A 72,089-nucleotide genomic window follows, 5' to 3' on the forward strand; every position below is an offset into this window, starting at 1 on the left:
AGATGGCGGTGGCGGAAAGGTGATGGAAATGGTGGTTGAGTCAAAGAAGAGGAGACGATAATTTAAATATTCAAAAAAAAAGATAAATTTTTTTCTAAAGTTGACATCAATTTTCACTTAGTTTTGTTCATTTTAGATATAAGGTTTCGATTTGTCATTTTGATATTTTTTTTATAATAACTCAAATATCTAAATGTGTGTAATACACTGAAAGTGACCAATTAAATGAAGACACGTGGCATATATATCAAAAATAATTTTAAAATAATGATTTTTGAGTAGAAAAAAAAAGTGGTCATTAACTTGATGACATATGTCATTTTTTACCCAAATAATAATTAAAAAAAAAGAAGAAATTCATCTTCTAAAAAAAAGTGATTTTCGAAAAAAAAAAAAACCGTCCCACCTAGTTGTCTTCTTCACCCACCCCACCCAGTCGTTGTCGTCTTCTCCACCTCCACCCACCCCAACTCCAACTCCTTCCCCATCCATATTGTCTTCTCAAGAAACACTATCAAAAGAAACTATTTTGAAAAATTTATTTTACAAAGATATAATTTTTTCTACTTTACTTTTAAAAAATCAATTACTAATTAACAATAGAAGGAAAACAAGAACTAGATCTAAGCAATGACAATGAGATTACAAAATCAAGGTCCAAAGTTATGGAGGAAAACATCTAGAAAATGGAGAGGAAGAAGAACAAGAAAAAAAAATTTAAAAAAAATTCCTTTTTTAAAAAGTGGTTTTCACGCGCTCAAAATGGATGCTGCACCTTGGCTAATTCAGGCTCTCAATTTCCTCCACAACAACTCCAAAGCTGTTGGATACTATAGCTCCATATATTTCCTCTCATTTCAGCCCCCATAGCTGATAATCATGATTCTGATGCAATGGCATATTTCACCTGGATTTACTTGGTACGACAAGACTAAAATGAGCAAAGATGAAAAGAATTTTCCCATCCCATGCGAAATAGAAGTTTCGTATACTTGTTCTTCTTCAATGTAGCTATGTCTGGTACGTAGCATAGTTGAAATAGGACTAGTGTAGGTTACTTTTCTTTTTTCTCATGGAAGGGGAGAATCTCCCTCATTTATGCTTTCATAGTTGAATTGTACCGGGAGGAGTCCTCTCACAGGTGTAATGCTTTCTAGTTATAGTTAGTCTCTTTTTTGTATCGGGGATGAGTTAGCCGACCTTAATAGGTTAGTCGACTTATGAACCACCATAGGATCGGAGGTAAGGTTTATGTCCCCCTCCTTGTATTTTTATTTTTTTGATTATTTATGTTAAGGCTTGGGGGTGTTGCTTAACCCCTGACTGTGCACGAGAGGTGGGAGCCTCGTGTAGGGTCTGTTCCCGTAAAAAAAAAAAAAAAAAAATGGATGCTGCACACGCAATGTACCAAGTCAGCACAAAGTGTCAAAATGACACATTAGAACCTTACTTAAGGTGTCTAAAATGAATAAAACTTAGTTGAGGTGTCTAAGTGAAAGTTGGTGCCAACTTTAACGAGTAACCGATGAATTTCGCCTTTTCTAATTGCTAAATGAGGCCTTTCACGCATCTCTCATACATGTATTACACACATCATGTGAGTAAAAAATATTTAATAGATATAATTTTTTTGTGGTGCAGATGTTCAATAGTTATAAGATTTAATTAGGGTGTATAAGTAAAATATGCGGATAATTTTAAGAGCTCATCGATAACTTAAGCATCTAATTTATGAACAAACGACAAACGCTAGGTTAGTAAACTAACAACTTGGTAATAGAAGCTATTTACATTATGGGCTCGATTGGTCACAAATATTTTTTAAATATATTTAAGAAGTGATGTTTGGCCATATAACTTGCCAAATATATTTGGTAACATTTCAAGTTTTCAAATACTAAAAAAATAGTATTTGGATCAAGTTTTAATAACTGGAAACTTTTAAATATTTAAAAATTATTCAAAATTTTATATTTTATTAAAAAATACTCATAATTTATTTATTTCAACTAATATTTATCTACCTTCTCCAAAAAAGTTTGAGTGACAAGATTTAGAAAAAAGAACAATTTATTTTTAATAGATTATAATTCCAACTGAATAAATTACAAGTTTGAGTATGCGATTGATGTATTGCTCTTGTCCATATTTTTTTTTATTGATTGTTATCAATTATGTTATAAGATTTTTTTTAATAGAACGTGTTCATTATAAAATGCTATACGAACTTATGAGTGTTTTTAATAATTTTTAGAACTTATCGGTATAAATCATATTTTTTAAAATAGTCAAACATCTTTGAAAAAAATTGTCGCCAAACACGTGATGAAACTTAACTAAAATTTCATCCAAAAATAATTTGTCAAAAATATTTAAAAGTTTAGAGCCAAATGCTACCTATGATTTTTCAGCGAATAAATGTCAACCGACATCTTTTGGACAAGAGTAGATCCAACATTTGTGCAAACCATTGAAGTTGTAAATATTAAAAATGTGAACGAAAAGGGAAAATACAAGTTTGATTGTTCACGTGCTAGATCTCCTCCCCCCCCCCCCCCTCCCGCTGCACATAAACAAGTTAAAAGATATATATATATATATATATATATATATATATATATATATATATATATATATGGGTTGTGGTGTAGTGATAAAATTATTTTATTTTAAGTTAAATATCTCGAATTCGAACTTTGAATATGAAGAAAATTATGTTGTGAGCGCCACCCACAAATAGCATTGTAATGTGCGATTTGAATTTAATCGGACTTTAATACGAATTCCAAATATCGGATGAAAAAAAGAAGTTAAAGAGGTATAAAGCATGGTCGCAAAGAAAAAGGTCTAAAACGAGTTGACCTAAAAGTTTAGGTGTTTTTTTTCTTCCTGAAATTACGGATGGGGGGAAGGAGATTAGACATAGGGAATTAATTTCTCATTAATAAGGTGCAAATTTAGATATATAATCAATTAAGTTATTAAGATTCTAAATTTTAGATGTGTAACATATTTTAAGTAAAAAAAAGTAAATCAACCAATAAATTGACACCATTCCTATTTTGATGGTTCAGTACAAGATCGACTGAAAATACAACAACAACAATCCAGTAAAACTCCACAATATGGGAAACAAGATCGACTGAAAATAATAGGTAAAAAGGCTAAGGAGATCAAATTCTTTTTTTTCTTATATAGCACCGCACAATAGAGATATTGTAGTGCTAGACAAAACTTACCAACCAAGCATCTATTGGAAAACAATATCACTCAAGACCATCAATTAGTTCATAACTCAAGGAGAAGAATATAACTTTTTATCAGTATTATAACCTCTCGATGGAAAATGAAACTTAGACTAGGATGTGAATTTACTTATGAGCGAATTTCATTGACTAGTAAATTCCACAGAAAAAACTACAAACTAGTCAAAGAACAATTTCGTGGAACGGAATTCTTCTTTCTATCAATTATGCATTGAAGTACACAAAAAAAAAGGATACAAAAGATTTGCAAAACAAATCATTATACCAACAATTAATTTCTGATAAAAGTTTAATTATGTGTTGAATATCCTCATAGTATGACTGTATGACTTGCACAATATGCCATCTATGATCTTACATAAATGAATATCACAACTAGCATGACCACATTATCGACTATTCGAATAAGCTAATCCTCAACATTCATGATTTATTTTTCAAATGAGTTGATTTTTAACTTTTGTTATTAGTAATCAAATTTATATTTAGCGGGGCATAAGTTCTTTATATGTACGAAATATAACTTATGAAATATTATGATACAAAAATATAAACTTATATATCACAAAAAAGTTATCTATGTCGAGGTGCAAAAATTAAAGATCAATACAAATAAGAGCAAAAGCACAAATGACCCGATCTCCAGACCTTAGACAGCTGTCCCATGGACATGTCCATTATGGCCCATCGTTATGTACTTTGGGATTTAGAAGCCCAAATTCATATACTTGACGCTTTGTTCTTAAAGCATTTATTCCCTCCATTGAAAAATAAAGAACTTCCAAATATGATGAATAAATCTTTCAATTTTTAGTTGTAAATCGACGATTTTTTTAATTTATAGAATAATAATTAGATGATTAGAAATTACAATATGTTTTATTTCAAATTATTTAAAATAATATATAAGTGGAATATAAATAGAAAAAAAAATGGTCAGTGAAGATTCATATAGTCATTCACAAGTTATTTATGATTGAGACATAAATGTCAATTTTTGTCTAATATCCAAACAATATATGAAAAAAATGTTTGATTCCCTAAGCAGTACTCTCCCAGTCCCAAATTATGTGATGGTATTTTACTAGACATAGAATTTAAAAATGAAAGAAAAACTTTTAAAACTTATTATGTATAATAAGTCATAAGTATTTGTGTGACTCTAAATTATCTCATTTAAAATAAAATAAAAATTTTAAATTAAATTATTACTAATATACAAATTTGCTATTCTTTTTAGACAAACTAAAAATGAAACAACCTCACATAAATTGAGATGGGGAGTGTAATATATTATACTCTATTCTAAGTTAAACAGAAGAACAATATTTTCTGCACAATGTTTTTTTTTTAAAAAAAAAAAATTGTGCAAACTTTACTCTTATGTTATTTTAGAGGATTGTTTGGTTTGTCAGCTAGAATAAATACCAGCATGAGCATTTTGCATTTATTCAATAGTTTGGAAAATAATAAGCATCATATTTATTTTGTACTCCATATTTATGGAGTAGTATGATTTGATTAACTAATATTGGATAGGATATATCAGTTGTAAATTCAGAGTTAGATGATCAAGTAACTGAGAAAAATAGAAGTGTATGTCGGGCTAGTAAAACATAAAAAATTGGATTCTGAATAATCTTTTTCTTAATGAGTTAAAACAGATATTTCCTTCTTTCCTTTTCTTCATTAATTATTATCTGAAAGAACGTTTGCCAAACTCAAATCACATGTCTGGGTGGTGTAGTCGGTTATCACGCTAGTCTCACACACTAGAGGTCCCCGGTTCGAACCCGGGCTCAGACATTTTAATTTTTTTCTTGTTTTCAACCTGAGATCATCTATTTTGCTTTCATTTATGGGAAGATTTAATTGAACTTTTACTTCTCTTTTTTCTTAAAACATATTTGATGAAAATCCACAATCTCATATTAGTACTGTATAACACACAATTTCCAAATCGAATGAACAAATCATATATTGAAATTAAAAAATAATATTAAAAATATCTGTCCTTTTCTTTTTCTTTTATGGCAATAATATATAATTTCACACGACTGTCTTGCACTTTGATGTTTTTGGGTCCCACATAGCAGGAAGCAGATACTTCCGCCCATTCACCCCCGGTGCATTATAGCTACCACCCGTCTTCTTATCCAGCAAAACCGTACCCGGATATCCAGGAAAAGCACCCAATCCGAATATCCCTGTGCAAGCAGACACAGCTTCTAAAGGCGCGTTAGCTGGACCCTGAAAATACCCGCCATCAAACGGGTTTGTAACGGTACCCGCCAAAACAGTCGCCAAGTTAATAATCATTCCGTCAACTCCCACGTCGCCGTTAGGTGCGACTAATGGCGTAATCTGTGGCCCCACAATAGGCTTTTGGAATGGCCACGCGCATTGACCCGGACATTGACTCGCCGAGTTACCCACCCAAGCATATGCAAATTTACCTCCTTTCTTCACCCGGGTCGACCCGTGCATGCCACATCGGTTCATGCAGAAGTCGTCGACGGCTACATCCATCGCCGTCAATAGGATAGCGATAGAATTGGCATGAGTAGCCTTAGAAGCCAAAGACTCTAGTTGAGAGTCTTTTAGATATTTTCCAACAGAATATTTTTCGTCGATAATTTGTTTTCCCAAGGAAATAACGGAAGCGCCACCTTTGTACGCCTCGGTGGTGCGCCACCACAAAGCGACGGAAGGAGGTGGCGTAATTTTCTTGGTCTTAGGGCTAAGAGATTGGATGAAATCGACGATAATCGAACGTTGTGCAGGGGTGAATTTTCCATACCATATAAGATTAATAGTAACGTTTCCCTTTAATAGAGCCCCTTTGTGGTATTTTAGGACAAGGGGTTTTTCTTTAACTAGAGCAAGTATTCTTGAATTGGCTAAAGAAGGATTAGGAACAAGAACAAAGAGTGAGAATAGCAAGAGAAAAATGGTTATCATAGGCTTAGAGGATCCCATTGAAAATAAGAATATTGTAAGAGTGTTGTTTTGTATTGTGAGTTTGACAATTGAATTGTGTCTCTCTATATATATGAGGAGAAATGAGTTGGGAAAGTGCTAAGAAAGTAGATAAATTTAAAAGGAAAGATTTGGTATTGTTGAAAAGGTGATGAGCATGTTGGGGGCCTGATCAAATAAGTATGAAAAAAAATGACGATTGAACAGTTGACCTAAAGAATATTAATGAGCAAATTGCACATTTATGTTAAAACCGTGGGATAGTAGCTAGTATACTAAATTCAAATACAAATATACAATACACCTAGATTGGACTTTGGAATGATGGTAAGAGGTGAAGGTGTTTTGTGGGTAAGGGAGAACATTTCAGATTAGTTAATCGATTCTTCCTATAGATATAGTTGTATTTAGGAATATTTTGTTTACACTGATATATTTGCACGCGTCATCCAATAATTGTTGAGTTTACCAGATGAGGTGTAGTATGAAATGAGAAATCGAGAAAAATGATATTTGATAAAGTTTCTTTTACGAAGGAAGTTTGTCCCTCATTCGATAGGGAAAGGAAGATTAGTATGTATGCATTTTCACTTTTATTTTTCATTTTTAGCATATTATGAAAAATATATACATTTTAATATTAATTACTTATTGTATTTTAAAAGGCGTGCAAAATCCAATTTGAATAAATAAATTAAAAGTGAAGAAAAGGAATACTTATATATGGTTGCACAAATTAAAACTTACACCTCTGAACAAAACTCAATTAAAATGAATGATGGCATGGTCCATGAAATGAATTAAGTTAGTTGCAAATAAAGTGTATCCCTTTCGGTGGCTTCCAATTATAGGAGATGCATTAATTAATCTAAAATTGGTAATTAATTAACCAACACGTTTTCATACTATTTGCAACCTTACTTAAGAGGAGTTAGCAAATGTCAAAAAAGAAGTTAAGCAGCGGGAAGGGGCCGTGACTAAATTAAAGATGGAAAAATTACCCAAGAAAGCAAACATCTGAGGTGTATTTACGATAAATTACTATAGATTAAGATATTACAATTTATAGCTATATATAGGGTTTTATAGCGAATTTCTCTCTCATCTTTCCCTCTCTCCCTTGGCTCTTTCCTCCCACTGCCCACTCTTTCTCGCCTCTGCCAATAAGAAGAAATCCATTCAAATATATTATGGATCACTTATATTCAAATATAGGTGACATCTTAGTATTTTAAATCAATTCTATTTAAAAAATTATATTTGTATTTTATATTAACTGTATTTGTATTTTGTATCAATTGTATTCATGATACAATGAATATAATATGCATTCATACGAATGTAATATGTATTCATCCCCTCTGTCAAATGTATTATGCATCAATTATATCTAATCAAATATAGGTGAGAGATTTGTATTTTTTTTATCAATTTTATTCGAAAAATATATTTGTATTTTTTATTAACTTACCCCAGCTTGTTTGGATACTTGTTACCTATTGTATCATTAATTTAAATACAATATTTATTTTAATTTTAATTTTAATTTTATTTTATTATATTCTCCTTTATCTTTTAAAGTGGATAAATATAAGGAACGTTAGCTAGCGCAACCTATACAAGGTTTTTCCACCTTCATTTGGTCGTACTATTATATATACATGATGTAATGTGTAATCGTTCCAAGGTAGCAGAATGTATGGTATAAGGCCCCCTATTTTATCTCTCTTAAAGTCCTTTATATGCATGTTCATTAGAAAGAAAAAAAAATCTCTAGCTTTTCTACAATATATTTAACTTATATTTAAAATAAAAGAAGATTAAATTATGTAATACACTTGTACACAGTGACATAGCTATTATATTGAAGGGTGATCAATTAAACATTCTTTTTCAAAAATTTATATTGTATATATAAAAAATTATACTATATATATAAGTCAAAATCGTGATTATACATATATATTTATTTTTGAGTACATCCTTAATAAAAAATTTAATTTCGTCATTACTGGTACGTGCAACTAAATATAATTACTAGCCTATTAATTAGAGAACCTAATAATAGTACCTTGAATTTTCAAACATGCCTTAAAAAATCAAGCAAAAGATTAAACGAACATTGAATTAGACATTGACAATTTCTTATGCATATGAAGTAGGATGTCTAGGTAGTTATTACAATTCATAAGTAATTAAAGCTTTGGTCAACCACCAATCAAGGCACAGACTATGACTATTTAGTGGACAACTCGATTGATCGGGGAATGTATACATGGACATGAGTATATAATATATCTCGCTTTAATTTGGTTGTTTTCTTTTTAAAACATACGTAGCTCATTTTTTATTTAATTTTTTAATTTTAATTTTTTATTTAATATGTTTAAGATCACAAAATTAAAAATATTTTTTTGTACAATTTTGTAGAGATATGATATCAAAGACTAACCCAACCTCAAAAGCTAGCTCATGAGGAGAGGTTTTGCACAAGTTTATTTAAGTAGATCATCAGTCTATTTTCAATCGATGTTGGACTTTAACACACTATTATAAAAAAAAATTTAATTTAAAATCACAAAATTCACAAATGTTACTTACTTTCTTAAAATTTTGTGCTAAGTTAAAATCAAATAAATTAATTAATGCGGAGAAATTATTAATTTTAGTTAAGCAGAAGAGTGACAAAGTGAGGTAGCACTCACAATAAACGGTGGGTGGAAGGCATCGAACTTATTGTGAGCCGTTCGTTTGTACGTCCATTTCCATCAAATCTTCAATCGCTCAACCAGAATGTTAAATACTGATTTGGTATCTGTTGGCTACTTGCGACTACTTCCATTATGAATCGTATGTGCATTAGTTGAACCGATTTTTTTTTTCCGGAGTTAAACTCTAGAAAACATGTTTGAACATAAAATTTCAAAATTTAAGTTAAAATTGAATTTTGGAATTTTTAAAAATTTGAAGAACACCAAAAAATTGTTTTCACTTCATATTATTCATAAATATTGAAAAGCAACTCCAACTTGTAATTTGTATTCATGGTCAAATTCAACTTTTAATTTTTCACTTTGAAAATAAAAGCAATTTTTAATTATTTTTTTTACAATAAAATATGGCTAAATTAGGGGTGTGCATTCGATTTTTCGGTTTTGAAAAAGTTTAATCCAATTTAAACCAAAAAAAATTGGTTTGGTTCGATTTTTCTCTTTTTGATTTGATTTTTTTTCATTTCGCTATTCGGTTATGTCAATAATTAATAGTATAATCAAAGTTATATTTGCATGCTAAAAAAAATAAAAATTACATACAAGGAGAAATAATAGTATTAAATCTCTTAAATATATTTTCTTATATAAGTCACGAGCAAAACTTTAAAACATAATAACTTAAATTATAACAATAGATGTCCAAACATAAAATCTAAACTAAATCATAATGAAACTTTCAATAAAACTAATTCTAATTTAAAAATATTATAACCTCATACCTATAATTTAAGAAAATAAAAATGGCTAGGGAATTGAGTTAGTCGTAAATTACTAACTCTAATAAAAATCGTCTTACTAAAAAAAAGGGGATGAAAGAAAGAATTGGGGGCCAGCATTTGCCAATACTTTCTTGTGCCAGGCCTGGCCGACAGCATTTTTAGGCACATTTCAATGAAACGAGCCCAACTACTTAGCACGGCATATGGGATTTATACGAAAATAAACTCATATTCACGTCTAAGCCTGATAAACTTCACAAATTCATTGTTATCGTTAAAATGGTTAATCTAATGAGAATAAATAAGGATAAATATTTATTTGTACCGAATGCTTATATCAAATAATATAAACTTACTATTATGTGGTTTTAACATGAAAAATATAATTTGCAAGAAGTATTTTCAGTGGTACGGCCATTAAAGAACAAGGTTTCCATATAAACTCTTCCACTATGATCACAAATATATCTCCAAGTCTTCGGGTCACGTTAAGCAAGTTTTTCACTTCCCATCTAATGTTCAATATCCACTTACAACTCAAGTTACTCAGCTCGTCTAACTTGGTGTGATGCATGTAAAGCTCATTAAACATGCCCTACTAGAATTCTTTCTATTTCATGATTTGATATGATGACCCAATAATGTTCTGAATTTTGATAATGACAAAGTGAACCAGGTTCAATAGTTGTAGGACATAAAGACTAAAACGCAAGGGCTACAACGCTAAAGAAATAAAATTCAAAAGCGTGAGAAACAAGGAAAGCAACATAACAAGGACTCCTAAAAGGAAAATAATTTGCTAGATAAATTGTTTTCCTAATAGGACTCAATTAGGTTTTTCTTTTGCAAACACTATTAAAGGAAGGTGCGTCAATGAATGCAGTGGCTTTTGCGAATCTGATATTGAACTTCTTAAGCAAAAGGCAAGGCAGCGTTCTCAATGCAAAACATCAAAGAAAGAAGAACTAGAGTTAGGTTTTCTTTCTAAAAGTTAATTCATGTATTTAAATTCTACTTAGGATTATTATTGAGATATAATTTTTTAAGGTAGAAAGTGAGGCTTATAACAAGAATTGGGTTTGACTTCTTGGAGAGTTTGAGTTGCGATTATTATTAATCGTTAGAATTTAGGTACTTCAGTTAGTCTCTTGATTATTGAGTTGTAATCTTAAATCGCTCTTATGTTTGCTGTTTACGTTCATATTACTTGTTCAATAATCTAGTTCTTGAAATCGTTAGATCGTATAGGTTTCTTCAATTTGATATTAGAGCAGGTCTTTTCACTAAGCGATTTAAATCTTGAAAAGAATCAATGGCTATACCACCTGCTGCATAAGAAGGGCAATCACAGACAAGGCCTCCACTACTCAATGGAAAATACTATGGCTAGTGGAAAAATAGGATGGTGGATCACCTGATAGTAGATAGTCAAATCTCTAAAATATTATCCTCGACGAATCCACTATTCCTATGAAGACTAAAACAGATGGGACAACGCATATACCAAAAAATAGAAAGGAGTGAAATACAGAAGACAAATTAGCTATTCAAAATAACCAAAGGCTAAGAATATCTTCATTTGTGGAATAGGTCCAGATGAGTACAATAGAGTCTCTGCCTGTCAGGATGCAATGCATGCGCGTCCCCCAGAAGCACACACTACAATAAGAGGTAAATTTTGATTGCAGCATATTGAACATCTCAGCCATTGGCAGGAATTTCACCTGCATTCAGGCCGATTGGGATCCTAGCAGTCAACCTACTATGTTCGTTCCTCATCTTCCTTCCAAGGGACACATTGCAAACTGCCCAGAGGGAACCTATCAAGTCAAGAAATCCAAGATTGTTACTCTGTATCGACAATATGAATTGTTCAGAATAAGGGATGGGGAAACAATTCAAGAAATGCAACCAGGTTCACTGTCGTAATCAATGAAATCTATTCTCTAGGAGAAGTGATTCCAACTGGAAAAAAACTATCAGGAAACTTTTGAGTATCCTTCCTGAATCATGGGAAAACAAGGTAGAAGCGATTACTGAGGCACGTGATGTCGACACTATAATGATGGATGAACTCATTGAAAGTCTATTGATCTATGAAACAAAGAGAGAAAATAGTCAAATGCCCCCAATCTATTATCGAATTCTCAACTACACACTTCTACTTTAAGGTGGGTCATTCCCCCCCCTCTCTCCTGATTTTTTTAAAAACAAAATATCTCTCACCCTAAAACTAGACAACCACATTCTTAACATGTAGCGATATATACTCGCTGTCAACTGTCATTTTAAATTTTTATATTTATTTTTCTCTCTTTATCTAAATTTTTATGTTTAACAAAAAGTCAAATGTATTATAAAAATATTTTATAAAAAATTAAAAGTAAGATGAAAAATAAAGACAAAAGGGAAAAATAAAGTTTTAAGATTATTTTTGGTCTTCACTCTTTGAAAGATAGTGAAAAACACCCACCTTGCCACATAAGCATTTAGGGAGGTGATAATTTCAATTTTAAACAGTTCAGGGAGGTGATAGGACCCCGTGAAGATTGAGTGTATAGTTGGAAATCTGGTTATAGCTTGGGGTGGGGGTTTTTGGCTATAGAACCAAAAGAAAGAAATAAGAGGCAAAAGAAAAGAGAAGAACCTGGTTCTTAAAACAACATAGAAAGATGACTTCGAAGAAGAGAATATTGCACTGATGACGAAAAGGTTTCAAAGAATGCTGAGAAAAGAACAAACAGGTCAAAAGAGACAACCTCAGATAATCACTGACAAAGACTTGAGAGAACAACTATGTCATAAGTGTGGAAGTCCAGATCACTTCATTAAATTCTGTTCATTATGAGATTTAGAGTACAAAAGGAATAATCCAGAAAGAACTAAGGAAGTCAGGAGTGATCAATACATACCTACAAAATTGAAGAATAACCAATCAACAGGTTGATCTGACCGTGAAGAAAGCTTTTGTAGCAATGTGAAATTCTTCTGGAGAAGACTCTGATGGGACTAAAACTGAAAATCAGTCATTACTTGAAATGGAAGGAGAAAGAGAGTATGACTTCTTAGCACTAGTTGTAATTGCTGAGTTAGATGATGAAGAAAACCAATATCAGTCAAAAGATACAATCCTGGCACTAATGGCGGGAACAGAGTCTGATAAAGATGAAGAGGGCAACAAACAGTCCAAGGTTAGTTTTTATTAAATCAAAAAAAATCTTCATCTTTATTTCAAAAGGAAACTAGAATCTTTATCTGGTGTCCTCATAAATGCGTACCATACTACATACGCTTCAAAATAACAGATGTTGGATAAATATTCAGCTTTAAGAACAGAGAATGAGACTCTAGAAGCCTTAAAAAATACTTCAAGAAAAAATTAACAAACTGAACTTCTCTAGGAAAGGAAAAGATATACAAAATAATATCCACACTGCTCTAGATAAAACTATAAAGAGGTTAAACAAATAAGTTCATACTTGAACTAAAAGGAATGAGGGTTAAACAAATAAGTTCATACTTGAACTAAAAGGAATGAGACTCTTTATGAGGAACTTGAAAAGATTAAAAAGGAATTGTAATTAATATGAGATGGATAAAGTCATCCATAATGTTTGATGATATTCAATAAAGTCAATCCTAAACTAAATATGGAATAGGTATGAAGCATAATTCTTTAAAATCTGGTGAAAATTGTCATGATATGCCATGTACTCACTGTGGACAAAATGATCATCAGACGCACATGTGTCAAAAGAGAAACATGACTATTAAAAATAATCTAACCTATGTGAGAAAAGAGTCTTATGGAATAGGATTCAGAAAACTGGTTCACAAACATAAGCTCCTACCCAAATGGATTAAGAAGAACCAAATTCATCCTTTCACTCATAAATAGGGACCCAAGTAGATTTGGGTGCCTAAAACTAATATGTGATTGTTTATGCAAGAACAGGTAAGAGGAATAAGAAAGCAATGGTACTTGTATAGCGCATGCTTGATGAGTTGCATATTTACGACGCTAAAAAATGTGAATAAATATGCGTTACACATATGTTTCTCTAGATATGATGTGGGTTTTTATTTGTTTTTGCAGGCAATTTAAGTCGCGTACAAGTTTTGATGATTCTGTTTGTTTGATTATTAAAGAGTACGAGCCTCACCATAGACCGTAGTGCCTTGTACGAGATATGGTGGTGGGCGTATAGATGATGAGAGAAGAAAGTTGTGCTGGAGGTGCTAAGTACAACTCCACGGAAATCACCACAGACCGTAGTGCCTTGTACAGACCGTGGTGGGTGTCATACTGTTGATCTTGTAAAGGTGTTGATGGTATAAATTTTGGCAAAGTGTAACTCCAGGGAACCCATCACGGGCAGTGGAGTCCCTACGGATCGTGCTGGAGGATCGTGAAGGCTGAGGGCAGATGTTGGAGAATTGACAAAGTCTATCAACATGGAGGTCTGTACGGACCGTATTCATCACCATGGCCTGTAAGAATTGCCTGTGAAGAGCTACATAGTATTGAAGCCCAAGTGAAACACTATAGTAGAAGGACCATGGACCGTTAACTTAAGTTAACAGTTCGTAGTGGTCGAGCGTGAAATGTGCCGACTTCAGTTTTCCTAGTTAGTTTAGGATTTGGTTTTGTATTTCTATAAATACCTAAATTTATTTTATTTTTAGGGTTCAATATTTTTACTAGTTTTTGAGTACTCTGTGAACATAGGGGAGCTACACTTAGTTACTTTTGGAGATTGATTCTTGGAATATCATTCCGATTTTCATCCTTGATTTGTGATTTGTGTGATTGAATTAAGATTGACTTCTTTATCTGCTAGGTATTAATTCATAAATTCTTCTCAAATTCTTGTTCTTTTACTTACAAGTATGAGTAGCTAAATCCATAACTAGGGTTGTGGGAACCATGATGACTTAACTAGATTAGGCAAAAGTAGGATTGATATTCATGATTTGTTTTTACATGTGTTGTAATTTTTTTATTTAAAAGTCTTTGTTAGTGAGTGCGCGCATTAAAAACTTGCATATATTTATTTCTTGCCTGGGAGTGAGGTTGTGATTAGGAAAAGAATTTCACAACAGAAATTTGAAGAGTCTGGCTTCGAAAGAATGGATAAACTTCATCTAAGTTAGTTAAGATCGGGAGGAGATAGTACTCTGAGATCCAGGGAGATGGTTAGTAAAATATATATCTTGAGACTAGGAGGAGATGAATGAGATACGTCTACGAAAGACCAGAAAGTAAATTAGATATTATCGAACTCGCTAGATTTTGCATGCAATACATTGAACGATATCATGAATATGATTACCCTATTAACTTACAAGTCATGGAAAACACAATCCTAGTCTATTCTTCATATTGTTTACAACCGTAATCTTGTTTACTTGTTATTACTTTGTCGTTTATTCTTAAATCATAATCAAAACCCCCACTTTTACTTTATCCAAGTTTATTTTTGAGAAGTAGTAATTACAACTGAATAGTGATAACTAATAAAACTTATTTCAACCTATTCCCTGTAGGTTCGACCCTGACTCTTAGTTAGATAAAATATACTGCTAACGATCGTCTATATCTCTTTCAAGAGGTGTAGTTGAGCATTATCAATGCTCAAGACATATGACCAGAGATAAAGACAACTTTATCTTACTAAATGATTTCCATGGCGGGAGCATAGCTTTTGGAAACAGAAAGTAAGATAAAATCATGAGAATTTGAAAATTAGGATCCCCTCACACCCAAGCAATAGACAATGTGTATTGCATTGAAGGATTAAAATATAATCTCCTTAGCGTATGAAAAATGTGTGACAGAGGAAATGACGTACTCTTCACGTCAACCATGTGCAAAGTAACCAGTGAACACTCAAGCATTCTCGTGGGTAAAAAGTACAAATATATATATAAAATTGACATTATGGGTCCAGAATAACCCATGCTAGAATATATAAGTACAACAAATGACAACTTACTCATGTGGCACAAAAGACTAGGACGTGCAGGCTTTTCAACAATAAACAAAGAGATATCAAAAGAACCATTGAGAGATTTACCAACAAGATGATTTAATGAGAACCAAATGTGTGGAGCCTTTACACGAGAAAAACATATCAAATCATCATTTAAACCAAAGGGAATGGTAAGCACAAAGAAACCTTTGGAGCTTCTACACATGGATTTATGCGGACTAATGAGAGTACAAAGTCAAATAGGTAAAAGGTATATTTTCGTTATTGTTGATGATTACACCAGATTCACATGGACTTTGTTTTTAAGAAAAAAAGATAAAACGTATGATTTATTACTAATATTTATGAAACTGGTTCAAAAGAAATTAAAATGTGACCTAATAAGCATTCGATCTGATCATGGAATAAAATTTAAAAACTCAAAATTTCTTGAATACCGTGCTAAAAATGAGGTTGATCATAATTTTTCTGCACCACGAACACTACAATAAAATGGTGTAGTGAAAAGAAAAAACAGAACCTTGAAAGACATGGCAAGAACCATGCTGATCGCTAGTGATCTTCCTAAAGGATTTTATGCAGAAGCTGTTAACATTGCCTGTTACCTTATAAAAGATGCATGATTAGGTTTGTGCTAAATAAAATACCCTATGAAATTCTAAAAGGCAGAAAATCAAACTTAGCGCACTTAAGAGCCTTTGGTTGTGTATGTTATGTACACAACAATGGCAAGGATGCTCTAGAAAAATTTGATACTAAAAGCGATGAGGGAATCTTCCTTGGTTATTCTTCTCAGAGTAAAGCATATAAAGTTTATAATAAGCGTACTAGTCGAGTAGAGAAAAGTGCACATATTATATTTTATGAGGATAATCACTTGAGCGAGAAAGAAATGCAGGAAACTCTTGAGGAGATAGGAATGAAGAGTCCCCTAACAGATACCAACCCGGACTCAGAGGATGATAACAATTAATTACCAAGCAATGATACTGGGAATGTAGAACAAACTGGAGAACCAGATGCACCTGCTGAGATTAGTACACCTGTATGCGACACAAATTACATAGAACCTGGTCCATCTTCAACTGTAGGTAAAAAAAGTCTCAATAATCATTGGAAGCATCAGAGTTCTCATCCCATGCAGAACCTACTTACCCTTCTTGAGTCAGGAATTCAAACTAGATCCAAACTCAGAAATATGTGTGCTTTCTCTTTATATATCTCATTGATAGAATCCAAAAATATCAAAGAATCACTACTTAATGCAGATTAGATCATCGCAATACAAGAAGAGCTAAATTAATTTGAATGCAACAAAGTGTGAAACCTAGTTCCAAGACCTCAAAATCGAATAGTGATAAGAACCAGACGTGTCTTCAGGAACGATTTCGATGATTAGAGAGTAGTGATAAGAAACAAAACACAACTGATCGTTCAAGGATATAAGCAGGAGGAAGGCATAGACTATAATTAAACATTTGCACCAGTGGCTCGAATAGAAGCTCTCAAACTGTTAATCGCCTTTGCAGCATACATTGAGTTCAAACTTTTTTAGGTGGATGTTAAAAGTGCATTCTTGAATGGTTATCTGTAAGAGGAAGTATATGTTCGACAAACACCTGGGTTCGAAAGCACTGAATATCCTAATCATGTTTAAAAATTAGACAAAGCCGTATATGGTCTTAAGCACGCACCACGTGCATGGTATGATAGGTTGTCCACCTTTCTTCTTACACATAGGTACTCAATATGAAAGATCAACAACACTCCTTTTCTCAAAAGAAAAAATTCAGATGTGCTAATAGTATAAGTATATGTTGACGATATTATCTTTGAAGGAATGGATGCATAAATGGGAGTCGACTTTACAACCTCATGAGTAGTGAATTTGAAATGAGTATGATGGGAGAACTAAGTTTCTTTTTAGGTCTTCAGATTCAACAGTCATCCACAGGGATATAGATCCATCAGCAGAAATAGATCAAGGAAATTCTAAAAAAATTTGATATGCTCTACGCTAATGTGAATAATACTCCAATAGCCACTACAACAAAACTTGATCTTGATGAAACAGGTTCTATTATTGGTGACACAAAGTATAGAGGAATGTTTGGGTATTTATTATATCTCATAGCCAGCAGACCTAACATAGTATTTAGTATGGGACTAAGCACACATTTTCAATCATGTCCAAAGGAGGCATATATGAAGGCTGTTAAATGAATCTTTTGATATCTTAAAGGAACCATGAACCTGGTCTTCTAGTACCCTACAGGTGACTTTTTTGATCTAATTGGTTTTACAGATACTGATTATGCTGGATACCTTGTAGACAAGAAAAGCACACCAGGGATAACCCACTTACATGGATCATGCCTAGTCTCATGGGGTATACGCAAGCAAAACTCGGTTGCGTTGTTCACCGCTAAAGTCAAATATGTAGCTGCAGCTTCATGTTGTGCCCAGCTTCTATAGATCAAACAATAACTTTTGGACTATAGCATTAAGGTAGGTTGCATACCTATTCTATGTGACAACACCAGTGTAGTAAAAATGGCTAAGAATGGGGTTCATCATAAGATAACTAAGCATATCGATGTGCATCATCATTTTCTTTGGAATAATATTGAAAAAGGGCACATTATTATGACCTTCTGCAAAATTGAGGACCAAGTTGCTTACATCTTCACCAAGGCGCTAGGACGAGATCAATTTGAAAAGAACTGTTTGCCATTGGGTCTAATCTACCAATAAGAGTTCCTTCACCATCTTCTCTCTATTTTAAAACATAAATAAGTAAAGATCGCCTTTTCATTATCACAGACTTACACTAAGATCACATGTTGTACTGTAACAGGTATGCACTCAAGATTGAATGACATTAATGATACTAGGATCTACTTATATTTCCCTTAGTTTCCACAAGCATAGGCCAGTTATAAGGATAAAAGCATGTCAGAGCCAGGTTGTCAACACAAATACAGGTTAACACTCATACTCACAGTATACATTTATAAGAATACTCTGTCTTGTACCCCTACATTTTCAAAAAAAAACTAAGAAACCTGGTTCCTTTCATTCTCTAACCTTTTTAAAGTTTTTTTTGGTGGGATGATGACTTTGTTTTCCTCTCTCTCACTTAATTTTTTCTTTTCTTGAAACTCTAACCCTCAACCCCAATCACATCTATTATCATCCCCCTTCATCATTTCCCTCAATCATATCACCTCAACCGCCATCACACCTGCAAAATGCACGCTCATCTTCACATTTCTTCCTTCTTCCCTTTACCATCTCCACTCATCTCCAACCTACTATCCCAATCTAAATATGAATCATCTAGTTGCCTACTCTAACAATGATGACACTGCTTCATCTTATGGAGAATATTTCTTATCTCTTGAACAGAGGGCTCTGTCCCCTCTCCCATCACTCACCACCTCTCCAATGGCAAAAGCTCAGGGGAAATTTCCCCCCACTTTGCCTAAAGCATTATCTCTTCGTACTTCTTCAATAGCAGCAAGTCCAGAGAAACCCTTTCCTAAAAAGTTACTAGACTCTAGGGTTTCGTTTCCCCAAGCCTCATCCCTTCAGATCCCATTACCAGAATCTTTTCCTGTAATAGAAACTCTAGCCACTATTATGCTTCCTTCTCCCTCCTCGTTACCACCCTTCACACCTTCGCCTTCACCCTGTCCTCACTTCTTACCCCACTACTCCTATTTCTCTTCCCGTCACTAAATCCTATCGATCCCCTACTTATGCGACTCAAAACCCTAACCCCTCCTCATCCTTTCTATCCGAACCTCCTTCTGAACCCACTCCCCATTTCTCTCAACCCCCACCCATGAATCCTTGGTCTTTAGCTATAACATTCCCCTCACCCAACTTTGCCCCGAATCCCCCTAAATAACCTAAAAAATATATCGTTGTGAAGAGAGTTGGAACCCATACTCCGTTCATTCATAGCAAAAGGGTGGCATAAGAAATAAAGGCGATGGAATCTAGTTGAAAGAGGGCTCAGACTAAAGGTAAGTCTCTACTTCCGTCTTCTTCCTTACCTGTTCATCCCGAGTCTAGTACTAAAGACATGCCTGACTCTGTACTATCTAACACTACCCCTACCCTCACTAAAATGAATAAGAATCGTGCTAAATTTCTAGTGATGGTGAAGGATATGTATTTTGCTTCTAAGAAAATTCTACGTGGGAGAGTGCTTGATCTAAAGGTTAGGAAGTTTCCCTTTAGCAAACAATTGCTCAACAAGTTGATTGTTCAAGAGTGAGATCACCTATTTCTTGATACCTCCATGGAGATACATGAGAATGAGGTGGTTGAGTTTTACACCAACCTCAATGTCCTTGAGGATAATGTTTTCACTTCTACGGTGAAAGGAGTGGAGCTGGTGTTTGATAATATTTGATTGAATGAAATTTTGAAGGTTCCAATTGCTGGATTGTCTAAGTATATTTGGAAAAATAATGAAGGATGTCTGCTCACTACCAAATTTACAGAGGGGCGTGTTAAAAATCGCCCTCGAAAGGTCCTAAGGAGGGAAATATATCCCTTCCATAAGCTGCTATATGAAATTATTCACAAGGGTGTTATTCCAAGTGGGGAACATAGACATAAGGCTTCATTCAGAGACATGGGAATTGTCCATGCCCTGGATTAGGAGGAACCAATCAATTAGCATGTTTTGATTATTCGTCATATGGAAAGGGTGTCTAACCCTAACTCGAAACCTGATCCTCATTAATTGGCATTTGATAATCCTCTTACCCTGGTTTTTGCTGCATTTGGTGTACTATTGTAAAAAGGTAGAGAGATTACAAAAAAATACATGATTGATAAGAATATTTTGGCTGAGTGTGATTGTCTGCCTGTGGTAAATCAACCTCGTGTACCTGTTTCTTGAGTCAATGGCCCTGTAGCTTAACTGGTGACTAAACTCAATTAGCTGAGGGATCAAAATGCTAGTTTAAGGACGGATAACAATGCTTTAAGAGGAGAACTTGAGGGTTTGTGGGCTGAGGTGGCTGCCCTGAAGGACAAGATGATTCATCAGCAATTAGATAATAACACTCGTATGGATAGGCTTCTTCATCTCATCACACCAATCCTTTCCACTTCTGCTCCTACCTTAACAGCCAAGACTCTCTCTCCTTAATTCCATATCCAGTTCGTTAATTTGTTTTGGTTCTAAATGTGTAAGGTGTTTGATAGTTATTTCTTGTGTTTGGACATATTGTGTAGTTGCCTCCCTGAGGCTTAATGACTGTGTTTTTCTATTTTTGATGTCTTAACAATTTGTTTTTATTATATGTGTATCTTTGTTCTAGAATGCTTTGGATGTCTAATATCATCAGATTTAGTGTTTTTCTTGGCATATTTTATCTTGAGATTTTGATCCCTTCTTGCCTTGGCCTTGTGTGTGTTTCTGTCATGTTGTATTCTTACTTCTTTCCTTTTTGTGATGTCAAAAGAGGGAAGATTAGGTTGGGAACAGGTATATGTATGGATGTTATAAACATGGAGTTAATTTGTCATCATCAAAAAGGGGAAAATTGATGATCTAATAATGTTCTGATTTTTAATAATGACAAAGTGAACCAGATTCATATAGTTTTAAAACATAAAGACTAAAAAGCAAGGGCTACTGCGCTAAAGAAATAAAATTCAAAAGCGTAGCAAGCAAGAAAAACAATATAATAAAGACTCCTAAAAGGAAAAGAATTGGATGGACAAATTATTTTCCTAATAGAACTCAATTAGGTTTTGCTTTTTCAAACACTATAAAAGGAGGGTGCATCAATGAATGCAGTGGATTTTACGAATATGATATTGAACTTCTCAATCAAAAGGCAAGGCAGCGTTTTCAGTGCAAAACATCGAAGAAAGAAGAACTAAAGTTAGGTTTTCTTTCTGAAAGTTTATTCATATGTTTAAATTCTACTTACAATTATTATTGAGATATAATTTTCTAAGACAGAAAGTGAGGTTTATAGCAAGGAGTGAGTTTGACATCTTTGAGAGTTTGAGTTGCGATTATAGTTAATCATTAGAGTTCAGGTACTTGAGTTAGTCCCTTGATTATTGAGTTGTAATCTAAAATCGCTCTTTGAAAAATAGTGAAGTTTAGTGGAAATCCTACAAAGTGTAGGTTGTGGTTTTTCTTCCCTTGATCAAAGAGATTTTCCACAATAATTTTGGTATCTTGTGTTTACTGATTACGTTCGTATTACTTGTTCAAGAACCTGATTCTTGAAATTGTTTGGTGGTATAGATTTCTTCACGATCAAAGACCTTTGATTAAAACTAGTGAGTTCCGATCCAACCACCATAATCCTTGGTAGTTAGTTAAGAAAATTTAGGTTATTCCAGAACAACATTTAGCTCTTGTTATCAGAAATTAATAAATTGGCCGAAAGCACGAGCCCCATCCATTCAACTATAGTTGTTCTATCTCTCTTTCTCTCTTTTTGGTTAGTTAATATATACCAGTGTGCTATGAAATAGTAAAAAACATGTAACAAAAAATCCAGATTAATTTTATTTAGCAATCAATACAAAAGAATATGAATTATATAAAATCAAAGAATATATATCATTTATCTAGATTTCCCTAAGTACAACTCTCTTTATAATTAATATGCTAATTAATTAAGAATATATCTTCATTAAACCAAAGAAGAACATTTGGACGTGGAAGGGTCGAATAACGCCGGTAGCAAGAACTTTCTCCTATTAGCAGCATGCGCATTGTAGCTAGCTCCAGTAGTAGGTCCACCAACAGATTACCAGCATATCCAGGGTATGCCCCACTCCCATAAACTCCAGGACAAGCTAATGCTGCCTCTAATGGCGCGTCAACTGGTCCTTGATAATAACCATTTCCAAAAGGGTTGGTCCCAGCTAATAAGTTAGCCAAGTTCATCACCATCCCATCCAAGCCCACATCATTGTTGGGCGCGACCAAGGCTGGACCCTGTGGTTCATAAATGGGTTGGTGAAACGGCAATGCACATTGACCTGGATACTGATTGAGTGTTGGAGTTACTAATCCACATGTAGGCATATTTGTAAATCTTGCCCTTTAACGGGGTATTTTTGGAACTTAAAGAAGATCCATGTGTCCCACATCAGCTGGAACAGAATGATCAATGGTTACATCAGACGTCGTTAACACAATGTTAATTGTATTTTTCTGAGCGCCCTTAGCGGCTAATTGTTTAATATGTTATGATTTCTTGGATTTTAGTAAACTGAAATATTTATCAGTAGATTTACACCACGTGGCGATAGATGGTTGGTTGGGAGAGTATTTTGTTGAAGAGGAAGAAGAAGAAGACAATGAGGTGATGAAATCTGAGATACTTGCACGTTGATTGGGCTTAAACTTGCCATACCAAAAAGGTTAATTGAGATTTCACCAGTAAGAAGTGGGCCATTGTGGTAATGGAACTTATAAAGCTCAGTTTGTTCTTCAAGTTGCCTTGTTGCCAAGGTAAAATGAAACAAAGGAAGAACAATTGAAAGTTGAAGAAAACAAAGTTGTATTAATGAGAGAAGCCATTTTGTTAAGGTAATTACGAAGAAAAAATACTTGTGAATGGGTGTGAGAATGAGTGAGAAGGGGGTAATAAATATATTACTCCCTCCGTCCAACAATACTTGCCTAATATTGATTTTGTACAATATTTAAGAAATTATAAATAAAATGTTAGTATTTTATCATATAATCTTTTGAATATAATAAATACAATGCTTAAAAAATGTAATAGAGATATGACTACTAATTAATGATAAGAGTAAATTAGGAACTAAGAGTAAATTATTTTTTGATTTCATAAATTTTACAAGTATTGTTAAACATCTATTTTTAATATAATGTATAAGTAAAGTTGAACAAAAGGAGTAGTATATAGAGGAATAAAGAACGCGTATTAATTACTTCCTTTGTTTTTATTTATTTGTCAAATTTTGACTTGACATACCTATTAAGAAAATAATGATTGATATCGTGAATCTACATCTTAAACCCTATTAATTGATACATTTTTAAACATATTTATTCACTATATTTTTCTAAGACATAAACTCAATGTTAATAAATTGATGATATAATAGAAAGAAAAAAATTATTCTTTATTGATTTGTCAAATTTGATAAGTAAAAAAAAAAATTAAAAAAATATTTAAGAAAGTAAATAAAAACGGATAGAGTAATAATAGGAAGAGTCGATTAGGAAGTGAATCTACACATAGATTACAGCTAAGATTTAAGTGGGAATTAGTTTTAGGAGAGTAGTTAAGAGATAGCAGCCAACTGTCACAGGGAAACAACAAAAATGAAGTGGTGTTCCCAACATTTGAGGCAGTGATCGAAAACGACAAACAAGTCATAACTGTCAAAACTCATAACCACAGCATGTCGCCCATATATTTTAGTTTTTAATTAATTCCAAGCCAAATAATAATTAAGTCTTTTAGTTTTAGTCCGATGTCTAGCGTTTGAATTTTTTTGGATAAAATTACTATCTTCATCTCATATTAGATGAGCATTTTAATAAAAATATTTATCTCATATTACTTGATTAGTTATTAAATTAAGATAGAATTAATTAATTTTTTTCTATTTTACCCCTACAATTAATATGACATTTTGAATATAAACAATTCTCAATACTAGTTATTTCTATACTCTATGTATATTGCATTTATATAAACAAAGGACAAAATAGTAAAGTCTTCCAATGTATTAATGATTTTTTAATCATCGTGTAAAGTTGGAAGTGCCCATCTAATATGGAATGGAGGTCGTATTTATTCGATGGATTAGGCGGATAAGTGATACCTATGCTTAATGGTTTTACTTGTGTGATATCAACTTTTAAATATATTAACGTATCCACTAGCCAAGCAATAAGATATCGGTTGATTCGATATCAAATTAGTTATTATCGGATGGGTATCAGACGATATATTAGTTCAATCATATCATGCTCACTTCTTTCATTTTCAGACACCTATATATTGATAAATTTCCATTAATCAAAACAATTTTTCTAACTCTACTTAAGTTGGTAACCCTCTAATTGGAAATTACAATGAAAGTCCAAATTTTGAGGATGCATGCACATAAATATTTATTTAACAAACTTATTTTAACACTATATGAAGCTTTAGGGTTAATAATTTGTATTTTATATACTTAAGGTAAAAATGTAAGTACGATAATTTTTAACAGGTTATCTATATATGTATCCAACAAGAAAATTGAGTAATCCTTACTCTCATAGACAAATAGTTAATTATGAAATTTTAATCCGTTCGTCAACTGTTAATTCAGTAACACAATATCAATAAGCTAATAAGCCAATTTTGTAGTTGATTTATTGGTTATGGTTCAGTTTTGAACAATCCTACCTCAGGATACAGAGTCATAATTGATAGGCAAAGTTTAACCTCCAATGTGAAACTGTCCAATCTGAATTTAAATTTAGTTGAGCTTCAATACGAATTGGAAAAAAGAGTTGCTAGCCAAACAAGGGAAGAAAAGTCATTAAATGTTCAACATGACTAACATTTGTTACGTTGAACTATACCAATTAGAGGCCGGTAAAACAAATGATAAGTAATCTAATTATGCTCGATCATGTATACTTAACATTATTAATGCAGATAAATTTAATTAGGAAAAGGGTTATTGCGCCTAAGCAAATTATTAGGGGACATAACATGTGGGAAAATTACGAAAATAGCCAATAATTTTTAGTGGGCTTATTTTCCAGTTTCGACCAGGCAAAAGAACAATATACATCTCTGGCATTCTTCCATGTATGTATATATGTCCCTTAGGCCCCTCTGTTTTTTTTTGTCCAACTTAATTCTATCATTTTCTTTTTTGTAGGACTTGGATGTCATGACAACTATTATAAAATTGATGGTTATTAGGTAATGCACAATTATTATTAAAAAAAAAGGGAAGGAGTATTGCTGTTTTTTAATAAATGCAAATAATTGAAGAGTCGTCCAACTATTTAGAATTATATTATGCAATCAAATTATTCACCAGTATTTACAATGTTTTTTCTTGAATTTTTGCCGTTGGGTGTCTATAGGATATATACTAATAATTTAATGGGAATTTCTAATTAAGTAGCATATATAAAAAAAATTAAATTTTTTTTTATAAGTTCATACCAAATGGAATATGATTTGAAGTCACATTTCAAGTGAAATACTGGTATTTTGTCCAAATGACTATAGTCTTGGGAGTGAAGCTGTAAAGTATTAGCTACTCAATAACGCGTTAACTGTAGAATTTAAGTGGTGACTTGTACAAGTAATAATTTGACTGGGCAGGTATATGAGGATGGTGCAATCTAGAACACCAAAATAGGTGCCAATTGATACATATAGTTATAATTATTGTTTATGGTACGTTACAGTTTGGTGGTAACGTTTGCAAATAGCATGAGAATTGAGAGATTTAAGAAGGCATGACTTGATGTTCAGTATCTGTATTGGAATTTGATTATTTTTTATTTGCGCCGGCCTCATACAGAGAGAATTTTTCCATACAAAATAAATGTGCTTTTAGTTTTTGATAAATTTTTAATTTCAACATCCACGTGTCATGCATCATGTTTAATACAACAAAATTGGAAAAAATTCTAACTTGTTTAAATTCTATGTTAAGTCAGAATCGGACTAACAAATTAAAACAAGGATAGTAAATAACTTAGAGCAATGTTAATGTCTTTTAGTAGGAGACCGTAGAAGAACCCATAACAGCACTTAATGTGAGAAAAACTGATAGAAGTGATGACATGTATTCCACACTTTTTGTTTTGATGACTTTTCCGTAGAACGGTAGGAGAAAAATGCATGTAATAAGGATTGCGCCAAATCCTTTGGCGGTGAAGAGGACTATCTTTATGATATATGTACATTGCTCTCTTTAGCTCAATTCTGTCAAAACTACAAATTTATAACATCACCTTCTAATACTCGTTTCATTTTGTTGTCTTGCTTTCCTTTTTAATTATTTTAAAAACGGTTGTCTCTTTCTATGTATATTTAATTTAATACTATAAAATTCAAAAAAAATATTTAATTTTTTAATTTTCCTGCCAAATGAAAATAAATTAAAATTGATGGAGTATATTTTATTCTGACGAGACTGGTGCAGAAGACTAATGAATGAAGTTAACTGTAAGTTGTAATTGTGAAAGTCAATTGTGAACTGTTGAGCCGCGGAAGTAGTAGTAACCGCTATAACTTAAATGACAGTAAAGTTTCATTAAAGTTGCGCAGCTAGCTCCAGTTAATGAAACATGGCAACGCGTTTTACTTAAAATCACTTTTCCATCCCTTAATTTCTCTCAATTCTACTACTATATATATTCCCTTTCTCTTCTCCTAAATTCCATCCAAACTAGTAAACTTCCTTCAAACTTTCACCTTCTCATTACTCTCTTCCCAAGAAATTAACAAGAGAAAAAACAATGTCTTCTTCTACCAATTGGAAATCGACCCATTTCATTTTATCACTTTTTACATTGATTTCTTTCTTCAATGTGTGCTTTGCTTCAAGAAAGCTCACTGCTTTAGTGCAAGACCCACAAATGCAGCTCTTGCACTACCACAAGGGTGCACTTCTTTCCGGCAAAATCTCTGTCAATCTGATTTGGTATGGCAAATTCAAGCCATCCCAAAGAGCTGTTGTATCTGATTTCATCAACTCCCTTTCTACTTCAACTCCATCCAAAACCAATCCTTCAGTAGCCCAATGGTGGAAGACAACAGAAAAATACTACCATCTCGCCAATTCCAAAAAGCCCCTTTCCCTCTATTTGGGTAAACAAGTGCTCCTCGAAAATTATTCCCTAGGAAAATCATTGACCCAGAAGCAAATAGTGCAATTGGCATCAAAGGGTGAACAGAAAGACGCCATTAATGTTGTATTGACCGCCTCTGATGTTGCCGTTGATGGGTTCTGCGTCAATCGGTGTGGAACTCATGGGTCTTCTAAGGGTGCCGTTATTAAGGGTAAAACTTATAAATTTGCTTATATTTGGGTTGGTAACTCAGAAACGCTGTGTCCTGGCTATTGTGCCTGGCCATTCCACCAGCCCATCTACGGACCACAGAGCCCACCATTGGTTGCACCAAACAACGATGTTGGTGTCGATGGTATGGTGATCAACTTGGCTAGCTTATTAGCCGGAACAGCAACAAACCCATTTGGAAATGGTTACTACCAAGGCGAAGCAGATGCCCCATTGGAGGCTGCCTCTGCTTGCCCTGGTGTCTACGCCAAGGGCGCTTACCCCGGCTATGCTGGAGATTTATTGGTGGACAAAACTACAGGTGCAAGCTACAATGCACATGGTACAAACGGAAGGAAATATTTGGTTCCTGCTCTATATGATCCTGCTACATCCACATGCTCTACTTTGGTCTAGAGAGACGACCAATATTTACATAATCATATATATATATATATATATAGTTGAGCATAGAGTTTTAAGATACAATTTGTTGATTCATTCATTTGTTTCAGATTATGATAATATACGACAAAATTATTTTTTTGTGTCTATATTACCTTGTAATTTTGTTTTTCTTGCTCAATTGATTTATGAATTCTTAGTTATCAAACAAAGACAGGTAATGCAACTCAACATTATTTTGCGGATTCAAATTAATTAATAATTAGTGATGTTCAAATAGGCAAAGGCTTATTAGTTGCGAGCATAAGAAATTATTAGCTCTACATTTTGTTTATAAGATTTGGAAGAACGTCGATTAAGCATAAACATGGAGAAGCCAGTTATTTAGTGGACTCTGTTTCCCTTTTCGACAAGGCAGATGAACAACTATATATAGCTTCCAAGTTACTTAACAAATAAATGTATCGACACCAAATAGCATAAGATGAGTAATATGACTAGAGATCATCAAGCATGTCCCTTGTGCCCCTCTTCCTAATTCTTTGTCCAGTGTCTATTGTTCTTTTCTTTGGTAGGGTCTGGATGCCATGACGAGCTGACAGCCATTATAGGAATTGATGGTTATTAAGATAAAAATGCACAATGTTGAACAAGCTGGAAGCAAAGTTGTCTTGTACATAATGCTAACAATAATGTATAATTGAAGAGGCTGCCAATATGTATATTTGGAACTGGAAATATGCAATCAAATTGTTTTCAAGGATTTTTCACTTATATAGGATATAGTTTACTTTTAAAAAAATTGCAAGTATAATGGGTAAACAAAAAGAATTACGACACCATATGAAAATTAATAACATATACATATTATTTATTTGTCCTACTGTAATTTCATAGTTTACTTTTTTCCAAGTCCAAATGCCTAAAGACTTGGGAGCGAAGTTGTGTAAACTGTATAGTGACAGCTACTCCATAACGCGTTAGTAACTTTTAGTACTAAAATGGACATGACGCTTTGAGTAGAGGCGCATAATTTAAGTGGTGAGGGCCTGAATATAAGTTTGTCCAGGAAGAACGAATTCACCACCATTTGAAAACTTATGTATTCTGTAGGAGAGGATTCTCTTTACTTTTTAAAACATACTCTCTCCATTCCTTTTTGGGAGTAATTCCAAGGTCATCAAATTTCACATAAGTTCATATCGTTTGATTCTCAAATACGAAATTGTGACAAAGTATTTTACAATGGAGGGAATAATAATAAATGCAGGAAAGTCATCAAACTATTTTTTCCTAACCCTAAAATCTCAGTTTTCATTAAAAAGTCTTTTCTCCAATTTTTTAGTGAAAATTGATTGGAAGTTCCTATTACAATTACAACATTAATCTAAAACTTTAAAAAGCTCATCCTCAAATAAACTAAACATGATCCAATTCAACCATTTAATTTTTATAAAATGAATTGTGAAAAAAAATGTATACCATGAGTAAGAAACGGATGAGAAGTTGCCAATTTTCCAGAGTAGTTGTTAATAGGTTATGCTGGGGGAGGTGGGTTAGTATATGTACATTGCTCTGCTTTGCACATTAGTACCAATGAAAAATATCACCTTCCAATATTTTTACTCTACTGGGGCAGGGACACTTATGAAGTCAATTGCACCAGTGACTGATGCCCATAGTAACCGCTATATTACTTGGCAGTAAAGTTATTCCTCTTCCTCATGTTACACAGCTAGCACAAGTTGATGCCAACGCGTTTTATCCAAAAGTCAACTTTTCTCCTTCTCCGCACCTTCGCAACAAGCGAAACGCCCTCTTTCAATTGCACTATATATATTCCGCCTCTCTTCTCCAACATCCCATCCAAACTACTTACACACTCAAATTTCCATCAAAACTTGAGCTTCTATCTACAATCTTCACAAAGAAATACTAGTTACATAAAAGGTTCAAAAAATGTCATCTCTCAGTTCCAATTCGACACAGTTCATTTTGAAACTCTTTCTTGTTATTTCCTTCTTCAATGTGTGCTTTGCTTCAAGAAAGCTCACTGCTTTAGTGCAAGACCCACAAATGCAGCTCTTGCACTACCACAAGGGTGCACTTCTTTCCGGCAAAATCTCTGTCAATCTGATTTGGTATGGCAAATTCAAGCCATCCCAAAGAGCTGTTGTATCCGATTTCATCAACTCTCTTTCTACTTCAACTCCATCCAAAACCAATCCTTCAGTAGCCCAATGGTGGAAGACAACAGAAAAATACTACCATCTCGCCAATTCCAAAAAGCCCCTTTCCCTCTTTTTGGGTAAACAAGTGCTCCTCGAAAATTATTCCCTAGGAAAATCATTGACTCAGAAGCAAATAGTGCAATTGGCATCGAAAGGTGAACAGAAAGACGCCATTAATGTTGTATTGACCGCCTCTGATGTTGCTGTTGATGGGTTCTGCGTCAATCGGTGCGGAACTCATGGGGCTTCTAAGGGTGCAGTTATTAATGGCAAGACTTACAAATTTGCTTATATTTGGGTTGGTAACTCAGAAACTCTATGTCCTGGATACTGTGCCTGGCCATTCCACCAGCCCATCTACGGACCACAGACCCCACCATTGGGTGCACCAAACAACGATGTGGGTGTTGATGGTATGGTGATCAACTTGGCTAGTTTATTAGCTGGAACCGCCACGAACCCATTTGGAAATGGTTACTATCAAGGCGAAGCAGATGCGCCATTGGAAGCTGCATCTGCTTGCCCTGGTGTCTATGCCAAGGGTGCTTACCCAGGCTATGCTGGAGATCTGTTGGTGGACAAAACAACAGGTGCAAGCTACAATGCACATGGTACAAATGGAAGGAAATATTTGGTTCCTGCTTTATATGATCCTGCTACATCTACATGTTCCACTTTGGTCTAGAGAGAGACAGTATTTACGAAATAGGATATACTATAATCGAGCATAGCATTTTAACATATGATTTGTTGATTCATTCATTTGATAGTAAACGAGAAAATTATTTTTTTATGGCTTATATTAATCTTTACTAATCTTATTTTCCTACATCTATTGATTTTTGAATTTTTATTTTTCAAACAAAGTTAGGCAATGCAACTCAATATTGTGTTAAAAGTAGCCTAAAATCAAAAGAAAACTCTTTGGCTTTCCAGACATAATTTTGGTTTGGATAATCGGCTAAAATTATTTTTCAGAAATCTAAATTATTCAAAGGTGGGTCCTCAAACTTAACAAATTAAAAAGCAAAAGTTGCTCACAAAATGTTTCAAGGCATACATTCTCTAAAGTTGTGGGAATAATATGTTTTTCTACAAATTGAACCAAATCCAAAGGCAACAAAGAGAGTAATATCCTTAGTAGTTCTTTATTATCATAGATAATCTTACAAACGTCTCCTAAGGTTTTAGCTTGTTTATGTTTAGCATAACAAAATTATTTTATAACTTTAATAAATGGTTTATTCTTACGTCAGAATGAAAGATGATAATGAAAGACTTTATAGTGAAAAACTTTATAAAATTCGATACAAGTTAACTCTATAATAAGGCATTATATCTCCCCTTTGGTAGTTCCCCTTTGTAGAGCATATCTTGTACGTACTTTTTCTATTCATTAATTTGTAAGTCATGCTTGGTTAAGGCCCCCTTTCCTCGAACACTATATTATTTCTCGTAGAGTTAACGAGACATTAATAACAGTACGCTCTTGTTTTCCTTACTTTGCATCATCCGTCATTTCAATATTGTTCCCATTTACATTCCGTGTATAGGCCTCATTTCATAATCGATCATAGAGAAAATTTTGCCTCTACAGTTTGACAACTATCGTGGGAATTCAGATCAATTGATTAGTGATCAATTAGACAAAGGGTTAGTTGAGCGTACGCAAATTGTTAGATCACCATTCTATATGTTTGATTAATTGAGAAGCCAATAATTTAGTGGGTTCCTTTCACGTTTCGACTAGGCAGAAGAACAATATAGATAGCTGTCATGCTTCCAAGTTTTATTTAATAAATGGATCAACACAAAATTGCAAAAGACAAGAGGTTTGATATGACTAGAAATCAGGCATATCCAACTTCTAATGTTTTCTTCTTTGGGAAGGCTTGGATGTCATGACTAGTTGACAACCGTTATAGGAATTGATAATGTTATAATGACTAACAAGCTGGTAGGAATGTTGTGCAGTACTAGATGCTAATAATAATTTAAGATCCATCCAACATTATATTATATTTCTTTTACTATTCAGCATGATGAAAAAAAACAAAATCCATGTACTAAATTAGCCTGGTGCTCTGTTTTGCGCAATTCTGACAATAAAAATATCACCTTTGAATATTATTTTCTATCACGAAACTGGTGCAGGAACACTAATGAATGATGAATAAAGTCAATTGTAATAGTGATGTGAATTGTTGAGCCGCGGTAGTAGTAACTGCTACTTAATTATAAGTTGGGTAGTTAAGTTTTTCCGATTTCATCACCTCCCTTTCTACTTCAACTCCATCTAAATCCAATCCTTCAGTAGCCCAATGGTGGAAGATCACAGAAAATACTACCATCTAGCCAATTCCAAAAACACCATTTCCCTCTATTTGGGCAAACAAGTTATCCTCGAAAATTATTCCCGAGGAAAATTACTGACCCAGAAACAAATCGTGCAATTGGCATCAAAGGTTGAACAGAAAGACGCCATTAATGTTGTATTGACCGCCTCTGATGCTGCTGTTGATGGGTTCTGCGTCGATCGGTGCGGAACTCATGGGGCTTCTAAGGGTGCAGCTATTAATGGCAAGACTTACAAATTTGCTTATATTTGGATCGGTAACTCAGACTCTATGTCCTGGCTACTGTGCGTGGCCATTCCACCAGCCCATCTACGGACCACAGACCCCACCATTGGGTGCACCAAACAACGATGTGGGTGTTAATGGTATGGTTATCAACTTGGCGAGCTAGTTAGCTGGAACCGCAACGAATCCATTTGGAAACGGTTACTACTGGGGCGAAGCAAATGTGCCATTGGAAGCTGCATCTGTTTGCCCTGCTGTCTACGCCAAGGGTGCTTACTAAGGCAGCGGTATCGGAATTGGAACAACTGGACAAGTATCATCGCAATCGAACATGAAAATGGTGGTTCCGTCCGAAATTGGACTGGACGGTACCGGTAATCCCTATAATGGTAGTTCTGGTCCGGTACATATCGAGACGGATCAGATCGATATTTCAGAATTTAACGTCTTTTTTTAATTAGTTAAATTAACTTAATTAATGATTAAAAAAAAATTAAAATACATTCTTAATTTAATATTTCTTCCAAAATACATTTTTAAAATTTTCAAAGTTTAAACTTTTAAATTTTAAATTTCAACTTTTAAATTTTGAAAATTCAAAAAAAATTAAAGTTTAAAATTTGAAATTGAAAATAGAAGTTTAAAATTTTAAACTTTTAAAGTTTGAAATATTTGAAAATTAAAATACATGAAAAATACTTGAATTAAATTGAAGACAATAACTAAAAAAAAATTAAGGCGAATAGCCTATTATTTTATTTATAAAAAAATAATTAGTACAATTTATATTACAATTTATAAATATTAGAAGATTACCTAATCGATGTAGCCACCTTCTAGGAAGGGTTCTGTCTTAATTAGGCTTCGAATTATCTAATATTTGTACTCTCCAAAATACTCTCATTTTAATTCTTCTAATATTTCTCAAGTTACTTGTTCCGGAAGTGGTTGTATATAGTTTGTTCCTCCAATTCATCCATTCCGTATTCACTTGAATTTGTCAAAATATTTTCAACATCATATTCATATTGAAAAGGTAGTGCCGGACGCCCAAAATTTTTACGCTCCGCATTAATCCAATCTCTAATTAATATTGATATCTCTAAGCTGTCATATGCTAACGAATGTCTATGCTCTTCTATTTGAAATATGGCTGCACTAAAAGCTCTCTCTGAATCTACTGAAGATGCCTGAATAGCAAACAAATCTAGAACAACCCTTTGAAGATTTGAAAATGCCTTGCCGCAGTTCCTCCACCAGTTCAAAAGGTCGGATTTGCCTTCTCCATCCTTAAAGTTTTCCGTTCCCTGATTACGAAATTCATCAAAATTATTTTTTTCGTTAGAAGTAAGTCCTAGATAACTTTCTAACATATCATCAATATTATCTTTAGAATATTTACACTTAGATGTTTGGGGTTCTTCTTGACGTACTACTTCATTTAAAATGGTAGAATTATACAAGTCATATAATTTTCTAGCTTCATTTTTAATACTATAGTTAATCGTGGATAAACTAGGTTCTTCATCATCATTAATATCTAAATTTAAATAAATGTTTTCAACCATTAGTGATGCACCAATATAACGACCTGTTCCCGTAGTTAGGGAGAATGCAAGAAAAGTAAAAAAAAAAAGGAAAAGTAAAAAGGAAGAAAAAGTAAAAGATAGGAAGCAACAACGTTTTCATTCTTCTATAAATAGAGGGTCTCGTGCCCTCATTTAGATCATTAAAAAAAAGAGTAAGAACACAAAGAGAGTTATACATCAAGAAAAATATTGTAGTCTTGAGTGTTCTCTTTAGTAGTTGTTCTTTTTATAAGAGAGAAGTGTTTATTGTTGTTTTCTTCTTATACTTGAGAGCAGTGTACTCTCATATTATCATAGTAAAATCTTTCTACCTCATGATTTTTCTCTTCTATCTGTTAGAGAGGTTTCCACGTAAAATTCTTATGTCTTATTTATTTTTATTATTTATTATCATATCAAACTTTAGTTGTGGTGCTTCCTCCTCCTAACAGTTAATGATATTAAAACTTCACTACAGATCTTAATCATTCTGACCTATTCAAATCAATTAAGTGGTTGTAAAATAAGAAAAACAAACTTTAAAAATAAATAGATTTAATGATTGAAATCTGAATACTTAAAATTAAGACCATCATTAAATACAAATAAATGAGGCCTAAATCATTTTATTAAAGAGTAAATGAAATTTTTTAAATTAAATTATTTCTAATTATTATTAAATAACATTCGTTTAGTATGGAGTAAAAAAAATGTCAAATGAGACGGAGAGAGCAATTTAGTTAGATAACATTGTTGTCATTATTTTGCTCTTCACGAGCCTCCTATCTTGTAGGTCGGATAGTAGTAGTTTCTGCCAAAAGGAAAAGGATAAAAGAATGGGACAAAGTTAACAAGGTGTTGCAATTGATGAAAGGGCGTTTTTGTGGGGACTATGAAAGAGTATGGCAGACAAGACAGTGGAAGGATTACCACTAAGCCTTTCGGCGGCACAAGTCGCAGCTGGCGCTCGCATCTACATTTTGTGCCAATGCGCGTCTTAACCTTTACGTTAAGGACAAGTCTCGTTAATCCTCTCATGCAATATTTCCAAACCTATTTAGACCCACAATGCCACAGCTTTATAATAATAATAAACACTAATGCTAAGTCAACAACCTTTGATGTTCTAGATTTTTGCCCCTTCCTCATAAATGCACTCTCTAGTTGATGGTACTTGATACTAAAGTCACCACCGCACCAGTTCCATTTCTTGCCACTCAACACAACGTACCGTTTTCATTATATTTAACGCGTTGTGGAGCAGGTAGCTGGCACTTTACACCTTCACCTGCTCCTGTCTCCCACTTTTATCTCTTTTGGATCTCAAAACTAATTTCAGGTCCTCAACATAATTGGGAGTAAGATATTTATATAAAGGGCTTCAGAAAAGTTACTAGTTTTAAGAGGCAGGGTTGGGACTCGGCTCGCTCCGGGGTGGAGCTCTGATAAAATATCTTGAGACTCATGTGCGGGATTTAATTTCGTGAGACTTATGTTCTAAACGTTTTTACTGTACGTTCTAAACACGATCAACACTAGAGGAGCTCGCCCAACGAATCTTACATATATTATATGTTAAATTTTTTAGTTAACATGGTTGATCCTCATAATTCTTTAATATATAAATGATACTTATCGTAGTATTGCATATTTACTATTTGGTAACATCGTGAGGGTAATTATTACTAAATATTTCTTTTAAAAATATATAGCCAAATTTTGCATTTTCACTTATCATTGAGTTTCATGTTTTTGTTATGTGTCTCAAAATGATCATATTTTCTTATTTTGCTATTTAAAAGTACTATAATTAATCAAAATTTATATTATTTGACTTTAAAAAAAACATCGGTGACAACTAGAAAGAAAAGAAGAGAGTAGAAATGAGGCATATGTCCCTATTATCCCACTTTGTTCTTTGTCCATGACAGCCGTTATAGATTGATACGTACATGATGACTGTTACATAATGCACAATGGTGAGAGATGGGGAAATGTCGTTATTGCAATCAATGCTGATATTAATTGACACTGTAGTCATCCCATTTAGATTTGAAGATGTAATTATGTTATTTGCTTGTTCGTTGCGTATTTATAAGAGTTAATTATATTATCAAATCATTATTTAAAATCTACTAATTTAAAAAGTTGTTAAAGATCATTATTTATGACAAATGAAAAGAGAAACTTTTAGAGGAAATCGATGATGGGAGTGAAGGATTCTTTATCGTGAAGAATTAAAATTTAAAATTTATGAGTTTTGAAGTTTATTATATATAAAATTTAAATTAAAACTATTCATTTCTTAAGCTAAAACTTTTTTGAATAAAACACATCAACTTCTAGGTTAAAACTCCCCTACTTATGATTTGTCATGTGCACCTGCCTCATTTGTTTCCATACTATTCAGTACCAAGGGCGTAGCTAGATTATGGTAAGATGGTTCAGTTGAATCTCTTTAATTAAAAAAGTTACACTATAAAAGAATAACTCCTTTGATATAAATCAACTATTGAATACTCTAGTATAAAGAGAATATTTTAATACTGTGTCAAAATGTGATTTAACAATGACTTAATATCACACATAATACAACTTAATAAGTATGACATTATATTATAGTAATCAGTGTTTTAAAAGCGGAGGCGAGGCGAGCCAAGGCATTTTACTTAGCATAAGATGAGGTGTAAGACCTGAGGCGTGGGACATAAGTCTTATAGATGGATCTTTAAATTTTTAATTTATGATATAATAAAATAATATAATAACATAAAATTAAAAAAATACATTAATAGTTTAAAATAATCAAAAATATGATTAAGAAAACTCATAGAAAATAAAACTTCTAACATTATTTTACAAGTATAAATAATGAAATGATATAAAAATTATTATGAGACACAAATCAACTTTAATATCTTAACTTTCAAATAATGGAAAGGCCATTATTTCTAAAAATATATTACTAGCATAATATGCAATTTACCTCCCTAAAAAAATAATCAAAAATATGCACTTCATTTATATATTATTTCTTAAAAGTATGCAAAATTCATTATGGATTTATGATTATTATCTTATTTATCATCAATTGATTGCTCTCATTTTAGAAGACAATATATATGACTCCCTTTATTTAAAAAGAATAACCTCATTTTTTTTTTATTTCAAAAAGAATGATATCTTTACTTTTTGGTAACATCTTTTTACGTGATATATTTCAGGCCACAAAATTAAAAAATATTTTTATATATTTGACACAATTTTAATTTAGGACCACAAGATTGAAAAATCTTTTTTATTTTATTAAATTTTGTATCAACTCAAATCAAATCATTCTTTTTAAAATAGAGAAAGTACTAATTATATAATAGTTCAACTGTTTTAAAAAGAAGGAAAAATTACTTGATTGAGTGCTTTTTAAAAATTAATTACTGATTTTAGCGATATTTTTTATTTATTACCATTTATAGCAATATATAACAATATTATGATAAATCTACCCTTGTATTAAAAGTGAATTATGCATACAATATAAATATATTATAAATGTTTTAAAATATATATTATGGTTGTTTAGTAAGAAACTAACATAATGTATTATAAGTCTATTAAAATATGTGATAAATATATTATCCATCTATAAAACTTGTATTATATATACTTTATAAATAGTTTTCTGCAATATTTATTAAAACTGTATTATAAGTGTTCAATAAAATTATTTTTTTTATTGTTATAAATGATAAATATTTTTTTAATATTTATATTTACGTAAGTTTCCATAAAAAGAAATTAACATTTCAAAGTATGACAGTGAATCCTTTTAATCTTGATGTAAGTGTTAAAAACAATTCTTTACAACTAGTTTGAAGGTTTATTTGTTTCTCCCCTTGTCATGTAAGGGAAGTAAGAATTAAAATAAAAGGTAAAATTTGGGATATTTATTGGGAAATTGCTTAACAACATACTCTTATAATTTTAGCTGTGATTTTTGGGATATTGCGCAACAGAATAATTCATTGCGAAGTAGTTCTTCGGGTCCCCTTTATGACCTAAACAAAATAAATTCAATGGGAAAAAAAATGGAAGACAGGGATGTTTGTGAAAGCAAGCCAAAGGAATTACTCATGCTAAAACAAATGAATGAATGAGAAGTTACAGTATTCACTATACTAAATCAATTTCATCGTGAAACTGCCACAGATTTTCTAGACCAAAGTGGAGCATGTAGATGTGGAAGGATCATATAGAGAGGGAAGCAAGTATTTCCTTCCGTTTGTACCATGTGCATTGTAGCTTGCACCTGTAGTTTTGTCCACCAATAAATCTCCAGCGTAGCCTGGGTAAGCACCATTGGCGTAGACACCAGGGCAAGCAGATGCAGCTTCCAATGGTGCATCTGCTTCGCCCTGGTAGTAACCATTTCCAAATGGGTTAGTAGCGGTTCCAGCTAATAAACTAGCCAAGTTGATCACCATTCCATCAACACCCACATCGTTGTTTGGTGCACCCAAAGGTGGGCTCTGTGGTCCGTAGATGGGCTGGTGGAATGGCCAGGCACAGTAGCCAGGACATAGAGTTTCTGAGTTACCAACCCAAATATAAGCAAATCTGTAAGTCTTGCCTTTAATAACTGCACCCTTAGAAGCCCCATGAGTTCCACATCGATTGACGCAGAACCCATCAACAGCAACATCAGAGGCGGTCAATACAACATTAATAGCGTCTTTCTGTTCACCCTTTGATGCCAATTGCACGATTTGTTTCTGCGTCAGTGATTTTCCTAGGGAATACTTTTCGAGGAGTACTTGTTTTCCCAAAGAGAGGGAAAGGGTGTTCTTAGAATTTGCAAGATGGTAGTATTTTTCAGTGGTTTTCCACCATTGGGCTACTGAAGGGTTGGTTTTAGATGGAGTTGAAGTGGAAAGGGAGGTGATGAAATCGGATACAATAGCTCTTTGGGATGGTTTGAATTTGCCATACCAAATCAGATTGACAGAAATTTTGCCAGAAAGAAGTGCACCTTTGTGGTACTGCAAGAGATTATTTTGTTCTACTAATGCAGTGAGCTTTCTTGAAGCAAAGCACACGTTGATGAAAGAAATCAATACAAAAAGTGACAAAATGCAATGGGTCGACTTCCAACTAAGAGAAGAAGACATATTTTCTTTTTCTTCTTAGAACCTACTACTCTAGGAAAACTGTGTTGAAAAAGCTGAATTGAAGATTTGTAGTTTGGATGAAATGAAAGGGAATAGAGGAGGGTTATTTATACAGTAGGGAGAGACTCTGTTTCTGTATGTAATGAAGTTGCTGAGAAAGCAATTAGGTTGGAAAAGTGAAATTAAACAAAGCGCGTTGGAGCCAGCTGCTACGCAACACAAGAAATGTGAGTAATCTCTACTGCTTGACTTATGGGTTACTACTCTCGCGGCTCATCATTGACAATAATTTATTCTACTGTGCCACTTAAAACACTTTCTTGATAGTAGCTTGTTTCGAAAGAAAGATAACCCATCAAAACTCTCAGTAACAACTTCGAGAAGTTGAAAATTACAATATTGTTGCATGACAGCCAACTTTGAACATAGGTTTTGAATTAAATTGTGAAAATTTGTCTTCAAAATGTTTGAAAGTTTCAATAATTGGATCAAAAGTAGTTTCTATGACTTTCGCAATAAAATTCATAGTAAAATATATATTCAAACACAATTTTAAAATTCAAATTTCACAACTTTAAATTTTAACTTTAAGAACTATAGCCAAATGGAAATATAGTAGCCTGATTTACTTGGAAAAAATATTCGTTTTATCCCTTAAAATTCTTCTTTATGGAGGAATAGTATCCGCATAGATATTCCGATTTAGTTTAATTAATTTAATCCAATTCGCATCTGTAGAATTGGAGTTGGAGCTTGAAAAACATCTCTTGTAATATTAGAATTTATAAATTCGTATAATCAATATATGAATAACTTTTCATATATATCTAATATCTATATTTTTTAATTAATCTCTACGTTATTCGAATTTCTGTCTGATTCTAATATCTATATTAAAGGTGTATATCTAATATCTTATATTAAAGGTGATTGTCTCTTTTTACCAAAATATGATGCACCCTCCTTTCATTATACGTAACATTATTTAATTTGACACAAAGTTTTTAATAAAGAATTAATATTTATAATCTAAAACACTCCTTAAATAGTTATATGATTGTAGGGTAAATTAAAATTTTAAAATTAAATTATTTTTAATTATGCTAATTGACATTTTCTTTCTTTGAAAAAGATTAAGAGCCCGTTTGGATGTGTTTAAAAAAAGTAATTTTTATATATGAAATGTTTTTATAATTTTGAAGTGCTGAAAGTTACTATTATAAATAAGCAGTTGAGTGTTTGGATAAAAGTGTTTATGCCGAAGAAATGAGGAAAATGATGTGAATTTTAGGGTTAAAAAGAATAAAAAGGATAGTTTGAAAATTTAGTTAAAATATAAGGGATATAAAAGTAATTTTCATAATCAAAGAAAATGGTTTAAGCACAGCAAAAAAAAATTATAAATTCTAAAAATACCACAATAAGCTAAAAATAGTTTATAAGTAGGTTTGACCAACTTATAAGCCCATTCAAACGGGCTCTAAAAAGAAAATGACGTCAAAAAATAGAAAAAAGGAATATGTAATTAATAACTTTGGTGGATCAGCAAACACCTGACTTCCTTTTTTTAAAATTTGACGGGCCTAATATACCACTTGATAAATGATATACTCCGTTACTTTCTTTTAGACATTGTTCTGTTAGGCAAAATGTTAAAATGATTCTTAGGATTACGTTTTACCAACCAAATTACCAATGATAACTAATTTATTAAACAGTAAAATTGCTTAAAGTAAAGTAGAATTGGACAAAGATGTTTGTGAAAGCAAACCGAAACAATTTGCTCTTCAATTTTTCAACCTCAAACAAATAAATGAATCAAAAATTACAGTATTCACTATACTAGATTAGCCTTCTTCTTCTTCTTCGTGTACAACTGGTACTACAATACCCCAACTACTTTACTGCCATTATTTTCTCTAGACTAGAGTTGAACATGAAGATGTAGCAGGATCATATAAAGCAGGAACCAAGTATTTCCTTCCGTTTGTACCATGCGCATTGTAGCTTGCACCTGTAGTTTTGTCCACCAACAGATCTCCAGCGTAGCCTGGGTAAGCACCCTTGGCGTAGACACCAGGGCAAGCAGATGCAGCTTCCAATGGCGCATCTGCTTCGCCCTGGTAGTAACCATTTCCAAATGGGTTCGTAGCAGTTCCAGCTAATAAACTAGCCAAGTTGATTACCATACCGTCAACACCCACATCGTTGTTTGGTGCACCCAATGGCGGGCTTTGTGGTCCGTAGATGGGTTGGTGGAATGGCCAGGCACAGTATCCAGGACATAGAGTTTCTGAGTTACCAACCCAAATATAAGCAAATTTGTAAGTCTTGCCATTAATAACTGCACCCTTTGAAGCCCCATGAGTTCCGCACCGATTGACGCAGAACCCATCAACAGCAACATCAGAGGCGGTCAATACAACATTAATGGCGTCTTTCTGTTCACCCTTCGATGCTAATTGCACGATTTGTTTCTGGGTCAGTGATTTTCCTAGGGAATAATTTTCGAGGAGAACTTGTCTGCCCAAAGAGAGGGAAAGGGTGTTTTTAGAATTGGCGAGATGGTAGTATTTTTCTGTGGTTTTCCACCATTGGGCTACTGAAGGATTGGTTTTAGATGGAGCTGAAGAAGAAAGGGAGTTGATGAAATCGGATACAATAGCTCTTTGGGATGGCTTGAATTTACCATACCAGATCAAATTGACTGAGATTTTGCCAGAAAGAAGTGCACCCTTGTGGTACTTCAAGAGCTGCATTTGTGGGTCTTGGACTAAAGCAGTGAGCTTTCTTGAAGCAAAGCAGACATTGAAGAAGGAAATAACAAGAAAGAGTTTAAAAATGATATGGGCAGCCATTGCTAGTTTTCAATTAGAAGAGCTTATCGAGAAAATATTAAAGCAGAGGAAGAGAGGAGCTGTGGAATGTGATGAGTTTGTTATGAGGAATGAGGGGTATTTATATGGGGGATGAGATCATGTAAATGTTACTTTAAAATATTTTATTAAAGAAAGCATTAAAATGAGTCATGGAGGAACTTGCTAAGAAAGTGACAATTGCTAAATTCAAACTTTTAGGTAAGTATACAAAAATTAGCTAGAGCTTGAGTTGCTTGGTAATAATATGCACAACAAATCAGAAAGAGCATTACAGCTTAGTTACAGCATTTGCTTTTGGTCCATAAAAGTGGTGCCTGAACCTGCAAGGACCATATGGATAATAATTGAATAACAGCAGTGACTAAAAAAAGTAAAGGGTATTTAAGGTACAGAATTTGAGACGTTGAGACTCTACTGGCTACTTTGAGAAAAAAGAAAAAGAGAAAATGCTATTGCACAGGCTGGATAAGAAGATGTACACTTATGGGGAAATGAGTCTAGCTGGCAAAAAGGAGTATTGAGAAATGTGACTGAGCATTCTTGTTTAAAATATTCTTCCTTTTAAAATACTATTTGTTTACGTTTGATTTTATCAAACTCCTCAAAATAATAAATTATATCTTTATTTTCATTTTTAAAGAATAAAGTTAAACAATTATATTTCGTATATTAGATAAATAAAAATAAACGAAAAAAATATATGTCATTCTTTTTCGTATTGATTAATTAATTTTGAAAAAAGAGAGAAAGGCATCCGATGTGGCTGTGGCTACTGGCTAGTTAGTGGACACAGCAAAAGTCTCGTGAGATGCATATATGGCTGCAGCAGCCTACTAAGAGCGAGCGAGCGAGCTGTGAAATTGAATAATCCAGCTGGATCTAGCTATCACGTGACAACTGTTATTTCCTATTTTGTAAATTACTTTCTTTTATCCACTTCTTTCTCTTTTTTTTTTCTCTTTTTTTCCTTTTATGCTTTATGCTCTTTTGCTTTTTAGAAGTTCTCTTTGGAAAGTAGTGTACGTTAATATAATTTGATAAATATATTTGATAAAAATCTCAAGTTTTAGAACTTGAAAATTTGAGAAGTTTTAAAAAATTTAAAATTATCTTAAATTTTTATATTTTATAAAAACATTCATCATTTATTATTACTCCATTGTGTCTTCTTTTTAGTCATTTGATTTAGAAATAAAAGCTTGTAGGGAACAGATTATTCGTACAATGTAGAAAGATTTTATAAAAAAATAATTTGTTATTACCTCCACGAAAAAGAATAGTTTGAGTGATAAGATAAGGAAAAAAGAATAATTAGTTTTTAATTCGATTAATGTTTTGCTCTTGACAATATTGTTATTTTGTTGTTATTAATTATTATCAATTATGTTATAAGTTTTTTTTAGCGAAAGATATTCATTATATAATGATAACACAAACTTATAGATATTTTTAATAATTTTTAAAATTTACAGGTAGAAAATAATATTTTTTTGAAACTTTATCAAAACTTGAAAAAATTTCTGTCAAAAGCAAAGTGAAACTTCACCAAAACTTCATCCAAAAATGAAGTGTCAAGAATATTTAAAATCTTGGGGCCAAACAGCACCCAAGACAAGAAAATTGAAAAACCAAAATATCATTCACAAAGTAACTTCAGAAATCTGTTATAATTACTAAAACTAGTACTAGAATTCTCAATGAAATTACCATTCTACATATGATGATGTCCTTCCTACTTGAGACCATAAATGAGATTAAAGGACCACGACAAAAACTTAAACCATTGAACACTTTAAGAATAAAAATTAATAGCTTTAGGATAAATTAAAAAAATCAGAATAAAATTTTGATATCATATTTGATTATCAAGTTTTGAATAACTTATTCCACTATTTATATCTTAGTGATAAAATAAATTATCACATATACATAATACGATAACTTACCTTATGATAACTAATCCAAGATAACTATATAGTCAGAGGGCCGGGGAGCTAATGTTCCCACATGTTTAACAGGCAAAAGGCTATTTGAAAGCCACAATGAAATTATAAGCTCAATAATTTACTTTACGGAATAAGTCTTCATGAAATATACAAATTCACCTATTATAAAATCAATTTTACAGTTACAAATTTATTTTAAAGAAATAATCACACTGAAAATAACTCTAGAGTTGATAAACTTGGTGCATTATAAACATCTTACCCGACTAAATTCAAGAAAAATGCATTTCACGTACAAAAAAATATATTCACAAATTATTCATCGAATTACAGATTGTAAGTTAATTATAAAATGTTAATTGTATGTTCTCAAGAAAGCCATGTTCTGATCCCACAATAATGTAACTAGATTAGATTATTATATATGTGAAACGGATAAACTAGGAGTTAATTTTTTATGCTGTAAGTCAGTATCCAGAAATGTGCATCCAATGAACTCCAGTAATCAAGAATGCTAAACAAACTTATTTAATTTTAAATTTTTCACACTTACCAATTCTTAGTTGTCCGGTGCATTGCACACTATATATGTCACCTGACAATCCACTGAGATATATCATAATTAATTAAATTATCTTCTTATAATTAGGCACTTGAACAAATACAGCTTGTATTAGATCAATGGTTTACAAAATCCTTAGTTGAAATGAGATAAAAACTAAATAAATCCTACTTCCTCCGTCCAATATTTGTCATTTTTTCGTTTCCACGTTCCTTAATTAATTATAAATATATAGTATTTTTTTCCACTATTTTATAATATCTCTTTCTACTTTATTTAATACTAAAAGGGTGTATGATACAAGTAGTTTTAATAATCTTGATGACTAATATGGAGTAACAGATGATTAAAAAAATTATTCACGGATACAATAGTGCAATTTCGTTAGTAACATCTCACTATGTTTTAACAATTATATATGGAAAAAATAGTTGTGAAGCATAGATTCAAAGAACATGGGAAAACTAGAGACATTCTCAAAAGTGTCACGTGCACTGTTTAAGATATGAGGTTCACGGGACTTTTTTTATTTTTATCATAAATTCATAGAGACAAAAATTAGAAAAAATTACACATTTTAAGATCCTTATTAACAATATATACATTTACTTTTTTTTATTTACAAAACAAAGTTTTTAATTAAGAACTTAACAATAAATTAATTTTCAAAATTATTATTGTATGTTTTTATAATTCCGTTTTTCTCATTTTTTTATTAATTTACGTGCTAATATTTAGGGGTTTGATAATTAATGATTCTTTGGATTCCCAATTAAAATATAAAAAAAATTCTCTCTCTTTATTTTTATATTTATATCAAAGGTAAAATGTCTATCTCTCCTCTTATTATCATCAATGTAGTTTTTACCCACCTGAAAATTATTTTTGTATATTTTTATTAATTCCATTTTTTCTCATTTTTTATTGATTTAAGTGTTAATTTTTAGGGTTTACTAATTAATGATTCTTTGGATTCACAATCAGAATAAACTTTTTTCTCTCTCTTTATTTTTATATTCATTAATAACAGCCTATTAATGTAGTCTCAATTATATCTTTTAAATTGATTATATAAATGGTAAAAAGTTTGTCTCTCCTCTTATTACTATCAATGCTGTTTTTACTCACTTTAATAATATCTTTTTCATATTTGTAAAAAAAAATCTCTCTCTTTACAAGTTCATCGTTAATTTCCAAAAATTATTTTTTCTCTCTCTTTACAAGTTCGTCGTTAATTTTCATTAAAAAAAAATTGATACCTCCATTGTTGAGTTGTTCAAGTTTATCAGAATTTTCATAATTTTTTTAAAGGGTTACAAAGAAATCACACCATGAAAACTACCCCCGGTAGAAAGAGCCCTAGGCTCAACCAACTCAAATATGTTCTTGTCCACACCTAATTGAGAAGCAATAGTGGCAATCAATCCTTCATATTTGGTGTTCGCATCAAATATTACTCCTTCAATCTTATAATTTACATATCTACTTGCGTCACATTACAAGTTAGTGTTACAAATGTACATTAACCACTATATAATCAAAAATATATCAAATTATTAATTATATTTGTGTTATATTTAATGTTTAACAATATGTACACCCAAAAAAAATCATTTTATTTAACCATTATAAAAGTATATTCTTCAAATCAACAATCATATATCATATGATCCTTATTATAATCCAAAAACTTATCAACATCATTAGTACATATGTATTATTTATATAATTATTGAATAAATCAACACTTACATCAAAAAATAAATCAATACGTGCACCAAAAATGAATCATGACTATAAATCGTTATATACCAATTGTTCATTAGTATACAATCCAAAAAAATACCAATCATAAACACATAAATCATAATATAATTAAAAAATTATCAACCTCATCACTACATAAGTATTATTTATAACATTATTGAATCCACCAACGCATACAGCAAAAAAAATCATGTTTTTAACCATCATAAAGTTGTACTCACCAATAATGGTTAAAATATTAAATTAAATCCACCAATACGTAGACCAACACGTACCCCAACACATACACCAAGAAGTACACTAACTAAAAATCATGAATTTAATCATTATAAAAGTATATAATCAAAACACATATCAAATTGGTAATTACATTTGTGTTATATTTAAAGTCTAACAACATGTACATCAAAAAAAGACCATTTATCTAACCATTATAAAAGTATATTCACTAAATCAACAATCATACATCATATAGACCTTATTATAATCTAAATAATTATTAGCATCATTAGTACATAGATATTATTTATATAATTATTGAATACACCAACATGCACACCAAAAAATGAACCAACGCGTACACCTAAAATGAACCATGACTATAAATTGTTATACACCAATTGTTCCTCAGTATATAATCCAAAAAAACATCAATCATAAACACATAAATCACAATATAATCAAAAAATTTATCACCTCATTACTACATAGGTATTATTTATAAAATTATTGAATTCACCAACACGTACACCAAAAAAATCATGTTTTTAACCATCATAAGGGTGTATTCACCAATAATAATTAAAATATCAAATTAAATCCGCCAACACGTACACCAAAAACTACACTAACTAAAAATCATGAATTTAACTATTTTAATTAAGTATACATGAATTTGTGATCACAAATAAATCACAAAAACACCAAAAATTCATAATATCAACCAAATTATAATTTAAAAAAACGCCTATTGTCGATCGTATTCCATTTGTATTTGTATGTTGTTAAAAAAAAAAACTTAAATCATTACATATAAAGTATTCTAACTAACAAAGCACCAACTAATTAAATATGTTTTTGAATTTAAACAATAGTTAACTAGTACCTTAAATAATATTCGTAACATACAAACCGACATAAGACTCTTAAACTACATTTTCTTGTAAATTTCTGAACTTTATAATTGGTACTTATTTTTATCTTTATCAATTGATGTTAATTCAAGAACCTTAATCAAGAAATATAAACAAAAAGATACTATATCATTATCAGGAATCGAAATATATATCATAATACATAGCTGCTGAATCCCATCTTCCGTCGTGATGAATTAAAATTGACAAATAATTCACATCTGCCATGAACTTTTAGAAAACAAAAGGTAAAAGAGTTTTATTTTGATTATAATACTTCTTTTTAGTTTATGTGAGAGAAAGTATCAATAAATGAGTGAAATAAATATGAAAGGTAAATAACTAATGTGGAGGAATTTAAGGGATTAGGATATATTTAGCTGAAAAAAACGTTCCATTTTTTTACCGATTTTTTTCTTTTTTTAATTTATCTTGTGTTTTGAAAAAAAAACTATTACCATATAGATGTAAACTAAAAATATTATTATATATTGATTAATTAGGTTCTTATTTTGTCTAGTTAAGTTTTTTGCCCTAAAAATTACTAGTACAATATTTAGAACAATTGGATTATGTAAGATTTGCTAGCTTTTCCGTTTCAACTTTTCGTTTTAGGAAATTGGATGAGCCGTTAATTTTGTAGAAGGAGAGGTATACGAACGAATATTTCACATCACAAATATACGTTATTCAATTTTTGAAAATAAAGTCATATATGAACATGTGAATTAAATAGTTAAAGTATGTAGAAATGGGATTTATGCATAAATTCACGAGCTAAAATTATTAAATATTTTTGATATTTACTTTACTTCTTTATAATGGAAATAATAAATAAACTATGTATATTTACCATAATACGTTCGAATCTTAGTATTTCAAAAAATCTTGAAAAATGACTTAGATAATAAATAATTGATGTTAAAAATAAAATATAAAAATATTTATTTTTATATAATAGACAGAAAAATTAGGAATTAAAGAATAGACAAAGTAATACTCCATCTTCCCAAATTTATTTGACACATTTTTTTTTAAAGTGTATTTCAAAGAAAATATCATCTTTCTATACTTGAAAATAATTTAATTTTAAATTTTCACTTTTATCCTCAATAAAATATTTTATAGCCAGAAAATTATTTAAAAAATTAATTAGACCCCGAAATTTCAAAAGTTATCGTGGACTAATACTTTATTTGAATGGTTGTTATGTGTTGTTTCATTATATATCGCGTTATATCGTATTATATCATATTGTATTATTTTTTAAATACAATGTTTGGATAGATTGTATCATTTTCCGTCGTTACATAATCTCATACATCCACAGTTTGAATGATAAACCTACAAATGATAAAATCTACATATAATATAAAGGGAAAACATAGACAAGGTGATGTGGCACCTCTCTATGATATTTATTCATATTTATCTTTTTTTGAGATTTTTTTTCTTATTTAAATTAATCATTGTATTGTAAAAGTGAATTACTTAATCTATTACAAATAAATATTTTATTAATGAAGGAACATTTACAACAAAAACTCTTCCCATGCCAATTTATAAAGAGTAACTATCCATAACTCACACCTCTCGAAGTTTTACTCTGAATAAATTTATTTATTTTCTCTTTTTTCACCTTCTTTCAATTATAAATTATAAAATTATAATATATTTTAATATTCTTAGTGTTTTTTTCTTTATTATTTAATCTATAACTACATATAATAAAAATCTAAACATAATCAAGGTGATGTGCCATCTATCTATGATCAAGAAAAATAATTATCTTTTTTTGACATTTTCCTTCCTAAAAATATCTTAATATAAATTCATGAATTATCACCATGGATTTTTTATTGCAAATTTTTCACTAAAAGCTTTTAATAACATTAAAAACTACTCCCTCTATTCCATATTAACTGAATTTCTAGAGCTTTTTTCATTGTTCAAAATAGTCGAATTATTCAAAGTTCAAGAGAAATGTTTGAAACTTTTTTCATGTTTAACCTTTCCATATTTAAAGGTTTGTAATTTCCTAGGAGTAAACTACACTACTTACAAAGTTATAATCTAATAAATGATTATTTGTATTTATGATTTCACATTTAATCATCTTTATGATGTTGATTAAACAAAAGGGTAATAGAGGAAAATATGGTTCAAATTTTATCCTTGAATATTTTTCTTAATATGTGCGTTACCTTAGAAATTTAATTAATATGGAATAAAGGGAGTACATCATAATATCTCAAATTTCTTGAGCTTCCTATCTTTATTATTAGTATAATTTTTTAGCCTTATCATTAAAAGCTTTTATTAACACTAAAAACTACATCATAATATCTCAAATCTGTTGAGCTTCCTTTCTTTATTATTAGTATAATCTTTCAACCTTATTTAATTAATAATGAAGAGCAAGAGAGATTCAATTTAATTGAAAAAAACAAAACAGTTTTAATGGCTTAAAGAAGTATAAAATAAAGTTGTAAGAGAGTATTATCATTTTAAATCAGAAACGGCTGTTTTGGTTTATATTTCCACTTTTATTTTTCTTGACAAATTCAATAAAATCTCTTTGTATTATTTTTCCAAACCGTTATTAGAAATAATTATACCATTATAAGTGTCAAATTATATGTAATTTATTGCTTATTTTTCGTTCTTTCCAATATTCTACTTGCCCACCCACTTTCCAATCTAAATATATATATGTGTGTGATCTCTGGTTGAATTCCAACTAAATTGTAATGGTTTTTAAATTCTTTTCATACTATGTGTTGAAATTAGAGTAAATATAAAAAGTTACACAAGTTGGAGTAGAAGTTTTGTAAAATTGATTCAATATTACTTTATAGTTCATCTACAATGTTTACTTTCAAGCCATTTTTATTGTTTTGTTTTTGTGTATTTTATATATAGATCATAGGTATTGCAATGAAAATCGCTTGATATAACCATGTTTTAATTTTTTTGCAGAGTAAAAAATGTGATGAAGGAGTTCTTATATTTAGCTGGATTTTACTAAAGTATATAACAATTATAATATTTTTCCTCTTTTTTATTTAAGGTGTATACAAATAACTTCAAAAATTAAAATTTATATTCCATCTTTATGGTTTTTGCATATAGTAATTGCCAAAAATAAGTCTAATGAGGCAAGTAGAAAATACAACCATAGAAAAGAGAGGGGAAAAGAATATAGAAGAAGTAAAAGGTTGGAATAGAGAGAAAAAAGTATAGATAAATTGAAGAGAGATTAGGGATTAGGGATGTAACGACCCTTAATGGTCCTTTTGAATAATAGGGCTTTTTATTTCATAAAAGACTCACCCCATAATTTTTTAATGGGTACTTTGGACTAATTGATAACTAAGGTTATTTAGTTGAGGGGTAAATTTAAATAACTAATTTAAGTAGGGGGCTAAGTTAATAATTTATTTAATACCCTATACCATTTTATTTATTAAAATAAGTTAGTAGGATTACACTTTTGGGTCAAAATTTAGAAGGAAAACAAAAGAGAGTTCTCGCCAGTGACTTCGGCGCAACAGGACACAAACCTGAATTGCTTTAGGTAAGATTCATTATCCCTAAATTCAAACCTTAATTTCTGTAAGGGTGTAAATGGGTAGAGGACATTATATTATAATATTAAACTTGAATTGTAAAAAGAACTTGGAAGTTAGCATGCGTACTGTTGGAAATTTTCTACAAGATTTTTGGTCAATTGAATAATGATTATAGGCTAATATTTAGGGTGATGATATATATTAAATTCTTAGTTAGGTACTGCATTTTGTAGTTAAATTCTTTGTGTGATTTGGGTTTGGTTTCAGATATTCTCATAATTATCACAATTTAATTCAAGTTTTAATATATTGAGGTAGGTAATTAAATAGTAGGTGTATTGTATTATATGAATACCATTAAATTTATGTTATTTGGAGGAATTAAGACTTAACTCTAGGCTTGAGATTTTAAGAAATTGATTATAGAATTGGGTGAGTTGTTGGGTCTAGGTTAAATATGTAAATAATATTGGTGTCTACGGACTAGTTACTTATAAATATTGTATAATTGATAGATTGGAAACGTGAGGCTTTGAAGGAAGGAAAGACATTCGTAAATTAGCTTGCTTGGATTCGGTTCTTAGATTGAGGTAGGTTATGGTTTTTATTCTATATCATAGATAGACTCTTAATAGTGATTGATATTCATTGAGTAATATGTGTGAAGTTTACTACGCATTTAATTATTGTGGTTTGGATGGTTGATATGTTGTTGTGATTGGTCTAAAATCCCGAGGCCATGAAATTCATAATCTTGAACTTGTCCTATCAAAAATGGTGCACTGAATAAAGAAGGCTTGATGAAATATTGTTAATGAAGTGGAATGTAATCATGAAGAATGATAAATTAATTATATTTGGATCGGGTGTCACGTTCCGATACGGTATATTTGGATTGGGTGTCACATTCCGACACGATATATTTGGATCGGGTGTCACGTTCCGACACGGTATATTTGGATTGGGTGTCACATTCCGACACGATATATTTGGATCGGGTGTCACGTTCCGACACAGTATATTTGGATCGGGTGTCACGTTCCGGCACGGTAATATTAAAGAAAAATAAATTAAAATGACTTAATACTACCCAATCTCCATAACTCATTTTCCAAAAGAGTGTGATGTGGAGGCTTGAGTCCTCATGTGTGATCTTGATATTGTTGACTGGTTATGTAATTGTTTATAGTTTGCCACCTGTTAAGTGTTATGGTTGATTTTCCACTATTATTTTATGTATATTGATTTCTATTTTGAGTCGGCCGATGATACCTACTCAGTACATGTTGTCCTGTACTGACCCCTACTTGTATCTTTTCTTGTTTTATTTTGTGGAGTGCAGAGAGTGTTCCACAGACTTTGAGTCGACCTCAGCTCTAGTCAGTATCAAGATCATCGGATTTCAGGGTGAGCTATCCTTCTAGCTCGTGATGGAATCTCTCGGTTATGGCATGGTGTCTTTAGTTTTCGGACACATTTTGCTATTTGTTTATTCTGGTGTTTGATATTTCCAGACTTAGTTTTAGAATTTAGATGTTCTTCATGTGATGACTTTCAGGTTTTGGGGAAAACATATTTATTTAAGTTTCCGCGTTATTGTTATATTTATTAGTTGGGGTTTGTATCGTTGGTTCTCCCACCTATGAGGTTAAGTGTGGGTGCCACTCACGGCCCATTTTGGGTCGTGACAAACTTGGTATCAGAGCTTTAGGTTCGGTGATCTCATCACACAAGGACAGGTCTAGTAGAGTCTTGCGGAGCGGTATGGGGATGCCGTTACTTTTCTTCGGGAGGCTACGGGACTTTAGAAAAACTCTATTCCTTCTTTCTTTCGTGCTATTACTTGAATCCAATTGGTATCTAGGTGATACAAATTGGTATCTTACCTTCTTCAATTTACTTTCGCAGATAGTTAGAACTAGAGCAACAAGAGCACCTGAGCCAACCGCTGGGGCTGTGGGCAGAGGAGGAGTAGAGACGAAAGGCCGTGGTAGAGGTCGCGGGAGAAAGCCCACTAGGGGCAGGGTCCAGACATCTGGGCCAGCCAGGGAAAGAACAGCGACCCCTCCACCGGCTGACGAGGTAGTTAGAGATGATGTTGAGGTGGAGGAGGAGCAGGTTCATGAGAGAGAAGCACTACCCCAGTCTACTCCAGAGATGATCCACCATGTTCTCACCAATCTTAGTGGGTTATCCGATCAGGGATAAGCTCCCCCAGTACCTAATATTCCAGGAGTTCAACATGCAGCTGTTATGGCTTCCCACAGGACTGCGTCCTTGGGGACAAGCATATTTCCTTAATTGACTACAGGGCCGGTAATGACAAGTGACCAGCATGATCTCTTTGTTAAGTTCTTGAAGTTGAAACCCCCAGTCTTCAGGGGTACTGAATCTAAGGATGTCTATGATTTCCTTGTTGATTGTCATGAGCTGCTTCATAAAATGGATATAGTAGAGCGATTTGGTGTTGAGTTTGTGACATACCAGTTTCAAGGAGACGCCAAAATGTAGTGGCGGTCTCACGTGGAGTGCCGACCAGCAGAGGCACCACCTATGACCTGGCAACCTTTTCTGACTATTTTATGGAGAAGTATATTCCCCGGACCTTGAGGGACAGGAAGAGAGACGAGTTCCTGAATATAGAGCAGGGGAGGATGTCTGTTGCCGCTTATGAGGCCAAGTTTCGTGCCTTAGCCAGATATGCTACTCAGCTTTGCTTCAGTCCAGAGGAGCGAATTCGCCGCTTTGTGAAGGGATTGAGGTCAGATTTGCGAATTCTAGCTTTACAGGTTGCTGCTTCAGCAAAATCCTTTCAGGAAGTGGTTGATTTTGTGATAGAGGTAGAGGGGGTGAAGCCAGATAACTTCACTAAAGAGACAACATTCAAGAAGTTTCGTAAAGGAGGTGATTTTAGTGGTTCTTACTCTAGAGGGCAAGGTTCTGGAGATTATTCGACCCGTCCTATTCAGTCTTCATTGCAGGTTTCAGATGGAGGTCTGTTAAAGACTAGTCAGCCTTTTTCTAACTTAGGGGGTTATCTTCAGTCTTCTTCGTCTTCACAAAGACCCACTCTTGACCCTAAGACTTGACACTATGGTATGGGCCGTCATTCTGGAGGACGTGGTGGTCGCCAGTCCAGCCGGGGTGGCGGGCAGGTTGGAACTACTGGAGTACAGCCCGACAAGGGAAATAGTCAGACAGGTGACAGAGCCCATTGTTATGCTTTCCCTGGGAGGTCAGAGGCAGAGACATCCGATGCTGTTATCATAGGTACTCTTCTGGTCTGCGATAGCTTGGCTTTCGTATTGTTTGATCCTGGATCCACATTTTCTTATGTATCTTCCGCATTTGCTGATGGACTTGATTTACATTATGACTTACTTGACATGCCTATTCGTGTTTCTACACTTGTTGGTGAGTCTGTGCTAGTTGAGAAAGTGTATAGGTCTTGTCTTGTGACTTTTGTGGGGAGCAGAACTTATGTAGATTTGATTATTCTGGAGATGGTTGACTTTGATGTAATCTTGGGTATGACTTGACTCTCTCCAAATTTTGCTATCTTAGACTGCAATGCTAAGACTGTGACATTAGCCAAGCCTGGGATGGATCAGTTGGTGTGGGATGGTGACTATCTTCCCGCCCCAGTTCAGATTATCTCTTTTCTTCGTGCTAAAAGGTTGGTGGGTAAGGGTTGTTTAGCCTTTCTAGCACATCTCAGGGATGACCATTCTGAAGTGCCATCGATTGAGTCTATTTCGATAGTGCGTGAGTTTATGGATGTTTTCCCCGCAGACTTACCAGGTATGCCACCTGATAGGGATATAGATTTTTGTATCGATCTGGAGCCCGGTACTCGCCCTATTTCTATTCCACCTTATAGAATGGCCCCAGCTGAGTTGAGGGAGTTGAAGGCCCAACTTCAGGAGTTGTTGGGTAAAGGTTTTATTAGACCGAGTGCCTCTCCTTGGGGTGCTCGAGTCTTATTTGTAAAGAAGAAGGATGGTAGCCTTCGTATGTGCATAGACTACAGGCAGTTAAACAAGGTGACTATTAAAAATAGGTATCCCCTTCCTCACATTGATGACTTATTCGATCAGTTGGAGGGTGCTTGTGTTTTCTCAAAAATTGATTTGAGGTCTGGTTACCATCAGCTGAAAATACGGGCAACAGATGTACCGAAGACGACTTTCCGAACGAGGTATGGTCATTATGAATTCTTGGTAATGTCTTTTGGGCTTACAAATGCGCCTGCTGCTTTCATGAGTCTGATGAATGGAATCTTTAAGCCATATTTGGACCTCTTTGTTATTGTTTTTATTGATGATATATTGATCTACTCAAAGAGCCAAAAAGAACATGAAGAGCATCTGAGAACTGTTCTGGGATTGTTAATGGAGAAGAGGTTATATGCCAAATTCTCCAAGTGTGAGTTCTAGCTTGATTCAGTGTCTTTCTTAGGGCACGTGGTTTCTAAAGATGGAGTGATGGTGGATCCCCAGAAGATTGAAGCAGTGAAGAGTTGGGCAAGGCCCACTAATGTCTCAGAGGTAAGGAGCTTTATTGGTTTGGCTAGCTACTACCGCCGGTTCGTTAAGGGATTTGCTTCTATTGCTTCCCAGTTGACTAATCTGACCAAGCAAAAAGTTTCATTTGTGTGGTCGGATGAGTGTGGAGAGAGTTTTCTGAAACTCAAGACCTTATTGACTACTGCACCGATTCTTGCCCTGCCAGTAGAAGGTAAGAATTTCATTGTTTATTGTGATGCATCATATTCTGGTTTAGGTGCAGTGCTAATGCAGGAGAAGAAGGTAATTGTCTATGCTTCAAGGCCATTGAAGGTGCATGAATGTAATTACCCCACTCACGATTTAGAGTTGGCTGCGGTTGTATTTGCATTGAAGTAGTGGAGACATTATCTATATGGGGTAAAATGTGAAGTGTATACAGATCATCGCAGTTTACAACATGTATTCACTCAGAAAGACTTGAACTTGAGGCAGAGGAGGTGGATGGAATTGCTAAAGGACTATGATATCACTATTCTTTATCATCCAAGAAAAGCTAATGTAGTGGCTGATGCCTTGAGCAGAAAAGCAGAGAGCATGGGGAGTTTAGCTCATTTGCAGGTTTCCAAACGTCCATTGGCTAGAGAGGTTCAAACTCTGGCTAATGACTTTATGAGGCTGGAAGTAACTAAGAAGGGAGGATTTTTGGCCTGTGTGGAGGCAAGATCTTCTTTCCTTGACAAGATTAAAGAAAAGCAATTTGAGGATGAGAAGCTGAGTCGAATTCGTGATATGGTCTTGCAGGGAGAGGCCAAGGAAGCCGTGATCGATGAGGAAGGCGTCTCGAGGATTAAGGGGCGGGTATGTGTGCCCCGTATTGATAATTTAATTCAGACTATTCTTGCAGAGGCTCATAGTTCGAGGTACTCTATACATCCTGGTGCAACCAAGATGTATCGCGATCTGAGACAGCATTATTGGTGGAGCAGAATGAAGCGTGACATTGCTGATTTTGTTTCCCATTGTCCAAATTGTCAACAGGTAAAATATGAACACCAAAGGCCTGGAGGGACACTTCAAAGAATGCCCATTCTTGAATGGAAGTGGGAAAGGATTGCAATGGATTTTGTGGTTGGACTTCCAAAGACATTGGGTAAGTTTGATTCTATATGGGTGATTGTTGACAGGTTAACTAAGTCTGCTCACTTCATTCCAATCAAGGTGACTTATGAAGCAGAGAAGTTAGTCAAACTCTATATCCGCGAGGTTGTTCGATTACATGGAGTTCCGGTTTCTATCATATCAGATAGAGGTACACAATTTACTTCTAACTTTTGGAGGACCTTGCATGCTGAGTTAGGTACTAGATTGGATCTTAGTACTGCATTTCACCCTCAGACTGATGGGCAGTCTGAGAGGACAATTCAAGTGCTTGAGGATATGCTTTGTGCGTGCGTGATAGATTTTGGTGGTCATTGGGATCAGTTCCTACCCCTGGCAGAGTTCTCGTATAATAATAGCTATCACTCGAGTATTGATGTGGCTCCGTTTGAGGCGTTGTATGAGAGGAGATGTAGGTCTCCTATTGGTTGGTTTGATGCATTTGAGGTGAGACCTTGGGGAACTGATCTTTTGAGGGAATCGTTAGAGAAGGTGAAAATCATTCAGGAGAAGCTTCTAGCAGATCAGAGCAGGCAGAAGGAGTATGCAGACCAAAAGGTCAGGGACATAGAGTTTATGGAGGGAGAGCAAGTGTTGTTGAAGGTTTCACCCATGAAGGGTGTGGTGAGATTTGGTAAGCGAGGTAAGCTCAGTCCGAGGTATATTGGGCCGTTTGAAGTTCTTAAGCGTATTGGAGAGGTGGCCTATGAATTGGCTCTACCTCCAGGTTTATCTGGAGTGCACCCAGTGTTTCATGTGTCTATGCTAAAGAAATATCATGGTGATGGAAACTATATTATTCGTTGGGATTCGGTCTTGCTTGATGAGAATTTGTCTTATGAGGATGAGCCTATAGCAATTCTTGATAGGGAGGTCCATAAGTTGAGGTCAAGGGAGATTGCGTCTGTAAAGGTTCAATGGAAGAATCGTCCGGTTGAGGAATCCACCTGGGAGATTGAGGCTGATATGCGTTGAAAATATCCACATTTGTTCGTCGAGTCAGGTACCATTTTCTATCCTCACTCTTCTTTTGACCGTTCGAGGACGAACGGTAGGTAAATTGGTATCTGTTGTAACGACCCTTAATGGTCGTCTTGAATAATAGGGCTTTTTATTTCATAAAAGACTCACCCCATAATTTTTTAATGGGTACTTTGGACTAATTGATAACTAAGGTTATTTAGTTGAGGGGTAAATTTAAATAACTAATTTAAGTAGGGGGCTAAGTTAATAATTTATTTAATACCCTATACCATTTTATTTATTAAAATAAGTTAGTAGGGTTACACTTTTGGGTCAAAATTTAGAAGGAAAACAAAAGAGAGTTCTCGCCAGTGACTTCGGCGCAACAGGACACAAACCTGAATTGCTTTAGGTAAGATTCATTATCCCTAAATTCAAACCTTAATTTCTGTAAGGGTGTAAATGGGTAGAGGACATTATATTATAATATTAAACTTGAATTGTAAAAAGAACTTGGAAGTTAGCATGCGTACTGTTGGAAATTTTCTACAAGATTTTTGGTCAATTGAATAATGATTATAGGCTAATATTTAGGGTGATGATATATATTAAATTCTTAGTTAGGTACTGCATTTTGTAGTTAAATTCTTTGTGTGATTTGGGTTTGGTTTCAGATATTCTCATAATTATCACAATTTAATTCAAGTTTTAATATATTGAGGTAGGTAATTAAATAGTAGGTGTATTGTATTATATGAATACCATTAAATTTATGTTATTTGGAGGAATTAAGACTTAACTCTAGGCTTGAGATTTTAAGAAATTGATTATAGAATTGGGTGAGTTGTTGGGTCTAGGTTAAATATGTAAATAATATTGGTGTCTACGGACTAGTTACTTATAAATATTGTATAATTGATAGATTGGAAACGTGAGGCTTTGAAGGAAGGAAAGACATTCGTAAATTAGCTTGCTTGGATTCGGTTCTTAGATTGAGGTAGGTTATGGTTTTTATTCTATATCATAGATAGACTCTTAATAGTGATTGATATTCATTGAGTAATATGTGTGAAGTTTACTACGCATTTAATTGTTGTGGTTTGGATGGTTGATATGTTGTTGTGATTGGTCTAAAATCCCGAGGCCATGAAATTCATAATCTTGAACTTGTCCTATCAAAAATGGTGCCTTGAATAAAGAAGGTTTGATGAAATATTGTTAATGAAGTGGAATGTAATCATGAAGAATGATAAATTAATTATATTTGGATCGGGTGTCACGTTCCGACACTGTATATTTGGATCGGGTGTCACATTCTGACACGATATATTTGGATCTGGTGTCACGTTCCAACACGGTATATTTGGATCGGGTGTCACGTTCCGGCACGGTAATATTAAAAAAAATAAATTAAAATGACTTAATACTACCTAATCTCCATAACTCATTTTCCAAAAGAGTGTGATGTGGAGGCTTGAGTCCTCATGTGTGATCTTGATATTGTTGACTGGTTATGTAATTGTTTATTGGTTGCCACCTGTTAAGTGTTATGGTTGATTTTCCACTATTATTTTATGTATATTGATTTCTATTTTGAGTCGGCCGATGATACCTACTCAGTACATGTTGTCCTGTACTGACCCCTACTTGTATCTTTTCTTGTTTTATTTTGTGGAGTGCAGCGAGTGTTCCACAGACTTCGAGTCGACCTCAGCTTTAGTCAGTCTCAAGATCATCGGATTTCAGGGTGAGCTATCCTTCTAGCTCGTGATGGAATCTCTCGGTTATGGCATGGTGTCTTGAGTTTTCGGACACATTTTGTTATTTGTTTATTCTGGTGTTTGATATTTCCAGACTTAGTTTTAGAATTTAGATGTTCTTCATGTGATGACTTTCAGGTTTTGGGGAAAACGTATTTATTTAAGCTTCCGCGTTATTGTTATATTTATTAGTTGGGGTTTGTATCGTTGGTTCTCCCACCTGTGAGGTTAAGTGTGGGTGCCACTCACGGCCCATTTTGGGTCGTGACAAGGGAATGGAAAAGAAAGAAAAAAAAGATCAACAAAAGGAGAAGCAATTATGAAAACATGTATATGATTGGAGTTTAATCGATGAATTTTCTTTTGTATTTTAAACTTCTTTATTTTACGTTCCATGTTTATTAAAATGTTTACTATTTAGTGAAAAGAAAAATATCAAATGCATATAAACTTTCATGTCTCTATCTCGGAGAAATATAAACAAAATAATGAGGCCTCCATTTGCATTTTTTGGGAGAATTTTAATAATTTCTTATACATAATCTACGATTGAGTAATTAAGATTTTTAAGACAAATCAATAAAACCCTAAATAACTTCATTCAGTTGTCAACTCAAGTAGCATATTGTGCTAATCACAATGGCTTTACGTATATTTGCTACACCATTTTTTGATAAATCGTTGTTTTATCCTCATCATATGTAATTAATAGATTTTATTGTGTAATAATTCTTGAATAAATTAATTTTATGCCTTCTCATCCTCTATTTTTTATGCTATATATATAATTTGTTTTGCTTTCAATTGAATTTTTAGACCGACGTATTCTTTTCTTTCAGAGCATGATTCAATGAAATAATTTGATTATAAGAGTTTTGTAAAATGTGGAATATAATTAATTTCAACAAAAACTTGTTGATCAATCTGAATATGATTTTTATTGACGACAAGGTATTTAATTACATGATTTTTGTTCTTATATATAAGTTTCTAAATATTACTATAAATTTTCTGCTTCTTTTTTCATTCATAGGATGGTTTTTTTTATTAATTCATCAATTGTTCAACAATTATTTGAAGACTCATTTTATCTGAATTTAATCCATTAAATATGATATAGTTGTTATAAATAAGGGTAATGAGAGACGTTAAAAGTGTAATAACGTCATATAGTAAATGGGTTTTGAAGCATTTTGTAATTGAGATGTGATAAAATTCAACAAATTCAATAGTCTTCGGAAATCATCAAATTATTATGTTGTTTCAAATCACTAATTTTCTATGTCTCTTCTATGTTGTTTAACCAAAAATATTTTTAACAAATTCTTTTCGTCAAATAATTATAGATATAATTTATAATTTCAATTATATATAAAAAAATTATGATCGCGCGAAGCACGGACAAGTACACTATTATAAATGACAAAATGAGGAGAAAAATACTAAGACGACTATGTGATCATACCAAATCAATCATTACACAATATTGATCTTACGTCGTTACCTAATAATAAATTTAAATAATACAATACAATATAATTAAAATAGCAATAAAAAAATATTATCTTTAAAATAATAATAAAATAGAATACAACACAACAGGAAACAACCATCTGGGCAAAGGTAAAAGTATTACTCCAAATCATTCAAAAAGCAAAAGAATATTATGATCTTTTATTAATATGCGTCTAATTGCAATGCCCTAAAACCCCGATAACCTTTACTAGGAGCTAAGAAATCAGCGTGTCTCACGGATGTTTCATTTTCTTTTCTGAAAAAAATATTTTCCAGCTGTGGATAACACTATCCCAATACTAATTAAAATGCCTATGTTTCATTATTCCTTAACATTGCTTACCTCATACTTAGCTAACTAAATTGATTTTTAAATATTTGTTTGACTGCAAAGACGAGGGAGCCTCTGAGATTCTTCAGTTTTTTTTTTTATATATATAAACCAATATTGACTATGAAAAATTAAAAGTGTAGGTGGAACGTACTACTTTGAATTAGAACTTAGCTAATTACTGCTGCTAGCTTGCGTATGAAATCCAGCAGCATCTTAGCTGTAAATTGGTCCAACAATTTAGGAACTTTTTGTCTATATCTACCCATATAAAAAAAAACTTCTGGAAAACTCTAACTATGGGTTGTCTAACACCTTGAATAGTTTATTGTATTATATTATTTTAATAAATATAACATTTGAATAATATTTTGTTATTATATAATGCGCTATTAGACATTAATAATTTTAAAGACAAATTTATCAACAACAAAAAAAGGTATAAGATAGAATTATTATAAAAATGTAGGGTAAAAAATAAAATAAGACTACTATGATATTCTCTGTAGTTCATATTAAGGGTCCGTTTGATTATGTGCGATGAAATCGTGATTTGAAATAATGCTAAGAAATCATATGAGATAAAGTTAAAATTTTATTTGTACATGTAATTTGACTTTTAAGTTGTATTTGTTTGCTCATAACAAAAGTGTAATACACTATCACAAAGGTATTCTAAGAAAAATACAACATTTATTGATCGAACTTTAATTCAATAACAATGTAAAATTGAACATGTGTTGTAGTGAACTATTCTTTAATAAATTTGAACATGGTTAATATCATTACTAACTATATAATCGTGATCATATTCAATGATATTTTATCACTCCTTCGATATTCTAGCAAAAAATTATGTAGATATAAAATGATGGGTTTAAAATTATAAAATATAAACTCGTTGGTTACTTTTTATATATAAAAAATGTGAAATCATGATATGAAAATTTTCAAATCAAACTTTTTGGAGAATTTGAATTTTTATCTCATGAGATGAAATTGAATATCCAAACACTGATTTCATCTCCTGATTTCAAATCACGAGATGAAATCGCATGTCCCAAGTGCATTATTTTAAGTTCAAAATAAGTTGAATTTTTTTATAGTTCAGAATAAGTAAATTATTTTAAGTTCAGAAAAATTGTTAGAACCTTTTGTCACGATCCGAATCCGGGTGTGATGGCACTCATCTCAACCCATCGAGATAAGTCAGCCTAATAACCAACGAAAAATAAATGCGGAAGTAATTGAGATAAAGCAAGGTTTAACTTAGTCAAAAATAAATAAATAATCTCAAAATCCCCTAAGACTGGTTGTCACGTGTACAAGCCACTAATACATTACCGAAGTGCGAAAGAGAATACAGTCACAATGTCTTTGTCTCTAGAATAGGACTAAAACATAATAAAAGAGTAAGAGGTGTCCGCTAGATGAATGTAACAGCTACCTCAACACTCGGAATGATAGCCTCGGAAGTGGTAGAAAATGCTAGAAGATCAAGCAGGTCCGGGCTCACAACCTACACAAGTGTGGAAGCAAGGGGTGAGTACCAAATAACAGGTACTCAGCAAGTGGATAACTAAAACTAAGCCAAACTTGATAGACACAAGTACTCCTGTCCTCCCAACCGAACCTCCTTAACTACAACCTGCATAAAACCAGTCCAACTCTACACTTGTACAATAACAACAACAATATAGTCCACGAATACTCATCAATAACCTCATCAATGAATCATCTCAAGTCAAGTTCAGCATATACAGAGCAATAAAGGGGTAAACACGAATTCACAACTATCAATAAAATGCGATGCAATGCAATGAGATGATGCATGTCTGTCCTATCGGTACACATCCGCTGAATTACAGTCCGAAACCCATGGGGGACATTTCTGTCCATGTAACCTGCCACGGAGCGTGTGGCCCATCCCCTCAATATATATATCCTGCCACGGAGCGTGTGGCCCGACCCCTTTATTTCATAATACCTGCCACGGAGCGTGTGGCCCGACCCCTTTGTTTCATAATACTTGTCACGGAGCGTGTGGCCCGACCCCTTTTATTTCATATCATTTTCAATCTCAACACAATATGTCAGAACCAATGCAATCAATTCATGTTCATATAATTCACGATAATAATATGACAACAACCATAATTTTTCCTATCTCACATCAACATAGTCATTTCACATGTCCAAAATAAATCCACAATCATAACATATTAATTCCACCAATACATGTCATTAGATCACCATTTTCTACCCCTCATCTTCATCTTTAAGGCCAATCATATAGTCAATAATCCAGTCTAATTCTCATTACTTCCTAATACACATAACACAAAAATACAAGCATCTATAAGCTTAAATTGAGGTTTAGAAATTCACTTGCCTTAATTAATCAAGCAATTACTCTGGTGCTTGAGCCTTTCCTTTTCGTTGGGCCTCCAAATAAGTATAATCTAATCAAATAAATAACCACAATAAGATTTCGAAACTAACAACACCCATATTATTATATGTCTAGCCTAGACCAAAAACTTACTCAAATCTATAATCAAGTTCATAATGTTGATGTCAAATAACATGTCAACTCTCATATTTTCAAATTTTAAGCCTAGGGTTAGGTTCTAATGTCCCCAATATCATAAATTTAATAGAATTCATAAAATATAATATACCTAATATTTAATTGTCTATCTCAATATATCAAAATTTGGGAACTAACTCATTCTATGTCATTGAAGTCAAATCTGAAATTTTCTTTTCGATTATGTTCACTCATGATAAAATAAACTCACATGTCAAATTTCAGCTAAAACGGATCGTTATTCGACCCCAAATCAAGATTTTATGTGAAGAACCCTAGGGTCATATTTTTTTATTTCAGCATTATTTTCTCCACCAATATACCCTAAAAATATGTTCATAATCACATGAAAATTTTATGGAAAGGATGAGAATAATTACCTTAACGCCTTGGAATGAAAATCCTTATTTTTCTCTTCTCTTTTATTTTTCTTTCCCCCTTTTTTTGTTTTTCTTCCTCCGTTTTCTTTTTTTCCGTTTCTGTTCGTTTTACTCGTTTCCTTGTTTATATCTGATGGCTTAATGCCATCAGATTTTTTTGTATATATATATATATATAATTTTCTTTTCTTTTCTTTTATTATTTCTTTTCCTATTCCAAACTAATTATGTATTAAAATTTACAAATCCTACTAACCTATTTTAATAAATATAAGAAAAGTGGTATAGGGTGTTAAATAAATTAACACTTTAGCTCATCAATTAAATTAATTCTCTAAAATTATCCCTCAACTAATTAACCAAAATTACCGAATAGTCCAAATAACCCATTAAAATTTTACGGGAAGGGTCTCGTATGAAAGGAGGAAGACTCATTCTCAAAATGACCTAATGAGTCATTACACCTTTTTTCATATTTACCCTTTAATTGATTAGGTTTTAACTATAATATATTTTTTAGGAGAATAATGTAGTAATAATCAAAAGGATAATAGTGGAAGGTGACCTTTAATTTATGTCCTTAATTTTTATTTTTATTTTATATATTCTTAATACCTAATCCAAGACTCCCTCTTTTTTTAACTTATTTGTCTTACTTTTATTTTTAGTCTATTTTAAGAAAAATGTTTCTTTTCATTTTTTTGGAAATCTTTAATTCTACCTTTTCACATGTAATTTTTAATAATATAAGATTAAATGACATTTTTGATACATTCTACATATCTATTATTTAAAATCACAAGATTTAAAAGTCTTTTTTCACACTTCATATAATCTATTCAAAATCAGACAAATAAATTGAAACGGAGAGAATATCATTTATAAAAGCATATATTTGCCAAATATTAAGTACTTTTTAATTTTGAATAATTAGTATTTTATTTTAAATATTAAATCTAATCGTGTAATTATATTTGTATAATCAAATAATACACTTGTAATTATAATACAATAAATAAATAGATCACAATAATTATTAGAGTGTATAATTACATCAATTTCAACTATCATGTGTTTTTTCAAAAAGGACCTTTAGTATTGTTGGGATTTATCCTCCATTTCTATGGTTGACGATGAGTTGAAGGAAGAAGACGATGTGAGATGTGAGAAGATAAGATGAGTTTTATGTTTGGACATTGAACTTAGGACAAATCAAAGTCATCAGATGTTTGGGAATAAAATTAGGTCAAGATTAATTACTTAATTTTGGGCTTATATCAATTTGGGCATAAGGATAAAATTGTAAATTTGGTATTGAGCTGACAGAAACAATTTCATATGGCCAGAAGAAGAAGACCCAAATACCCGCATGAGCTGTATTTGTATTAGCTGTACATACATAGTATTTTATTTTATTTATATATTTGTAAATTAAGTATTTATCTTTAAAGTTGTTAGGAGGTTACCAACAGAAATGGTACACTTGTCCATTCTGTTATAGAGTGGATTCCATACAAACTTGTATAAATACTAGAGTAGATTGTAGAGATATTCATTCAGAAATACAAGAAAAAAATTTCATACACTATTTTTTAATTTATTTTATTATGGTATCAGAGCAGGTCTGATTTCAGTCGTATTTAAGATCCTATATTCTGTTCTTAATTTACAATCACACTATTTTTTTCTTCTCTACATTTTTCTTGAATCTATATATTAATTTACAATGTCTGAAGATGGAATACCCACACCAAAAAATATTTATTTTTCTATTGAAAGGACTGATGAATCAATTATAACTAATGTTGTGGATTCATCTCATCCATGTTATATTCACCCATCAGATTATTCAGGAATGAACCTGGTGAGTGCTCTCTTTGCTGGTAGAAGCTTTGGAGGCTCGAGAAAGGCTGTTATCATAGCCCTTTCAACTAAGAACAAGTTAGGATTCATTGATGGATCTCTAATTTTTCCAGCTGTTGACTCTGGACTCTAGAAAGCTTGGGAAAGATGCAACAATATGGTACTCTCTTAGCTGCTCAACTCTTTATCAAAAGAAATTGTTGAGAGTGTGTTGTATTCCCACAATGCACAAGTACTCTGGTCTGACCTGAAAGATAGATTTGGTCAGGCAAATGGAAAAAAATCATTTTAACTTCAAAAAGAATTGAAAGCACTAACACAAAGGAACTTTAGCATTTCTGCTTATTTTACAAAAATGAAAAGATTATGGGATGAACTGGATGCTATGAATACCTTTTCTGCCCGTGGATGTGAGTGTACGTGTAGTGCAAAAGAAAAGACTGTGAAGGTACATCAAGATGAAAGACTATTACAAATTTTAATGAGTTTGAATGACACTTTCATAGGTGTAAGGAGTAATATTTTGTTATCTTCACCCCTTTCTAGTATTGGGCAAGCTTACTCCCTAGTTATTCAAGACGAAAAACAAAGAGAGATTCATGCAACCCCTACTTATCCAGGAAAATCATCCTCTTTTATGGTAACAAAGAAAGTTTAATGACTATAAGAATTAGAAAATTGCCTATGACACTAAGAAAAACACAGTTTACTGTAACTATTGCAAGAAATCAGGACACACTATTGACAAGTGTTACAAGATCCATGATTTTCCAACTGATTTCAAGTTTACAAAGCCAAGAAAGTTTTAAAATGTTATTCAATCTAACAATGTATTCTGTTCAGGAGATGATGAACAACAATCAAGGGAATAATGAGGCAAAGTATTTGAGTCAAGACAATATTTCTCAACTATTGCTGCTCTTGGAACAAGTTAAAGTAAACCAGCCAGGTGAAGGTTCCACCGAGACTGCTGTAAATCTAACATGTGCTGGTATTACTAAATTCTTTAACTCAAATGCTTGCTTAATCAATGTTAATAGTAGATCTTGAATAATAGATAGTGTAGCAACTGAATATATGACTTTTAACGGAAGTTTGTTCACTAATTTGAAAGCATTTTCTAACCCGTTGTAACAACCCCTAAAATGTTGTATGTCGGTATTTCAATTCTCGACAAAAATAATACAGCCTCTGTATTTTGGGCATAACTTTTCATAGGTTGGTCCAAATTAGGTGATTCAAATTTCTAGGTAATTACAACATCCTTACCTACAACTTTCATGAAGAACATAACTTCAAATTCAGAGTATAAGTAGGTCAAATAAATTAATCTTTGCAAGATATAGTGCTGTGACGAAATTGAGTGTTGATAGAAGAAAATTCATATCTCACTGTAGGTTGCTCCAAATTGGTTGATTCTTGAACGATATGAAACTAGACTTCCATATCTACAATTCTTATGAAGAAACCAAATCCTAATAAGGAATTTATCTTATTCAAACGTAGCTTCGAAAATGAGTATTCTGTTAAAAAGAACTCATCTTACCTACCATGGAAACATCTAGATGCATTTGACATCATGCATGACATAAATTGTCCTCCATTTAACATCATCCATGACATCAATATATTCCATTAAATTTTCAGATTTTTCTTTATAATTATTTTATTTATTGTTAGGTCCCTCTTTCCCACCTATAAATACCCACCTTATTTCCTCATTTTATTCATCAAGCTTTCCTAAGCATTTCTTCTCTCTATATACTTCTTCTCAAATATAGTTTTAGTTTTAGTAGTATAAAAATACTACTCCGGTTATTCTTATACTCCGGGTAGTACACAAAACGCTCCGGCGAGAAGAAAAGGCTAGGGGTCCAAGAGTGTTCAAATTCGGAGTAAACCTTCGGATTTAAGGTATGTAAGGCTTTCATAGCATTGGATTGAGTTCGTCCATGCGCCCAATATTTAAATTTATTATAATTGAGTTATAGTTGAGTTTTATTCAAATCTTGAATTCTAGATGAATTAATTCTTTTTCTATTGAGTTTGATATATTTATGCATTAATATTATTATTATTGTTATCTCTCATATTATTGGAATTATTGTTCATGGCTACTTTCCCATGAATTCTAATTGATTTGATGTTCATGAATATTTTTACATATGTTTTGAGTAAAGATGTTGGCTTTTTATTATTTTTATTGATAAAAAGAGAGTTATATGAATTAATACTATATATGTATTTTATTGAGTTTTGAAAGAGTAAAAGAGTTGAATTTGAATGAATTTGAGAAAATGATATTTTGAGCAAGATGTTTTGATGAGATGTAAATGATGTTTTTGGAAGTATAATGATTGATGAACATGAAATGAGATGAGTTTGATGATTTAAATTAAAGTCCAATGAGACTAGATGATGAGTTTAATATGAGCACATATTTTGGGAGTAGTATTGAGCACCGAGTTGGGTAAGAGTTTAATTGACTCAAACCCCAGAACTACGTAGCCAGCGTAGGATGGAGGCTATGCCTCTTAAGTCCCAAAAAGAGGACTTTGATGAATGGATCCAAGATGGTGATGTCCTTTACCCTGGCAAGGTATTGGATGGATGTGGCAACGACATCGCTTCGTTGTATCATCGCTAGCTCATAAGTGATGGTTGTCGGTTAGAGAAACTCCCAACTGAGTAAGCATTGCTTATTACTATTATTTTTATTATTATATTTTAAACTTGCATTACATATTCATGTTGAGATGATGTTGAGTTCTGAGCTGAGTTTTCTTGAGAGGAGTTTCTTGATATCTGTCCTTACCTTCCTGCCATTTTACATACTCGTACATTCCACGTACTGACGTCATTCGACCTGCATCGTTTTATGATGCAGATACAGGTGTTAGAGATCCTCAACAGGCGCATCGTTGAAGATCATTTCTTTTCAGCTATTTGGTGAGTCCTTCTTGTATTCGAAGAAACTCCTTATCCTTTTATTATTGTTGAGTGTGATGTTTCTTTTGAGGTAGCCATGGACATGTCATTGGCACCATCTAAGAGTATTAGAGGCTTCATAGACAGAGTCTGATGATGTAATCGGAGTAGTTCTCCTTAGAAACTACTTCTTCTAAGAATTATATATTTTTCCTTTGATTATGACAATCCCACATTAGTATTATTAAGTCTTCCGCTGATGAACAAATGAGTAATGAGACCAAATGGTTCTCTCGGAAGCCAGAGATGGTTTCTGAGTGCCGGCCACGCCTAGGGTACCCTCTCGGGGCGTGACAAACTTGGTATCAGAGCACAGAGTTCAAGAGTCCTAGGGTGTCTATGAAGCCGTGTCTAGTAGAGTCTTGTTTATGGGTGTGTCGTGCACCACACTTATAATCAGGAAGCTATAGGACATTAGGAATTATTTCACTTCTTTCATAATCTGAGTTCGTGCGATAGAGTTTAACTCTATAAAAGCTTTCTTTCTAATTCGTGCGTTTACACGTTTCAGACATGCCTCCTAAATGTTCAGCCAGTCAGAGGAACGCTCCCAGCACTGAGGTTCCACAGTCAGTGATGCCTCCACGGAGAACTAGGGGCCGACCTGCAAGGTCTACTGAGGTACCCCAAGTACCTACTGTTCAGACCACTCCTACTTCTGAGGATGATTTTCGAGGAGCGATTGCTATGCTCACCCAATTGGTGGCTGCTCGAAATAGTAGCCAGAGTTCACCAACTCCTAGCTCTAGTTATCAAGAGCCGTCTGCTGCCACGAGGATCAGAGATTTTCTGAGAATGAATCCACCGGTCTTCACGGGTTCTAACGTTGATGAAGACCCCCAAAATTTCATTGATGAGATGTGGAAGATACTAAAAGCGATGCATGCTACAGAGATTGAGGGTGTTGAGTTGGTGTCTTATCAATTCAAGGATGTCGCAAATGTCTGGTATAACCAGTGGGAAGAAAGTAGAGGTGAAGATGCAGAGCCTGCTCTTTGGGATGAGTTTGAAAGAGCATTTCTTGATAACTTTTTTCCCCAAGAGCTACGTGAAGCAAAAATTGAGGAGTTTGTGAACCTCAAGCAAGAGAGTATGACTGTGAAAGAATATAGTTTGAAGTTTATTCAATTGTCCAAATATGCCCCAGAAATGATTCCCCATATGAGGTCTAAGATGAGGAAGTTTGTCTCTGGCCTAGGCAAACATGTAAAGAAAGAATGTAAGGCAATGCTAATGATTTCTGACATGGATTTTTCTAGATTGATGGTGTATGCTCAGCAGGTTGAGGATGATAAGAAAAAGGACCGAGAAGAACACCTAAGCAAGAAGGCTAAGTCTGCTCGGCATGAGAATGAGCAGAAGCAAGGGAAGGGTAACAAGTCTTTCTTTCAGAAAAGGTCTTCCAATTATGCACCTTCCCCAACAAATACTTTTACACCTAGTACCAGGTATGATCAAAGATCTCTAAGTCACCAAAACTTCCGATCTCAAGGTTCTCAGTCCCAATTAAGTATGGCTCAAGGTTCTAGAGGAAAAAACCACCATGTGCTAGATGTGGAAGGCTCCATTTGGGAGAGTGTCGTGTGGGCACCAATGCTTGCTACGGATGTGGAAAGATAGGTCACTTCCAGAATGAGTGTCCTTCAAAAAGGCAGGGAGATGGAAGTAGTAGAGCTCAGTTTTCTTCTGCAGCTCCACAGAATAGAGGTAATCATAGAGGTGCAGCTTCAAGTGCAGGTGGGGGAACCAACCGCCTGTATGCTATGGGTAGTCGCCAAGACCAAGAAAACGCACCCGATGTTGTTACTGGTATGCTTCGAGTCCTTTCTTTTGATGTGTATGCATTACTTGATCCAGGTGCTACATTATCTTTTGTGACTCCTTACTTGGCTAGTAAATTTGAGATCCTTCCTGAGTGTCTTCTTGAGCCTTTCAGTGTGTCTACTCCTGTTGGTGATTCTATCTTAGCTGAGAGGGTCTATAGAAATTGTACTGTGTCAATCTATCATAGGGATACCATGGCTGACTTAGTTGAGTTGGACATGGTTGATTTTGATGTGATTCTTGGTATGGACTGGCTTTATTCTTGTTATGCTTCGGTTGATTGTAGGACCCGAATTGTCAAGTTTCAATTTCCAAACGAGCCTATCTTAGAGTGGAAGGGGAATTCTGTAGTGCCTAGGGGTAAATTTATTTCCTACCTTAAGGCCAGAAAATTAATCTCTAAGGGATGTATATATCATATAGTTCGAGTCAAAAATATTAATGATCAGACTCCATCTCTTGAGTCAGTTCCCATTGTGAATGAGTTTCCTGAAGTCTTTCCTGAGGATCTACCCGGAATTCCTCCTGATAGAGAGATAAACTTTGGTATTGATATCCTTCCTGATACACAACCTATCTCTATTCCTCCTTATAGGATGGCTCCTGCTGAGTT

The 72,089-nt window shown here is 32.9% G+C and overlaps 5 protein-coding genes, 1 non-coding gene and 2 pseudogenes across 6 annotated transcripts; 4 read left to right on the forward strand and 4 right to left on the reverse strand.

The window, feature by feature from the left end:
* The first annotated feature begins 4,998 nt into the window (after nucleotides 1-4,998).
* TRNAV-CAC (transfer RNA valine (anticodon CAC)) lies at nucleotides 4,999-5,072 on the forward strand. The gene has a single exon. It is a non-coding gene; the product is annotated as a tRNA-Val (tRNA).
* A 61-nt stretch (nucleotides 5,073-5,133) lies between these two features.
* Nucleotides 5,134-6,293, reverse strand: LOC129902838 (protein EXORDIUM-like 2). Its single transcript, XM_055978263.1, has one exon. The coding sequence runs from the start codon at nucleotides 6,243-6,245 to the stop codon at nucleotides 5,316-5,318; it is 930 nt and encodes a 309-aa protein (XP_055834238.1). The 5' UTR covers nucleotides 6,246-6,293; the 3' UTR covers nucleotides 5,134-5,315.
* Nucleotides 6,294-22,411: 16,118 nt separating this feature from the next.
* On the reverse strand, nucleotides 22,412-24,152 carry LOC129903496 (protein PHOSPHATE-INDUCED 1-like; annotated as a pseudogene).
* Nucleotides 24,153-27,152: 3,000 nt separating this feature from the next.
* On the forward strand, nucleotides 27,153-28,340 carry LOC129902640 (protein PHOSPHATE-INDUCED 1). Its single transcript, XM_055977979.1, has one exon. It carries the CDS (start codon nucleotides 27,244-27,246, stop codon nucleotides 28,201-28,203), a length of 960 nt encoding a protein of 319 aa, XP_055833954.1. The 5' UTR covers nucleotides 27,153-27,243; the 3' UTR covers nucleotides 28,204-28,340.
* Nucleotides 28,341-30,046: 1,706 nt separating this feature from the next.
* Nucleotides 30,047-31,222, forward strand: LOC129902641 (protein PHOSPHATE-INDUCED 1-like). Its single transcript, XM_055977980.1, has one exon. It carries the CDS (start codon nucleotides 30,151-30,153, stop codon nucleotides 31,105-31,107), a length of 957 nt encoding a protein of 318 aa, XP_055833955.1. The 5' UTR covers nucleotides 30,047-30,150; the 3' UTR covers nucleotides 31,108-31,222.
* A 1,284-nt stretch (nucleotides 31,223-32,506) lies between these two features.
* Nucleotides 32,507-33,285, forward strand: LOC129902642 (protein PHOSPHATE-INDUCED 1-like; annotated as a pseudogene).
* A 5,209-nt stretch (nucleotides 33,286-38,494) lies between these two features.
* On the reverse strand, nucleotides 38,495-39,827 carry LOC129902643 (protein PHOSPHATE-INDUCED 1-like). The gene has a single exon (XM_055977981.1). It carries the CDS (start codon nucleotides 39,735-39,737, stop codon nucleotides 38,784-38,786), a length of 954 nt encoding a protein of 317 aa, XP_055833956.1. The 5' UTR covers nucleotides 39,738-39,827; the 3' UTR covers nucleotides 38,495-38,783.
* Nucleotides 39,828-41,493: 1,666 nt separating this feature from the next.
* LOC129902644 (protein PHOSPHATE-INDUCED 1-like) lies at nucleotides 41,494-42,674 on the reverse strand. Its single transcript, XM_055977982.1, has one exon. The coding sequence runs from the start codon at nucleotides 42,593-42,595 to the stop codon at nucleotides 41,657-41,659; it is 939 nt and encodes a 312-aa protein (XP_055833957.1). The 5' UTR covers nucleotides 42,596-42,674; the 3' UTR covers nucleotides 41,494-41,656.
* Nucleotides 42,675-72,089: the final 29,415 nt, after the last annotated feature.

Source organism: Solanum dulcamara, chromosome 9 (assembly GCF_947179165.1).
Source record: "Solanum dulcamara chromosome 9, daSolDulc1.2, whole genome shotgun sequence".
Lineage (NCBI taxonomy): Eukaryota > Viridiplantae > Streptophyta > Magnoliopsida > Solanales > Solanaceae > Solanum > Solanum dulcamara.

Bases quoted from the DNA above. Each gene is read 5' to 3' on its own strand.
- LOC129902838 (XM_055978263.1), bottom strand. From the start codon at position 6,245: ATGGGATCCTCTAAGCCTATGATAACCATTTTTCTCTTGCTATTCTCA.
- LOC129902640 (XM_055977979.1), top strand. From the start codon at position 27,244: ATGTCTTCTTCTACCAATTGGAAATCGACCCATTTCATTTTATCACTT.
- LOC129902641 (XM_055977980.1), top strand. From the start codon at position 30,151: ATGTCATCTCTCAGTTCCAATTCGACACAGTTCATTTTGAAACTCTTT.
- LOC129902643 (XM_055977981.1), bottom strand. From the start codon at position 39,737: ATGTCTTCTTCTCTTAGTTGGAAGTCGACCCATTGCATTTTGTCACTT.
- LOC129902644 (XM_055977982.1), bottom strand. From the start codon at position 42,595: ATGGCTGCCCATATCATTTTTAAACTCTTTCTTGTTATTTCCTTCTTC.